The sequence below is a fragment of the Lactuca saligna genome, chromosome 5 (genome assembly GCF_052625555.1).
Source record: "Lactuca saligna cultivar CGN05327 chromosome 5, ASM5262555v1, whole genome shotgun sequence".
Classification (NCBI taxonomy): Eukaryota; Viridiplantae; Streptophyta; class Magnoliopsida; order Asterales; family Asteraceae; genus Lactuca; species Lactuca saligna.
The window spans coordinates 223566064-223635115 of record NC_136421.1 but is presented as its reverse complement, the minus strand read 5'-3'; the positions used below and the strand labels follow the sequence as shown (position 1 = coordinate 223635115).

At 35.9% G+C, this 69052-nt stretch overlaps 4 protein-coding genes and 1 pseudogene across 5 annotated transcripts; 1 reads left to right on the top strand and 4 right to left on the bottom strand.

Annotated features, from left to right (window-relative positions):
- The first annotated feature begins 8254 nt into the window (after positions 1–8254).
- On the top strand, positions 8255–9342 carry LOC145046304 (cell division cycle 5-like protein pseudogene; annotated as a pseudogene).
- Positions 9343–20453: 11111 nt separating this feature from the next.
- Positions 20454–22394, bottom strand: LOC145046303 (uncharacterized). Its single transcript, XM_078994591.1, has one exon. The coding sequence runs from the start codon at positions 22392–22394 to the stop codon at positions 20454–20456; it is 1941 nt and encodes a 646-aa protein (XP_078850717.1).
- Positions 22395–36352: 13958 nt separating this feature from the next.
- On the bottom strand, positions 36353–37615 carry LOC145046302 (uncharacterized). Its single transcript, XM_078994590.1, has 4 exons — positions 37587–37615; positions 37332–37497; positions 36571–37234; positions 36353–36501 (listed from the first exon to the last, which is right to left on the bottom strand). The coding sequence occupies exons 1-4, from the start codon at positions 37613–37615 to the stop codon at positions 36353–36355; spliced, it is 1008 nt and encodes a 335-aa protein (XP_078850716.1).
- A 19255-nt stretch (positions 37616–56870) lies between these two features.
- Positions 56871–59156, bottom strand: LOC145045329 (exocyst complex component EXO70A1-like). 2 transcript variants are annotated; one of them, XM_078993671.1, is made up of 2 exons: positions 57809–59156; positions 56871–57721 (listed from the first exon to the last, which is right to left on the bottom strand). In XM_078993671.1, the coding sequence occupies exons 1-2, from the start codon at positions 58909–58911 to the stop codon at positions 57058–57060; spliced, it is 1767 nt and encodes a 588-aa protein (XP_078849797.1). In that variant the 5' UTR covers positions 58912–59156; the 3' UTR covers positions 56871–57057. The 2 variants fall into 2 exon arrangements, with proteins under 2 accessions (XP_078849797.1, XP_078849796.1); XM_078993670.1 differs by having other exon boundaries at positions 56871–59155.
- Positions 59157–63739: 4583 nt separating this feature from the next.
- Positions 63740–66436, bottom strand: LOC145045328 (pollen receptor-like kinase 3). The gene is made up of 2 exons (XM_078993669.1): positions 64981–66436; positions 63740–64899 (listed from the first exon to the last, which is right to left on the bottom strand). The coding sequence occupies exons 1-2, from the start codon at positions 66305–66307 to the stop codon at positions 64166–64168; spliced, it is 2061 nt and encodes a 686-aa protein (XP_078849795.1). The 5' UTR covers positions 66308–66436; the 3' UTR covers positions 63740–64165.
- Positions 66437–69052: the final 2616 nt, after the last annotated feature.

The window sequence follows — 69052 nt, the reverse complement described above, 5'->3', positions numbered from 1 at the left end:
CCATGCTGTTTAATGAAACGCTAATTTCCAGGGTATGAGACTTATTTAAAGGGGCTTATGGTCGTCATTTGAGGCCACCAACCCCAGAGAGAACCCTAAAGAGTCTTTGAGCGTTTTGTGAGAGAGAAGAGGAAGATCCTTGATTATTTGTGGGTGTTTTGCTTATAGAAGAGGACCAAGGAAAGAGGAGACCAAAGAAGGTGCTAATCCAGTGATTTCTAAGCTCAGAGACTTCATTTGAGGTAATCATTCGTTCCTTTCTCAGTCCTTGGTGTAAATCTTAGAGATAGGGTTTCTTTATGGCCTTTTTGGAATGATCCATGGAGTAAATGGCCTCTTCTCGTGTTGATGATTTAGATCAGGACCCAAAGAGGTCCAGAAACCCTTTTCCCTCAAGCTTTATGAGTGTTAATGGAGGCCATGAGCTTAGAATAACATTCTAGAGACCATATCTTCAAATAAGGCCTTTGAACCTTTGCATGAGCACCAAGATAGTAACTTTACGTGATGTATGAGCTTGGAAGGACTGGATCTATGAGTTATTGGAACGGATCTGACCTCAGGAGTGAGTTTGAGTTGATGCATGGCATAGACTCGCCGAGTCTGAAGAACAGACTCGATGAGTAGCATGAAGATTGTCCATAACCACTCAGCGAGTGGTCTTGCCGAGTTAAGGGGTTGACTCAGTGAGTCAGGGAGAGTCAGAGAGGGTTGACGGGTGGGCTGAGTCAAGCCGGAACTCGCCGAGTTGTTCTTGAGACTCGGCGAGTTGAGTCGTGGTGGCCCCGCGACTCATGCCAGGTGGAATCTGTTGAGTTAGGAAAACACTCGGCGTATCGAGAGTGGATCCCAAAGAATTAGTGGACATGAGTGTACTCGCCGAGTCACTGGAGTGCACTCGGCGAGTTGGGTCAAAGTTTGACCGTTGAATTTTGTTGACTTTTAGGGTTGGTCAACAATGTGGTCTTTGGGCCAAGAAGGGGGTAAAATGGTTTTTTACCCTTGAGAGGATTCCAAGAGAGGATAGAGTCTAGTCTCGAGAGTTATATTCATGAGAGCATTTGCCTTATGTGATAGATGGTGGCGAGTTCGAGATGCAAGCGTGAGGATATCTGCTTCCTGCTTGCCAGGTGAGTCTTCTCACTATACTTTACCTTGAGTAGGTAACCAGAGTTATGTGACAGAGTATTTGTATGCTATGTATGTTATGTGTTGTACTGCATTATTTCTATGTGATTTATGCTGTGCATGTTTACAGAGTTAGAACCGGAAGGTTCCCAGAGTTAGAACCTGAGGGTTCACAGAGTTTGGGTGCACGGACCCACAGAGTTATACCCTCGAGTGGCTAATATGTGTTATATGTGGTATTTTGGGGAACTCACTAAGCTTCGTGCTTACAGTATTTTGTGTTATGTGTTTTAGGTTTCTCACAGGATCACGGGACGGCACCGACTTGATTGTATACACCAGCGAAAGAGTTATATTTCGAGGATCCTGGTTTATTATGCAAGTGAGAATGGAGTTATGTTTTGTCATTTGATCATGAATAAGATTTTAAGAAAAGTGTTTTTTAAGAATTAAACCATTATATTTAAATGAAAAATTGTTTTGAAATTTACGACATTACAGAAAACAAAGTGGAGCTCAAGGATTTAATAAGATTTAGAAGATTTTCACATTGATCTAGTTGATTTACTTATCATACTCATGTCTAGTTTAATTTACATGGATCTATTGCGTTTTTCTTCTACAATGAGAGGCTAAATACATTTTACTTATGTTTGGTGAACTTGATCTATATGTGTTGATTTCTACATTTGGATGATTATATTTGATTTTACTTTTGTTTGATATATATATATATATATATATATATATATATATATATATATATATATATATATATATATATATATATATATATATATATATATATATATATATATATAAACCCTAGCACATTTAGTTCTAGTTTATATTGCTTATAAATCAGATTTTGTGTGATGATTAATCATATTAATTGTATGAATTTGTTTCCTAATTGTTTATGATCATTAAATAATTAGAAATAGGATTAATCATATATTTTATTAAGTAATAAAAGCTAGTAACTTTAACTATGTTAGATAGCATAATTAATTTTAATTTGTGCTTGCTCAACTTGATCATAGGAGAGTAACTACTATCATTCATAGTCCAATTTGTGCTTATTATCAATTGGATGTTTAACTTGTGCATGATCATTGCTTTTTCATTCATAAATTGATAGGCCTAGATATTTGATCATAATAGCTAGTAAATTGGTAATCAATATAATCCACCCATTAGAAATCAACCATAGCAGAAGGTGAAATCAGATCTAGGGAGAAGTATTCTTTTGATTCTTGAAGTCAATTTGTTTTCTTTGCTTGCTTACTTGCTAATATTAAGTTCTTCTGATCTTGAAAATCAATAAAATCCCAAACCATAGTTTGTTTCTTAGTTTAATTAGAAGTAGTTAATGTATTTAATTGAATTTCGTTCCCTGTGATCGACACCCGACTTACATGAGCTATGTTATAAACTGATTAGGTAGATTGTCTATAAGTGCATAGTTAGCAAATTAAGTTAGATTATAAATTTAAAACAATTAGGTCCGTACGTGGGTGGCGCCTGATGTGGGTTCATTTTAGTTTTGGGCCTCCAAAACTTATCACACTGGCCTAGATTGGGTCTAATAAGCTCATTGCCCATTTTTCTTTATGTTTTCTTTAATCTAAGCCCAATTTGGCTTATCCAAATCACCAATAGCTCATGTACTCGCCCAATAAATAATCTCAACATGCTCAAATATTCTTCCGTTTTCTTCTAAATTGAAAGTCCATCTTCTTCAAGCCTTCTGAAAATCAATAAGCCCATGATTTGCATTATCTTCGTTAGTCTTCTAGTCCATGATTAATTTTATTAAGTAATAAAAGCTATGTAACTTTAACTATGTTAGATAGCATAATTAATTTTAATTTGTGCTTGGTTGCTCAACTTGATCATAGGAGAGTAACTACTATCATTCATAGTCCGATTTGTGCTTATTATCAATTTGGTGTTTAACTTGTGCATGGTCATTGCCTTGTCATTCATAAATTGATAGGCCTATATATTTGATCATAATAGCTAGTAAATTGGTAATCAATATAATCCATCCATTAGAAATCAACCATAGCAGAAGATGAAATCAGATCTAGGCAGACGTATTCTTTTGATTCTTGAAGTTAATTTGTTTTCTTTGCTTGCTTGCTTGCTAGTTAATATTAAGTTCTTCTGATCTTGAAAATCAATAAAATCCCTAACCATAGTTTGTTTCTTAGTTTAATGAGAAGTAGCTAATGTATTTAATTGAATTCTGTTCCCTATGATCGACACCCGACTTACATGAGCTATGTTATAAACTGATTAGGTACATTGTCTATAAGTACATAGTTAGCAAACTAAGTTAGATTATAAATTTAAAACGATTAGGTCTGTACGTGGGTGGCGCCTGATGTGGGTTCTTTTTAGTTTTGGGCCTCCAAACCTTATCACGCTGGCCCAGATTGGGTCTAATAATCTCATAGCCCATTTTTCTTTAAGTTTTCTTTAATCTAAGCCCAATTTGGCTTATCCAAATCACCAATAGCTCACGTACTCGCCCAATAAATAATCTCAGCATACTCAAATATTCTTTCGTTTTCTTCTAAATTGAAAGTCCATCATCTTCAAGCCTTCTGAAAATCAAGAAGCCCATGATTTGCATTATCTTCATTAGTCTTCTAGTCCATGATTATTTGTTGTCCTCCAAGTTCATGTGTCTCCCAAAAATTATGCTCCGTTAGTCACCTTAAAATTTGCAATTATGCTCACTAAACTAAAAAGTACCCGAAATAATCATAAATAACACAAAGAAAAGTATGCATGGAGATTAGCTAAATTATGAATGAAATATTGTATAATAAAATATAAAAAGAAGTAAATAAAATGAATGTATCAAACATGTTTAGATTTAGTGATATCCTTGACGTTTTCAGAATGCTCACTTTCTACTTCACTAGAGCTGGTCAATTTACACTTTAACGTTTTTTTTCTTTTATTACTCACTTTTTTTACAATGGAGGATAATTTTATTGTTTCTTTTTAATTCTATATAGGCACTTTCCTATTTCTTGCGTTTATTTGAAACTAATTCTTATGATAGTAAAGTTTCAAACTTAGGAATTTGGGATTCCGATTCTGATTCTGTTGTTTCCTGCTACAGATTCAAATTGGTTTATAAATGCAAGAGTACGTTTATGGAAGCCAATGATGGAAGAAAGGTACAAAGAGGAAGCCGGAGAAGGCGGAATGATATCAAAATCATCATCAAAAATCATACCCAAGGATCCAAAAAGCGTTCGGAATCCTTTAGATGACAATCAAAGAGAAACTGAAGCCTCTGATTTTGACTCAAAATCGTTGAATTAAACTCACGATATTGAAATAAGAGAACCCTTAGATTTCCAAAACATGATGGTTAGTAGAGGTGAACACATGTGGCTCATGGCGGTGGCATGTTAAATTTCGGTAACGTTTGGGAATGGACGAATGGTAATAAAGATGGAGCTGTAGGCGGAGGAGGGGTTTGGCTTACATAAAACTTTTACAACACAATGAAGATGGTAGCTTACCACCAATGGCTTCAAATAATCATCATAGTTTTGGTGGTGACGGTGGCGGTGGTTTGTATGATGGTGTCGGAGGTTCATCGGTATGGCTGAAGATGGTTGATTCTGACTGTTTGGATTCAAGTAACCAACAACAAAATCTTATCATTTCTTCATTTCTAGATTACAGGTTTAGCTTTTTGGTTGGTTTTTATTTTATGGTTTGGGTTATTTTTAACGGGGAATTGATCAAAGAAATGTTAGTATTAAACTATTTTGACAAAACGAAACGAGCAAATTGCAAGCATGATAACGAACTTTGGTTTTAAGTAGTATAATATTGAGATAATGTGGGCATATAGTAAGCGTAAAAAGCATTAGCCATTCTACATGTAAGAAATTGTTTTTTAATGTTAGTTTAATAAGTTATAAAGTTTAATGAGAAAATGTATTTGTACAGGATCACCTTCTCTCACACGTTATGAAATGTATATTGGTATGTTTTAATTGCTAAATATTAGTTAATTTTAATGATAAAAAAGAACTATAGTAACTAATTATTTAAGTTGATATAATATATTGTTCATTAAAATTTCCAACATTTTGTAGCTTTTTGACAAAAAAAAAAGTAATCAATCTCATTACACATGTTTTGAAAAATGGTAATGGGATAATCTATTATTTATGATACAAACTGTTGCTTAATTTATGAGCATTTTTTTTAAACTTTTTTTTTAATTTTCAAATGCTTTATCTCCAAAATACTATAATGGTTTTGAAGTAAAATAATAAGCAATGGGCCAGTTCTTAGAATAATTTTCCCAAAATAGCCTTATATTTTTTTTTAAAGTAAAATCATAAATATAGCATATCATATTTTATAGAGCACATTTGCAAATTAAAGTATGATGCTATTTTTTCCAATCTAGCTTCGGTAAGAAAAGTAAAATTAATAAATCTGGGTTTTTTGTTATCCGAAAATTTCAAAAAAAAAAAAAAAAGATAAAAAAAATCTTGAAATAAAGAGAAAGAATTGTATAAGATATCAAATTAATGATAGATAAGTGTAATAAGATCAACATAATTCCAAACCTAAAGATAAACTATTTATTAATACATTGTTTTTGTGATGGATATGACTAATCACTAAAATAATATTAATGATTCTTGATTATTAAAAGATAGGGAAATATCCAATAAAATCCTAAAATTTTAGTTCGGTTTACGTTTTAGTCATAAACTAATTTTTGTTTATGAAAAAAATCCTAAAAACCGACAAAAGTATGCATTTTGACCCTTTTTTACCAGTTGGAACCAGTAACAAATTAATTTGGGATTATTTCATAAACTGATCTAAAATATTGGGACTATTTCACAAAATGACCCAAAAATATTGAGACTTTTCTGCAAAAAAATATTAGGATTTTTCTACAAACAAAAAGCATATTCTTCTTCTTCTTCTTCTTCTTCTTATTATTATTATTATTATTATTATTATTATTATTATTATTATTATTATTATTATTATTATTATTATTATTATTATTATTAAAAATATAAACAAGTATACTAATTTTTAAATTCATTATTATTAATATTTTTAATAATACATATAAATACACTTAAATAAAAAATATATTAAAGAAATTATTTAAAGGTGAAGACGGTGGTGATGGTAATGCTTTAAGCATTGAAATCATGAATATCTGTTTGTATGTCCTCACTTTGTATATGATCATTTCACATTTCTTATTATTGTTTTCAATTCAAAATATTAACACTTAACAATTTAAAAGAAGTTGCCTATTTGTAAAATTGTGTATAAATAGTTTAAGATAAAATGATTTCTCACTTTTTATATAAAATTTCTTAAGGTAGATTGATTTCTTTTCAAATCCAACAGATCCACAATAAATATTTACATTGGTGGCCCATATCAAAATTCAAAAATATTAATTAAAATATCTTATTTAATAGAAAGTAATATGACTTGTTTTGCTTTATCACACGATATCTGCTATGTTTCCAAAAAAACCACAATGATAAAGTAATAAAAAAGAGCAAAACACATGTTGGTAATTCAAATACTTACACACAAGACATACACGCATATCACATGCTCACTATTTGTAAACAATTTGAAAAATCAGTAGCTTCTTTTAAATTGTTAAATGTTAATATTCTGAATTAAAAAAATAATAACAAATGTGAAATGACCATATACAAAGTTAGAATATACAAACAAACATTCATGATTTCAAAGCTTAAAGCATTAGTATCCGCTCAACCTTGACATTTATAAAATGTCTTTAATATATTTTTTTTAATTTAAATGTATTTATATGTATTATTAACAATATTAATAATAACAAATTTAAAAAAATAGTATACTTATTTATAGCTTTAATATAATAATAATAATAATAATAATAAGGTTTTTGTTTGTAGAAAAACCCTAATTTTTTTTGTTTTCGCAGACAAGTCCCAATATTTTGGGTCAATTTATGAAATTATCCCAAATTAATTTGTTACCGGTTCCAACCAGTGAAAAAGGGTCAAAATGCAAACTTTTGCCGGTTTTTGGGACTTTTTCGTAAACAATAATTAATTTAGGACTAAAACATAAATCGGACTAAAATTTTAGGACTTTATTGGAGATTTCCCTTAAAAGATAATCGACGGAATAATCTATTCTTAAAAAAGAAACACGCCACATTGCTCCTAATGTATTGTATACAAAAAACAAAAAACAAAAACAAAAACTTTTTTTGAATGATATAAATATAATAGGAACAAATAAAAATATGATACTACAAAAGAAACTATAGTTAGATTTGTCATAATATACTTATAAATATCATGTTGTTGAAATGAAAGTATGATGTTGTAATATCATGTTGTTGAAATGAAAGTATGATGCTGTAATAGATAAGAAGGTTGTTTTAAAAGTATGATGGTGTAATAAAAAGAATCTCACCCAATGGGAATTACAGGATTTATTCAATTTCAAACACCCCTCACTAATTTAGGAAAACGATTGCTTCCTCGACAAGTATGTTTGGAAGCTTTTTCGGCAAGTAGATTTAGGAGAAGACACGGTTTCTCTTTCTGAGTTTCTCACAAACGGTTATTTGATCGTCTATAAATTCTGTGAATGCTTGCTCACTCTCAAAGCGCCTTTCTTCAATTATCCTTTTCTAATAATCGCGACTCCCAATTCTGAAATATTACAACATCACAATTCCATTCCGATGTAAGTTTCTTTGTTTACTTTAATTAAATAACTGTTGATTTATTAATCGTTAAATGTTGATCTGTTTAATTTTTCTACTTTTTCAAAGAGTCAAAGAATTCGATAATTTGACTTGAGTGATAACGATAAGTGTTCCATCATGTGATTAGGGCTTTTTTATTTGTTTAATCGTGACTCTCTCACAGCCACACTTTGTTTTTACTTTAACTTGTTGTCTATGAGAATATGCTAATTGTTAAGCTGTGTAAATTATGTAATGAGGAGACATGAATATGCTAATCGTTAAGTTGCATATGTAATTCTTTTTATAGATCTGGGAGTGATCAAAAGGTAGAAAAAGAGGAGGAAGATGAAGATAATGGTAAAGGAAGGTAGTTGGACGAATACAGAGGATGAGATCCTCAGGGCTGCTCTTTTGAAATATGGAACCAACGAATGGTCTCGTATCTCTTCATTACTCGATCATAAATCCGTTACGCAGTGTAAAGCGCGTTGGTATGAATGGCTTCATCCCTACATTAAAAGGTATGCAATTTGTTCGAAAGAATTGTATGTGTTAGGTCACTTACAAATAAATTCTTGTTATGTGTTATTTCTGTAGAACCTTTTGATCAAATCCTGACTGTATTTTTTTTGGAACCTTTACAGATTGAATGGACCAGAGAAGAAGAAGAGAAGCTGCTTCATCTTGCTAAGCTCATGCCCTCTCAATGGAGAACAATCGCTCCTATTGTGGGACGCACTCCGTCACAGTGCCTCGAACATTACGAGAAATTTCTAGATGAAAACTTTGAACCAAGAAAACTACAACCCGGAGAGATCGACCCAAACCCAGAATCAAAACCCACCCGACCCGACCCAGTTGACATGAATGAAAATGAAAATCAAATGGTTTCAGAAGCACAGGCTCGTTTATCCAACACCAAGGGAAAAAGGCCAAAAGGAAGGCCCGGGAAAAGCAGCTTACAGAAGCTAGACGCGTTGCTTGTTTGCAAAAGAGGAGAGAATTGAAGGCGGTCGGAATTGATAACCGGAATTGGAACGGGAAAAGGAATAGGAATAGGAATGGAATCGACTACAATGCTGAGATTCCGTTGGAGAGAAGGCCGCCACGTGGATTTTATGATGTGGCTGGTGAAAGTTTGTTGATTGGTGAACAACGTAATAAATTCCCGACAACGATTGAGGAACTTGAGGGTGAAAGGAGGATCGATAAAGAGGCGCGTTTGAGAAAACATGAGATTGAAAGGATGAAAATAGCACAAAGGAAAGATGCTCCATCTGCTATATTTCATGCAAAAAAAACTAAATGATTTGGAATCCGTTAGAAAAAGGCCGAAAATGAACCTCCCGACGCCACAAATTTCAGATTATGAATTACAACATATGGAAAAATTCGGTCTTCAAGATTTCAGCCATGGATTTTCATCTTTTTAATTGTAATTTTCATACTGTAATTAGCGATTGTTGCGAATGCTTGCACATATTGGAAGGGTATAATATGATTGTGTAGGTCATTTTTATTAAATCCAAAGGTTTTAATTCAACATAAATCCATGATATGAGCCTATAGTTTCACATGATTGTTAAGCTTAGTACTTCTTTTGGTTTTAACAATATTTAATGGATAAATTTAATCGGTGATCAATGATTATTTGCAACGGTTGTTTAATAATGCTTTATCATCTTTCCTAGTAAATGTCACCCTCAATCATGAGTGCATTTTTTATTTTTCACTTAAAATTTGGGCATTTAATTCGTTTTTTTATATTTAAGTTTAACTTATTTTCATATTAATAATAAGTTGTTATATAAATTTTTATTAATATGTACGTATTTTTTTTATGGTTTATTTGTCAATTAACTGCGATTTCATCACAATTTTTTATTAGTTTTATTATTAACTTAAAAATATTAATTTGTTTAAAACACTACAACACAATATTTTTCATATATTTTATAAGTTATATAAGACTCAAATTCATTATGTCATGTCTGCGGCATAAAAGTAAAAGAAACTTGTAGTTCTATTCCAAGATAGTATAGTATTAAAACAAATGCAAGGTCTCAATTTCTTATTAAATAACAAACTAATGTTAAGGTAAATATCAAAACATAATATAATTATTTATTAATACGAGGGATTCTGACATAAAATAACAACCTAATTCAGTATTATTTGTTGATAGAGTTCGTCCGATAAGTTAAAGACGCATGACTTTTATAACCGTAACTATATAATAACTGCCATAAATCTTAATAGATATTTTGATCTAACAGTTTTGATGTTGGTTATATGGTTAGATCATATAACTTTGTTTTGAACTTCTTCAGATCAAGATAATCAACATCATTTTAAGTAATAAGTAGTGTAATTAAGTGTTACAAAACAAATGTTGGTACATAAATTTGTTGGAAAAATTTTAATATTTTTATTTTTACTAATTTTGGATATATATGAATATATACATATGTTGTATATATAATTAATTTTAAATGAGTTTGTATTTTCCTTCGTGAGCACTTCGAAAAGATATATTATATGTCCAAAATGAAGTATATGTTAATAAGATATCAATACTCAAAGACGGATATTTGAGAATAAAGTTAGCAAAATAGATGAATGTGAGAATGAGTCCTACATTGGTAGAAAGATCAAACCCAACTAGGTTTAAGCTTGAATGCATGAAAGACTTACACGCTAATGTATATGGTTTTATTTTAAGTCCTACCCATGCGTAGGGGGTGGAAATCTTGGAATTTTATACCAAAATCACCGAACTTATACATGGACACAGACGCAGCTTTGAAAACTCGGGCTCGTGGAGAACCCTTGTTTTTGCTAAACTTGACAGTTTTGGTCGCTAGTTTGAATTTTTGTAACAAATGCATTAATTATGTATTTAATGCCTTTCAAGAAATCTTTTCCTCCCTTCGTTTTTGCTAAACTTGATAGGTTTGATCCCTAGTTTGAAATGTGTAACTGATGCATTAATTAAGTATTTAATGCCTCTCAGGCAATCTCTTCCTCCTCCTCCTTCTCTATACACCTACTTCTGGCGATTCTTTTAGGCAAATGCATATATCCGGCAGTACTATAATGCCCGATTCCCGGTACGTATTTTTTTAAATATAAGTTTTTGCGTTTTACTCTGGAACTCGAGGAGTTGGTGGCCCAACTCGCAGAGTAGATGCGAAATTTGGACGTGGGTGGAAGAATCTACTCGTCGAGTCGGAAGCCTTGACTTGACGAGTAGACACGTTTAGATGAAACCCTAACTTTGTGGGTTTGCATCATATTTAAACAACTTATAGGGTCTCTACTCCAGCCTCCATCACCCTCAAACTCTCTTCACGAAACCCTAATTGATTATTGAGTGTTCTTGATCTTTGTGCCATTTGTGTGTGTCTTTGAAGCTTGAGAAGAAAGAGGAGGCTTGGGAGATCAAGAGAAAGCAAGTAGATCTAGAGGTTTGGCACATTTCCAGCTCAATTAAGGTATAAAGCTGATACATTGACTATTCATTTCTTAGATCTCTATTTAGGGCTAGTTTCTACATTTTCTAAGCCATAGTGAAGCCAATTTCGGGATGGTGTTCATCTTTCGAGTTGTACATTCAGATCTTGAACCCTTAAGGGTTCCCATGGCATAAAGGTGCCAACTTTATAGCCAGGGGAGTCCCATGCATCATGTAGACTTCATTTTAGGTCCTTATGAGCTAGTTAACACATGCATGCACGTAAAGTTTGTAACGTTACGTGCTATATCGACCCCTAGGAGGTCAGATCTATGTTCTGGATGCATTGAGCCTGACTGAAATCGACCGGATAGACATGGAGTTTGGGGGCTCAACGAGTCGTTCTTGGGACTCACCGAGTCGGGTTATGGTTCCCCAACCTTTTATGTTTCTGATCGATTTGGTTGAGTCTATAAGAGGACTCAACAAGATGGACATGAATATGAGCTTAAAGATCAAAGAACTCGACGAGTTCAAGGATGCACTCGGCGAGTTCAAGGAAATGTCCCAACTATATGAAGAAGAACTTGACGAGTTCAAGGAAGAACTCGACGAGTCCATGACTAAACGCGCCAACTTGCATGAAGATGAACTCGATGAGTCATGAGCAAAAGGTCACGATTATGTATGAAGGAGAACTTGACGAGATCCTGAAAGACTCGACGAGTAGGATCGAAGTCCAACACTTTGCAGATTAGGGAACTCGACGAGTAGGTGGACTAACTCAATGAGTTGAGTCAACCAGATGTTGACTTTGACCAAGGTGTTGACCTGGACTTTAACTTTGACCTGAGTTAACCCTTGAAAGGGTTAAGATTATGAAATCGTAATTAAGGAAGGTTGTTTTGTGTAGGAGTTTGAGAGGAGTTGATCCCAACATCGAGGACAGTTTAGACACTTCACGACATTGAGGTAAGTTGCCTTCTAGTAGAAGTGGGTCCAAGGCACCAAGGCTGGCCCACTAGTAAGAGTTATAGTATATATAATTGTCTTTGTGATAATTATCTAGTATGTTGCTATCTGTTATGATTATGTGCTAGCCTGCTATGATGTTATGTGACAGTAGGTAGTAGGGGGAATAGTCCCCGTGTTATGGTCGTAAGGACCGAAGGGTAGGTTGGGCACTCCAGATATGCTCGATAGTATGTGTATGCTATGTTATTATGTGGTAGTAGTAGGGGTGAAATAGTCCCCGTAGCTGATTGAGATAAACCGTAGGGTAGGTCAACACCCCAGAATTGCCAGGCAGGGTATGTTGGCACCCAATAATTGCTAGACAGGATAGGTCGGCACCCCAGAATTGCCTGACAGGGTAGGTCGGGCACCCCAGAATTGTCTGGCAGTATGTTAGTTATGTGGTATGTGGTATGATGGGAGAACTCACTAAGCTTCGTGATTACAGTTTTCATTTTTGTTTTCAGGTACATCATCATCGAAGGGGAAGGAGCTGGCACAGTAGCAACGCATCACACACACATGATTTCCGCATTATGAGATTCTTGGGATTGTACTATGACATTATTACTATTTTTATGATATGGTTTTGAGACATGTGATTATGTTTTTTATGAAACGATGTGACTCAATGCTTTTTTCTTGTAAATGGTTTTCTAAATTCTTATATCAAAAATGAAATTTTTGGTTTTGAAAATTGGGATGTTACAAGTAACACTGTTAAGGTTGTTGTACCGTGGGAAAAAACGTTAAATCTGTTTAAGGGAAATATCCGACAGTACACACTATTAAGCTAGTTGGACTTGTTGTACCTTGTCTAAGTGTGTACTTTAACTAAGTCCAATTATTCTTTTCTTTCTATCTCTTAAAATTCTTAGCTCGAGAATATAGGCATCCTCTCCTAGATCCTTCATTGCAAAACACTTTCTAAGCCAATATTTTACTTCTTGCAATGTTGGAAAATCATTTCCAAAATGTAGTATGTCATCAACATACAATATTAGAAAAGTTACTATACTTCTACTAGCCTTGACATATACACATGACTCATCCTCACTTCTAGAGAAACCAAACTCTTTGACTTTCTCATGGAAGCAAAGATTCCAACTGCAAGATGCTTGTTTTAATCCATAGATGGATTTCTCAAGCTTACACACTCTATTGGGAAACTTTACATCAACAAAAACCTATGTATGACTCATGTAAACATCCTCAGCCAACTTCCCATTAAGGAAAGTGGTTTTAACATCCATCTACCAAATTTCATAATCATGAAAGGCAGCTATAGCAAGCATTATCCTAATAGATTTTATCTTGGCCACTGGTGAGAAGGTCTCATCATAGCCAATCATTGGGGTTTTAGTACATCCCTTAGCAACCAGTCATGCCTTGAATTTGTTCACATTTCCATCCATGTCAGTCTTATTCTTGAAGATCCATTTGCAACCAACTGTCTTTTGACCAGGTTCTTGACCAACCAAACTCCAAAATTGGTTGTCATACATGGACTTGATCTTGCTGTCAATTGCCTCTTTCCACTTTGAAGCCTCAGGGCCTTCCATCGCTTCCTTGTAGTTAGCAAGCTCATCCAAATTTACCAGTTTTTGATCACTGATAAACGTATCACCATCTGACATTATATGGAAACCATAAAACGTTGGTAGCCTGCTAACTCTATTGGAATGATGAAGAGGTAATGAATTGTCGATCGGCTAAATTGGAATTTCTTCCTCTGGCTAAGTGCTAATGCCTTCTAAGGTTCCTTCATTGGTTAACTCTTGAATCTCTTCAAGGTTAATTATGCTCCCACTGCCCTATATGCATACGAGCTCTCTCTCTCTCTCTCTCTCTCTCTCTCTCTCTCTCTCTCTCTCTCTTTCTCTCTCGCGAAAGACTCATCTTCGTGCTACAAAGACCATGTTTTCATTTGGTCTATTGAACAAGTATCCAAAAGACTTTTGTGGGTAGCCAATGAAAATACACTTCTCACTTCTAACTTCAAGATTATCATGAGTCACCCATTTAACGAAAGATTCATAACCCCATACTTTGATATGTACTAACGGGGGAACTTTCCCTGTCCACATATCATGAGGTGTTTTAGCAACCTTCTTATTACGGACAGGATTAAGGATGTGAATGGTTGTCTCTAAGGCATACCCCCAGAAGGAGACGGGAAGAGTGACTCAACTCATCATGGAACGAGCCATATGTAACAAGGTTTGATTGCGCCTCTCGGCCACACCACTAAGGTGTCGTGTCCTTGGAGGAGTCTAATGTGAATTTATTCCACATTCTTTAAGGTATTTGTGGAACTCGATACTAAGATACTCTCCTCCTCTATCGGTTTGGGGCATCTTTATCTTCTTGCCTAATTGATTCTTGACTTCATGTTTAAACTCTTTGAACTTTTCAAATGTTTCTTATTTATGTTTGATTAAGTAGATGTAGCCATATCTACTATAATCATCTGTAGATGTTACATAAAATTGATTAGCATCTTTTACGGTAGATCTGAAGGGTCCATACACATCTGTGTGTACGAGGCCCAACGATCCGCGACAACTTTCACAAGATCCAGTGAAAGGTGATTTTGTCATCTTACCTAAAAGACAATATTCACATTCATCATCCGTCTTAGGCTAAATGATTCCAACACTCTATCCTTTTGGAGTTGGGTGATGTGTTTCTTGTTAATGTATCCAAGACGAAAATGTCACAAGCATGTTGATGATATTAGGCCTATTAGCATGGCCTAGAAAGCTTTGGCGCGCCAGCCTTGCCCAAATCTTACTTGCCAGCCTTGCCTCACACTCTCCTATCGGGCAGACCTGGCTCTCCCTTGCTTGGCGCTTCCTTGCTAGCCTTGCCTGGCACTCTCCTACCAGCTCGTCCTGGTGCTCCTTTTCCAGCCTTGTCCGGTGTTACCTTGCATGTCATTCCCGTTCCAGCCTTTCCTGGTGTACACCCGCTAGCCTCGCCCGATGCTTCCAGGCACCCTTTCCTAGATCCTTGCTATTTGGGCCTAAATTGGGCTGGCATAGGTCCTGACCTAATTCCCCATCATCTAATTATCCCCTATAAAGTGAAAAGTATCTCCTCAAGGGAGAAGGATCTTTCCCATTGGCTTAGCCGCCACACTAGACTCTGGTCGAGTGTCTCAATCGCCACCCTCCGCCATACACAACCACTAGAACCAAGATGATTCTCTCTAGATAAGAAGATCCATCTCATCTATACCAAACGATCTAACTTGATCGTCGGAGTCGACTCCATGGGCACATGTGACATCCCCATTTTCACGGCCATAAAAGACCGATTTTGTTGTTTGAAAATCAGAGTAATATTTTTCATAAAAGTGTTACAGAATTTGTTCCCAAAATAAAATATGATAAAGATTTATCAAATCATTTATGTAGAAATGTATTTCATTAAAAAGACTCAGGATGTCATGTTCGATATAGATCAAAAGCATAAACAATACAATATAAGTCTCACTACATTATTTCATATTTACAGGCCTATATCCGTAATCCTTCATCCAAAACATCACATCTATGCTCGAGCGCCACTACCTGTAATACATGAAATTGAGTGGGTTAGGCTTGGTAGCCTGGTGAGCACATAGGGTTTTTAGCCCACAATCAATAAGTTTATTAACTTTATCAAACCAAACAAACCCGATTACCCGTTCCCATTATCCTCACTTTACGTCCCTAAAACATCCAACACAAGGGACCTAGTCTAAGAACTTTCATCGGGGTGACAACACATGCTTCGGGGATTCCTCAGCAATTCATGTCAAATAAGGCAACCATGTGGGGGATGGAGTACTGCTGGTAAATACACAGTTCAAACAAACACCTACAAGTTGTGGGTCTGCTAGCGTTCCATTGGACTGTCTAGAATAGTCCGTGGTCGTCATCTATACTACGCTAGATGACTGGATCATCAATGACATCTATAACGAGGCCTCTCATTATTTTATTTGGTCACACAGCAACTATTACATCTACCCATGTTTTACACAACACATTTTGTAGATATAAAATACATATATATACAGTTTAAAATATTTAAAACATGTATAAAATCGTTCATCCAACATAGATAGAAAGTATACAGATAATATGCACACACAACATGTAATTTATATAAAATACTTCATATCTATGTGTAAGATGAAAGTAACTATGCACTCACCTGATAACGTGGTGATTCCAAACTTAGACAATGCTTCGTTACTCTTGAACAATTTCCTTCGTCAATACCTTGTATCATTGCGACTAGGGTTTAGTCTATCATTCACCGAGACTAAATAATAGTCTAGCTATTATTACTATTATATAAGCGTTAAACAATACTTATATAACCCATAATAATAGCCAAAGTACTTATTATAAGTTCCTAATAACGTTCCTATAACTAATTATAAGCTATATTAAAAATAGCGTAGGTGTAGCTCACTTACAGCGGGTTTTATAGAAAACCAGACTTCGCTTGGAGCATCGTTTCTGAACCAAAAGACCCTTTTTCGCAGGACTCTGGGAGCCCTGGGGCTTCCTTTGGGTGCTAGGGGGTTCCCTAGGGTTTAGGAGGGTTAGGATAGGCTAGAGAGAGAAAGAAGTTAGAGAGAGAATTGGAAATGTGCAAGAAATCTGTCCGCCTTCGCAGGGTATTTATAGCCGAGAGCCCTCTCGGAACGTTGGGCGTTCGGAACTGCTACGCGAGGAGTAGCTTCGGATCGTACAACACGTGTCGCGGAGCTGCTGGGGCGACGTGGACATCCATAGACAGCATGAAGGATACGAAGTACGCGTAGCGTTCCCTTCGGACGCGAGGCGTTCCTCGGACGCGCTGCATTCTTCTTGTACGCGTTGCGCTTGCAAGCTAGGTGTCCGAATCCGAAGCGAAGCCTTGGGCAACAAGCAACGAATTAGATGTGGCCACGTCATCACTCCCTCACAGATTCTCAATTTCACACTCCGACTTCAAAAATTCATAACTTTCGTATATGAGATCCGTTTTTGACGTTATATCCACGCGTAGGCGAGAAAGTACTCTACAAATTTTGTTTAGACTACGTTGGCTAATTTTGAGTTTATTTTAAATTTTATATTTTTAACAGGTTGGGACAGGATTGGTCTGTTAAAAATTTATAACTTCTTCTGTTATGAACTCAGATTCACTCAAGATAAATTAAAACCACAACTGATGGATTCACACTTCTTCTGGGATTAATGAACGAAAACAGAAATTACACAAGAAATTGATAAGAAAAAGAATGAAATAGAAATAGCAATTCGAGCTGCTACGGACTCCCAAAGAAGTAGAAACTTCTAATATTCTCCCCTGCCATCACTAGGCTCCCTACCCATCCTTATAACGGAATGTCAGTATTTCTCTAAATTCCCACTTTGCCCCTGCTCCATGTCAGCCACATCCTCCTGGGTGATAGTGGTCCCTTGTCCTTTTAGAATCTTTTGTGTTTTTTTCTTTGGTACGTGAAATGTAGTGGTGGGTGCACCACATTATCCTGTCCCCAAAGCAAGACCTTGTCCTCAAGGTCAAAGTCTGGAAAGGTGCCTTGAATAGTTGTGAAATCTTCCCAGGTGGAATCAAAATCAGGAACCCCCTTCCATTTGATCAACACTTCTGTTCTTCGACCTGTGTCTTCTTGCTTGGTACGAACCCCCAGCAATGCTTCTGGTTCCCAGTCAAGGCGCATGTCTTCCATTAGGTGGGTTGGCAATTTCGGGTATGTTGACTGATTGCCTATTGCTTTCTTGAGTTGCGAAACATGAAAGACCGGATGGATCCTAGCAGCCTCTGGTAGCTGTAAGTGATAAGCAACCGCACCAATTTTTTTGATAATCACGAATGGTCCATAAAATCGAGCCGCCAGCTTCTGGAAAGGTCTATTTGTCACTGACCTTTGTCTATACGTTTGCAATTTTAGATAGACCCACTCTCCTTCTTCATATGACACATCTTTTCTACCCTTATCAGCATCTGTCTTCATTTTTTGTTGAGCCTGAAGCAAGTGGCCTTTAAGATCATCCAACGTGGCGTCTCTTTCCAATAGTTGCTCTTCCACAGCCAAAACTCTTGTTTGCCCTTGCTGAACCCATATAACACGCGGCGGGTCACGCCCATACAAGGCCTTAAAAGGCGTGATTTTGCTGGCGGTGTGATAAGCGGTGTTGTGCCAAAACTCTGCCCATGTTAACCATTGCGACCAGGAACGAGGCTTACCATGGATGAAACACCTTAAATACATCTCCACCGACTTGTTGACGATCTTCGTTTGTCCATCGGTTTGCGGGTGGTAGGCGGTGCTTCTTAATAACTGAGTCCCTTGTAATCGAAACAATTCACGCCAAAACAAACTCATAAACACCTTGTCTCGATCAGAGACTATGGAAGATGGAAACCCATGAAGACGAACTACTTCCTTAATGAAAATTGCTGCAATTGTTGTTGCTGAGAAGGGGTGTTTAACCGCTATGAAATGGGAGTACTTAGTAAGGCGATCAACTACAACCAATATGGCATTGTAACCATGCGAGTTAGGAAGGCCTTCGATAAAATCCATGGATATCTCATCCCAAACCTAGCTCGGAATGGGTAATGGTTGTAATAACCCCGCCGGATGAGTAGTTAAAGCTTTTTGGGTTTGGCACACGACACAGGCTTGTACATGTTTCTGGACACTCTTCCTCATTCCTACCCAATACCACTCTGCCGCCAACCTTTGGTAAGTTCTTAATTCCCTTGCATGTCCTCCCAACACCGAATCATGGAACTCCTTCAACAGCTTGGGAATCAACTCCGATTTTTTAGGTATGACCAACCTCCCTTTATACATCAATTTCCCACCTTCCATTGTGTAGCCTTTGTGGTGTTTTCCTTCCTCACATATGTCTTTTTTTACCTGCTGAATGAAGGAATCTTCAGCTATTTCTTTATCCAATTCTCCCAACGGGACGATCCAAGTAGATGTAAGCATGTTGATTTCGGTTGATTCGGAGAGTTCTCGAGAAAGAGCATCTGCCACCTTATTGGTAGCCCCCGGTTTGTACTGAATCTCAAAGTCGAAGCCCAATAATTTATACATCCATTTTTGGTATTCTGGGCCCACTTCTCGTTGTTCCATCAAATATTTGAGACTGCGTTGGTCTGTTCTAATTAAAAAATGGCGTCCCATCAAGTAATGTCTCCACCTTTTAACAGCCAAAACAATGGCCATCAATTCCTTTTCATAAATCGATTTAAGCCTATTCTTTACCCCTAAAACTTGGCTATAAAAAGCCACTGGATGCTTGTTTTGCAGCAGGACTGCTCCTATCCCTTTCCCGGAAGCATCCGTTTCAATGATAAACAATTTGGTAAAGTCCGGCATGGCCAATATTGGTGCTTTCATTAGGGCTGCCTTGAGAGTGTTGAAAGCTTGGATGGCGATTGGTGACCACCAAAAGCAATCCTTGCGTAATTGATCCGTCAGAGGTGCTGCAATACTCGCATACCCTGAAATAAACTTTCTGTAATATCTTGTGAGACCCAGGAACCCCTTGAGTTCACGCAAAGATTTTGGAATGGGCCATTGTTCAATTGCTTTTACCTTTTCAGGGTTGACTGCTACCCCTTGTTTTGAAATAACATGGCCTAAGTAGGCTATTTGGTTTTTACCCCATTCACACTTGGCTGAATTAGCATATAACTCGTGTTGCTTCAATGTTTCCAAAACAGTCTTCAAATGGGACAAATGTTGACTTTCGTCTCGACTATAAATTAGGATGTCGTCAAAGAATACCAGCACAAACTTTCGTAGATGAGGTCTGAAAATCTCATTCATGACAAATTGAAAGGTGGCTGGGGCATTAGTAAGGCCGAAGGGCATAACCTTGAACTCATAATGCCCTTCATGCGTTCTAAACGCTGTTTTATGAATATCGTCCACCTTCATACGGATTTGATGATAACCTGATTTCAAATCCAGCTTGGAAAATATCCGTGATCCGTGTAATTCATCTAAAAGCTCGTCTATCACGGGTATGGGAAACTTGTCTTTAACCGTCACCTTGTTAAGGGCCCGATAGTCAACACAGAACCTCCACGAGCCATCTTTTTTTTTACCAACAACACGGGGCTAGCAAAAGGACTTCGGGAAGGTTGGATGATTTTGGAGTCAAGCATGTCGTGAAGCAATCTTTCAATTTCTGCTTTTTGGGCATGAGAGTACCTATAAGGGCGTACCGTCACTGGTCCAGTTCCCTCCTTCAGATTAATGGCATGCTGGTGATTCCTTAGTGGGGGTAGGCCTCCTTTCCAAGAAAAAACAGAAGCATACCTCTGTAATATTGGAAGTAGAAAGGGAGGGCAGTCTTTAATGTGATTCATGGGCTGTTGGTCCTCCACTTGGTTCAACTGGACCCAATATCCACCTCCTACAGAGCCAATGGTTCTAATCATGGTTTTTAAGGAAATTTTTGCCCTTTCTAAGGATGGGTCTCCCCGGAGAGTCACCCCTTGGCCTTCTATTTGAAACTTCATGACTTGCGTTTTCCAATTAGTAGTCACCGCCCCTAACTTCTCCAACCATTGGATTCCCAGAATTACGTCTGAATTTCCCAAGGTGAGCGGTAAGAAATCCTCTCTAATATCCAGCCCTTGAATATGTATTAATACCCCTTGGCAATTTCCTCTTCCAATCACTGATTCTCCTGTGCCCAAAGAAACCCCAAACCCCGGAGTAGGGTTGACTGGAATCTGTAATTGATCTATAGTTGCCAAGGAAAGGAAATTGTGAGTTGCTCCCGGATCAATGAGTACCACCACTTCTGTGTCCTTAATGATTCCCTTAAGTTTGAGGGTCTTAGGATTGAGGTTACCAGTAACTGAATTCAAACAGACACCTGATATCAATGGGAATTCGTTAGTGTCCAAATTTGCAAATTCATTGACTTTGTCTGGTGGGTCTTCTTCCCCTGTTTCTTCTTCTTGCATTAAGAGTACACTGAGTTCCTTCCTCTTGCATTGATGCCCTGCACTCCATTTCTCATCACAACGAAAGCAAAGCCCTTTTGATCGTTTATATTGCAGTTCTTTATCCGACAATCTTCTCACTTCCCTGCCTGGTTTGCTGGGGTTCTTAATCGACACGGCTGGGGTGTGGGTTGGTACCGCAGACGATCGAGGGGGGAAATAAGTGGTTTTGAGCGGGGTTATCAAGGGTGTTCCAGAAAGAGTACCTGATGTGTTAGTCCGAGGAGTTACAGTGGAGAGAGAGGATTTCCGATGCAGTTGGGAATTAAGCTTGCGTTCGACGTTGATGGCCAACGTCATAGCGTGTTCCACTGATATGGGGCTCAATAACTGGACCTCAGACCTAATTTCCTCCTGTAGCCCGTTGATGAAGTGGCCCAAAGTGATGTCATCAGGTATGTTGTTTAATGGGGCAAGTAGTTCAATAAAGGCTCGTTGGTATTCTAAAACCGACCCAGATTGAATTAGGGCTAACCACTGCTGGTGTAACGTACCTGCAGTAACCGGACGAAACTGTCGTAATAGGAGAGATTTCATCTCATCCCACCGTGTCACCAGCCGGCGAGTGTGTTCCCACTGGTACCAGAGAAGGGCGTCTCCTTCAAGAGCCACCACCGCTGCCTCCATTTTATCAGCTTCTGATAATTTGTAGAAATTGAAATCGCGTTCTGCACGTAATATCCATCCATCGGGGTTTTCCCCATCGAAGAGGGGCATATCGAGTTTCCAAAATCGCCAATTGGTCCCTCCTGTTGGTTCACCGTTATCGGTTCGGCCGTTGCCCCCATCGCCACTACCTCTCGACCCACCTACGACGCCGCTGCGATATCCCCCAGCGGATTCTTTTGGTGTCACCAAAATGGAAGAAACAGGTTCGGACTCCTTCTCCCCTTCTCCTGACTTCTTCCCTTTAGTTACAGCTCTCAAAACCTCTTCCAACTTTTGGTCCATCTTAAGCTGATTTTGATCCATCTTCAGCTGGATGGAAGCTATGCCTGATGTTGGATCTGATTACCTTGGGTCTCTAAGCGATCATACAACACACCTAATTCTGACTCCAGCGATTCAACCCTCTTGAGTTGAGCTCCTCCAGCCTCTTTCCCACCTCCCTTTTCTCCAGCCATAATCCCAGGTGGTTGTTTGCTCTGATACCAATTTGTTATGAACTCAGATTCACTCAAGATAAATTAAAACCACAACTGATGGATTCCCACTTCTTCTGGGATTAATGAATGAAAACAGAAATTACATAAGAAATTGATAAGAAAAAGAATGAAATAGAAATAGCAATTCGAGCTGCTACGGACTCCCAAAGAAGTAGAAACTTCTAATATTCTCCCCTGCCATCACTAGGCTCCCTACCCATCCTTATAACGGAATGTCAGTATTTCTCTAAATTCCCACTTTGCCCCTGCTCCATGTCAGCCACATCCTCTTGGGTGATAGTGGTCCCTTGTCCTTTTAGAATCTTTTGTGTTTTTTTTCTTTGGTACGTGAAATGTAGTGGTGGGTGCACCACATCTTCATCCGACGTCCGTTTTCGTCCATATTTTTATCGTTATGCTACTACTAATGAGATCTTCGATTCTCGTTTAGGTTCTGTCGGCTAAAAACCGCTCGATCTAATATTCAAACTTCGGACTGTATACTGCTAAGTCAAAACTTCGAAAGATCATAACTTCCTCATACGAAGTCAGATTTTGGCGTTCTTTTATGGACGCTCTTGGTTTAACGTATTCTACGACTTTCTTTTAGATCGCTAAGGCTAAAAGTCACTCTACCATAAGTTCACTATTTACGCTCCCCGGTATCGTGCCGGTTCCGTCACGAAACTTCGACGGGTCATAACTTCTTCGTTATAACTCGGATTTCGGCGTTCTTTATATCCCCATAATCATTGTTTTGACCACTAAAACTTTATGTAAAGATATAGGGTTTATCTCACACTTTAATTTTGATGCTTATTTTTATCCTTTATTTATTATATATTTATAAATAAGTAATAATCACATAAATACACATAATTCATATAGTATTCAAATATTTCATCTTTATTACTTTAAACGAGTTACAATAGTTGACCTAGACTATTACATCATCTAAAATGCTTAGCCCTGTAACCCGGGCGTTACAAAGACATTCTTTGAGAGGGGTGCTGGAAAGGGTCTGTCGATCACTACTATTTATAGCAGGTTTTTGGACCATGTGTAGCACGTTTTCGTGTGCGTGTCGTGCAAAGTACATCGTGGCTCCAATCGTATGTCACCACGTGACACTCTCTCATTAGGCCACATCATCCGCAATCTTTGCGAATTGGATGTCAGTGTGCACACAGTGCATGGCGCGCCTATCACACGCACAAAATGAATTTGAAAATTTAATATCTCTTGCATACAAGCTTCATTTTTTATCCTCTTTATACTTATCTGATGCTCTCAAATAGTACTTCAAATTTACTTTAGATTGTTTTGACAAATTTTAACTTTCATCTTTTGGCCTAACGAGTTATCCATATGTAACATCCCGTTTAAAATAAGTAAATAAATAATATAAAATAAGTAAATAAATAATATAAAATAAGTAAATAAATAAATAATTAATAAACCCTAAAATCCCAAGATGGTTTTTTATATATTTATGTTAGCCCTAAATCCATAATAATTCATCAGAGTATTAGCGCATGGAGTTAAATGTTATAAATTCTGGATATCAGGGTTAATGTGTAAATTTTGGACTAGTTGTGAATAGATTTATAGAAGTTGGGCTTGTTTGGTAACTTTTGGACTTAAATTGAAAGGATTTTTGGAAACATGGGGCTATAGAGTAAATTATGGATTTAATTTGAAAATGAATTGAGATGGAGGGACTGAAAGTGTAAGAAACGGACTAATGTTTGAAGAGATATGGGACTTAAACCCGTTCCCCCCTCCGCTACCCTATTGCTACTTGGCTGCACCCACATGAACCCTAACCCTAATATCTTCTCAGCCGCCACATTATCCCTCCATATCTCCAGTCATCACCATCACCTATGCCGTCATCGTGAACCACCGTGCACCACTACCACTGCTCCTGCTGCCTACGAAGACAAAGTTCAACGTTTGGATGCCGTAACAGTGGGGAAATAAGAAGAAAGCAAGCTCATGGTTGTTTTTGCTTTTGTTCTCTATTAGGGGTTGTGCAACCTTTCTCTTTTCTGTTTACTTTTGTTGCTACGTCGTCACCGCTCCATGCGACTGGCATTTTGTTGCAACCTCCGACCGTCATCCTCCTCCAAGATCAAGGGCAGATGTGTTTGTGCTTTGCGATTGTGGGTGTGTGTGACTGCTGTGGCAAGTTGGAGAGGCGTGTGTATGTGTTTTGTTGGCCTGAAAAACAAAGAGCAATTATGCCAGCCAACCACGGTGGTTGCCACCGTTCTGCCACCATAAGCCACCACCTTGGGTGGCTATGTGCGTATGTGTGTGTTAGATTGACGTTTCATGTGTATCAGAATTCTTTTGATAGTGTTTTGGCCTAAAATTATAACTACGACCATTAAAAAGTGGTGGTTGTTATCTCGTAGTACCATGGACCGTCGTCGAACACCACTACTCAAGGTGGCAGTGGGTGGTTTCCAACTTACTAAACATTAAAGAACCTAAGCATCTAACCTTAGACCAAGTGACACGTTTTGGGTTTGAATCCCTAACTAGGCTTTAGAAAACCCTAGTTTTGGAGTTTTGTTGAGACCCGCGTTGAACTGTTAATTGAACTTTAAATTATACTCGATAATGCCCTACAACTAAGTTAGTGAAGTATTGAACTTAATGAATTAAGTCCTTAAGGGGTTATGTGTGGAAAACTAACCCTAGTTATCATTTTATATGGAAACCCTAAAAAGCGGGAAGCCCTATTTTGGGCAATGATCGGGGCGCATATTTAGGATATTGCTTGGATTATTATTATACCCTAGAATGACTAGGTCAAACTTGAATTAGTCCTAATATTAGTTGTCTAAGTCTTTAATGGGTTAAGTGTCCTTACTTAATCCTAATCGTCATTTTATGTGGAACCCTAATCATCCTTTCATGTGAGGTAGTCACTGTTGCAAGTGACGATGACTTGTGATCGAGTATTGAGTCAAGTATCTTCCTGTAGGTGATTGGAAGTGAGTTGAAGCTGGTAGAGTTCTTCGTTACTATGGTGGTTGCCTATCAACATATCGAGGTGAGTTTCACCTCACTGTACCCGTGGGTCGAAGGCACCAATACCGACCCACTAGTTTTTGGCAATCTGTTAGTAAATGGATGCCTTAGGGATTGTATATAGTCATGTAGGGTAGACTGAGAACTCTTGATCTAGGCTCTCTTACATGTTCCTTGTTTGGTTGTGGTTCTAGAGTAAGATCACCTGTCCCAGTGTCTATCTCACCTCTGAGTATATACGGTCATGCATTCCTTAGATTGTTGATATTTAGTATGTTGCTTTGTTGTAATGATCTATTAGAACTGTATCCTGGTATCGAGTATGTTGCTTTGTTGTAATGATCTGTTAGATTTGTATCTTGGTATCGAGTATGTTGCCTTGTTGTATTGATATGTAGAATTGTATGTTATCTATACTTGTTGGTTATCATCTAATGGAGTGCCCTAGGGACTGTCTATAGTCATGTAGGATAACGTGAGAACTCTTGATCTAGGCTTTCTTGCTTGTTCCTTGTTTGGTTATGGATCTAGAGTAGGATCATCTGCTCGGGTGGCTATCTCACCTCTGGTTACTTATGGTTACGCATTTCACGGAATTTAGCTGGCAGCGAGATTGTATGCTGTGAGAGGACTAGTAGGCATTAGTGAGTTGTATCATTAATGTTTTCTTGTATTACATGTCTACTTGATCATTGATTGTTTACATGTTGACATCTTGTGTTTGGTTGGGATGAGACAATCATGCTTTGTGATGAAGGCCAAGAAACCCGGTGTGGGTCGGATGTAAGCCATAGGCACGGAGGCTCAGATTGAGCGGTTGGGTTGAGGTGGTAAGACCAATAAAACCGGTATAGTTGGGTATTCCAGTCTGATGACTGATTAGGCCCATTGCTCATTCATCTGTTTAGTTATGTGTGGTAATTTGGGGAAATTCACTAAGCTTTATGCGTATCTAGTTGTTTATTGTTTCAGATATCATCGGTAGCTATGGGAAGGCGAAGGCGGGACTATACACACTCATCGGCATCATTGAGGATTAAACGGGTTTTCTTAATAATGGATTTATGAATTGGGAAGATTTACCTTAATAAAAATGAAAATTTTTGGTTGATAAAAATGGGACATTACACCACAAATGATTTTATGAAAATCATCACTCCCCGTTCGGGCTTTATTTTTTGAATTTTTTTCTCAATATTCTTATTTTGAGGAGTACTACAACTTTTCTTTTTGTGACATTTGCCAAAACTTAATTGATCTCTTCATACTATTTTTACGTAGTAAAGTTAATTTTAATATTTGGTAAAAACCGTAAGTTCTCCATACGAAATCGGATTTTTATGAAGTTTACATTTTTAGAATCACGTCGCCTTGTACTTCTCAAATATGTTAACCTTTCCTTAAGATAACACGACTTTTTGCGCACTTATTTTTTATCCTATTCGTCAAATTTATATGTGTAAGGGCGTATTTGAATATATTTATCAATATAATGCAGTATTACATTGTTTCCCTATTACATTTATTTGTCTATGATAATTCCTAACAGCAGTCAGTGACACATTCTTTTTAGTTTTCACAATGGAGCTCATCACCTTTGATGTGGCTTCGAAGCACACCTTGTTGTGACCTCGGTAAAGGCTAGTCGGCATATATCTACCACGTTTAATTCTCCCTTAATCCCACCCACCAACAAATCACCTGCTACATTTTTTGATTTTTTTTTAATTCTCATACTCTTCAAACCAGCACTCATAAATGACAAAAAAAATTTGTAGTTTGGCAAAGATGATATGGCACCTATTTGGCAACAAAAAAATACAGCAAAAATGACACCACTCCCTTTAACCTAATATTATACTCAATGAACCTTATCTCTCTTATTAAACTAACCTAGTGAATGCTCTAAACATGGATGATTTAAAAGGAAAATTTTTCAAATTTCCCTTTCCTTTCTGGATATGTTTTCCAAACCACTCAAATTAGCAAAATGTGAAAAATTTTGGTTGAATTTAGAGATCCAAATGTCATTTTCACAATAAAAGGGGTTCATAAGAAAGCATTATATATTGAGGTTTCTATATAAGTTGGGGTTCGAGTTTTAATATCAAGTGTACATATACTCGTGTAACTACAACGGTGCTATCTTTATGTTCACTTATCCTTTGTCAGGATGGGCGATGTTCTCTACCCCTTACATCATGACGAGGGCTGAGAAGGAAGAAATGCATAATAAAAAAGAGATAATAAGAATTAAATAAGGAAGAGACTTGTGGACACGCCATTGAAATGGTCATGGCCTTCGATGACAACCCATCCATACATTTCAAGGGTCAAAAAATAAAAGATTAAGTATGGGCCCATCGCACCCCTACTGTACCCCATCCTTTTTTTTCTTTCTTTCTCAGCTGGTCTTCCTTCTTTCTCTTTCTTCTTAAACCAACAAATAACCCACAAAGAACACAACCCTAATATGTGGCCCCTTACCGTCATGAATCCACCTCCACCGCTTCTCTCATCACGAACATGGAGAACAACCGAGATCCATCTCCACCAAACCTTATCTATTTATTCCTCCTAATTGATTCTTAAATCTACTTCACCCTCCTAATATATATCTATAATCCATCCACACTACGCCCAATTCCAATCATTGTCCTTCTCAACCTTAGTCCATGTCTCTCTCCTAGAGTGTCACCTTTCCTCTTGATTTGTTTTGATTCTTATTAACTTGAGCTTCAATTACTTCAAATAAGATCTTTAAATCACCATGTGAGGAGGTGAACTTGTCATGGAGATGCCTTCTCATGGATGAAATGTCATTCAAGTGGGAGGGAATATAAGAGGATAGAAAACAAGTGGCTTATATACTTGTTTAGTTGCACATTAACCCTTCAAGTTTCTAGTTTTTGCATATTGAGCATCATAGCGAAATTTATAATAAAGGCTCAAAATTATGGTCCAGTTTACGTTTTAGTCATAAATTAATTTTTTTTAAGAAAAAAATCCTAAAAACCGGTAAAACTTTACATTTTAATCATTTTTGAGCGGTTTGAACTGATAACAAATCATTTTGGGACTATTTTATAAACTAACCCAAAATATTAAGACTTTCCTACAAATAAAAATATTAGGACTTTTCTGCAAACAAAAACTTTATTATTATTATTATTATTATTATTATTATTATTATTAAAAATATAAATAAATATACAAATTTTTTTTTAATTTATTATTATCAATATTGTTAATATATATATATATATATATATATATATATATATATATATATATATATATATATATATATATTATTCTTAAAAATATAAATAAGTATACAATTTTTGTTAAATTTATTATTATTAATATTGTTAATATATATATATATATATATATATATATATATATATATATATATATATATATATATATATATATATATATAAGACGTTTAAATGAATAAAGAGTATTAAAGACATTTTTAAAGGTAAAGGTGGAGAAGATGATGATGCTTTAAGCATTGAAATCATGAATGTTTGTTTGTATATTCTCAAATTGTATATTGGCATTTCACATTTGTTATTATTTTTTAAATTCAGAATATTAACACTTAACAATTTGAAAGAAGTTGTATATTTGTAAAATTGTTTATAAATAGTTTAAGATAAAATGATTTATCACTTTGTATACAAAATTGTTTAAGATAGAAGGATTTCTTTTCAAACTAACAGATCCACTACAAACATCTGCATAGGTAGTCTATATCAAAATTCAAAAGTATTAATTACAATATCTTGTTTAATAAAAAGTAATATGACATCTTTTGTTTTATTACACTACATCTTTTATGTTTCCAAAAAACCAAATGAATAAAGTAATGAAATATGAAACATACATGTTGGTAATTCAAATACTTACGCACAAGACATACATGTATATCAGACATTCACACACTAATATATGTGGTTGCAGACCCAATCATAAGCTTAATCTGATCCCAGTTGTCGATCCAAACCCGATTCAAGAAAAAATATATAAGGAATGTCCGCTTACAAGTTAAGAATGATAAGCAAACAACTGAGAATTTAATGATAATATCGATATTCCATAATGTAAAATAATTCTTTATAAATAATTTTAAAAATAGAAAACTTCTTTTAAATTGTTAAGTGTTAATATTTTGAATTGAAAACGAGAATAACAAATGTAAAATGACAATAGGAAAAATGAGAATATACAAAAAGACATTCATGATTTTAATGATTAAAGCATTACCATCCCCTCCAGTTTCACCCTAAAAATTGGAGAAATTTACAAAAATAGCCATTTACACTAATGACATTACAAAAATAGCCAAAAAAAATCGAAATTACAAAAATGGCCACCCATTTCACAGATGAGAAGGTCCCATCTGCGAAATGGGCTTCTCATCTGCGAAAGTACAAGTACCTAAAGCACAGTTGTGCTTTAGGTACTTGTACTTTCGCAGGTGGTTTTAATATATATATTTTTAAATTTTTTGCTGTATATATAGGGGTAATTTCGCAGATGGAATAGGTCCATCTGCGAAATCCTCTGACTCTATCTGCGAAATCGTTGTTATTTTTGTTTTTTTTTTTGTATTTTTTTTAGGTTGACTATGAAATGGTTTGTTTTGACTATGAAATCAGGTTGCTATATAAATAGTTTTGTAGAAAAAATATCATTTTGGTTGTTATTTGTTTAAGAACTCTCTCTACAATTTGCTCAAAAAATGATTGAATATATGGTTTGTCTTGTAACCGGTGGGAGATGGCAAGTTAATGGAACTAATCTGTAATACATATGTCCACAGGGAGGTATTTCTGAACTTGCTTTGATATTTTCTGAGTATATTAGTTATAGTGATTTTGTATCTTTGGTAAGAAGCAAAATTGGTTTGTTAGATAAATATAGAATTAGTCTTCGTTTCCACCATCCTGAATTAAATTATTATATAGCTATAGTTGAAGACTTGGATGTTAGAATGTTGATAAACGTAATCAAATGTAGTGGAGGAAGGGCTGTGAAAGTGTTTGTGGTGGTTGATGAAGTTGAGGAGGTTAATGGGGGTGGTGAAATTGGAAACCAGGTTGTTGGTAATTTATGCAGTTATAAAGGGAGCAACGATCCGATAGGTACTTTCAATACTCCTAGTGAACCTCAGTTTCATAGTGTTGCTGAAAATGTTAATGTCAGTTATTCACCTATTCACTATGTGGAACCTGAGAATTACAAGTCTGTTGGTGATGATGATGTTGGTACATATCTTAATCATGTGGGTGGTCGTTGTGATGATGTTGCCGAACAAGAAGTTAAACTTATGAATAGGCGCGTGGTAGATAAAACTAAAAAGAAAAAATATTCAAGTCAAAAAAATGAAAAAAATCATGTTTACGGGCATTATGTTGATGTTGGTGATGTATGTTTAGATATAAGTGAGCTACAAAGCAATTCCGATAGAGATGAGTTGGGTGATGAAGTTAAAGCTAAGTTTCCCGATAACCTTTTTCACGGTATGCCCCCTGTACCAGCATGACCAGTTGATATTAATGAAGATATCCCAACACAGATGGTAGACATGAATCTTCAAAAGATTCAATGTGAGAGTATATTTAAGAACAAAGAACTTCTAAAGCGGTGTATTAGTAAAAAATGTCTTCGAGAAGGTTTCCAGACAAGGACAAGTAGATCCACCAAATCAAGGTATGAAGCTGTGTGTGTTTCGAAAAATTGTTCTTGGTTACTAAGAGCAAAAGCAATTAAAAATTCTGATGGACTTTTCCAAGTGAATAAATTTGTTGATGTACACACATGTTCTTCAACATTGTTGCAACCTAATCATCGACAAGCAAACAAATATGTTTTGGGTGAATATGTTGCTGATGTTTTGGCTGAAGACTATAGTAGAGTTTATCGGGGAAAAGAAATTGTTAATGATATGAATGCTCAATTGAATATCAATATCTCATACCATCAGGCATGGCATGCGAAGCAATATACATTGTTGTCGTTAAGGGGTTCGAAAGAGGATTCTTTTACCAAACTTCCGGCGTATTGTCACAACTTGGCCAAACATAATCCGGGTACTATCACACATATTAAAACAGATGTTGATGATCGCTTTGAGTTTTTGTACGTCGCACTCGGTTGCTCGGTTAGTATTATCATATTATATTATTTTTTTAATTTTTATTTTGGTGTATTTGAATAGATATACAATGTATTGTAGGTACGCGCTTTTGTCAATTTTTGTAAACCGACCCTAGTAGTAGATGGAGCTCACCTAAAGGGCGAGTTCAAAGGTACCATGTTACTTGCAGTTACTAAGGATGGACAAAACCAAATATTACCGGTTGCATATAGTATATGCAAAAATGAGTGTACCAATTCTTGGACATGGTTTTTTCAAAAACTACGTGATTGCATAGGAAATATGCAGGAGCTTACAATTATATCTGATAGGTCTCCATGTATAGCAACATCCGTTGCCAACATTTTTCATCACGCTCATCATGGAATATGTGGTGTCCATTTGTATTTCAACATAGTCTCTAGATTCGGCAAGAGTAAGACGGTTAAAGGAATTTTTAGGGAGGCGTGTAGGGCGTACACAGTTGATGCTTTTGATGCCGCCATGGATGTTATGAAAAAGACAAAAGAACCAGTATGAGAGTATTTGAAAAGTATAAATCCAGAAACTTGGTCCAGAGCACATTTTAAAGGGAACCGATACAATCTTATGTCGTCCAACAGTGCGGAGTCTATAAATGCATTATCTAGACACGCACGTAAGGTGCCAATACTTATGTTGATCGATTTTTTTCGTGCTACAATGCAACAATGGTGGTTTCAAAGACATAACTTTGAAGGTATTAAGTAAATTTTTAATATTAATGTTTTATTAATTTTGATGTTATTGATCTTAACTTCTTCATTTTGGCTCTTTTTTTAGCGGAAGCAACAACAATTCTTACCCCTTGGGCGGATGAAATTGTAAAAGAGAACAAGAAAAGTTTTAGCAAATGGGATGTTCGCATGATCTCAAATACGAAATGCGAGGTCAAAAAGGGGGCACAAAATGTGATTGTTGATTTCAAACATATGACATGTACATGTAGGCGTTGGCAACTTCATGGGATACCTTGTGGTCATGTCATAAGATGTTTAACAGTGAACAATTACGAAGACTGCTCGAGGTATGCATTAAATGCTTACTTTACCGAAACACTGAGGAAAACATATGAGGAATCAATAAACCCTCTACCAAAGCCATCCGAATGGGAGATCCCCGATGATTTGATGATTGTTAATCCACCAATAATGGATAAACGTCAGCCAGGCAGGCCAAGAAACACAGACCGCATTCCATCCCAAGGCGAGGGTCCAATTATAAAAGAGTGTTCTACATGTGGTCAAATTGGACACACGAGAAATAATTGTACTGGAAGGGCGTCCGGTAGCGGAGCACGTCACATAATTTCTACTGCAGAAATGGCATTTAATATTGGTGGTTCAGCGAGTTGCTCACAAACCTATAACACTGATTTTGATATAAAACATCCTTGAAATGAAGAGTAATGACGAGTTGTTAACTTATTATGTATTGTAATATTTTTATTAAATCTTACAAGACGTTGCTATGCTTTCATATTTTTGTTTAGTTTGTTGATTATATCAATTAGTGAAGACTTTATATTAAAAAATATAGTTTGCAGATTTTTTTTAACAGTTACAACATGTTATTTAAAAAAACAACAAACGATCCTTTTGCAACCTAATCTGTAAGTAATTTTTAAACTCAGGGAACTGCAACGGGTACTTATCTTTCTCCATTGTTATATAGTCATCCCTAATTCTCATTTTGTCTTCGAAACAATCCTTTTTTTACCATAATTGTGTATCAACTGCTCATCCTTCTCAGCAAGCCGTTTTTCAGTGGTGTAAAAAAAGTGTCTACTGAATCACAATAATAACAATCTACTTCGTTGCATGAGCAAATTTCGATTTTGTGTGAGGAAGTCATAATAAAGTCGATATTGTATTAAACTAGACAGTAATGACAAGTCCAACTTTGAAATGACTAGACAGTAATGACAAGTCACTGTAGTAACCTGCACATAACAGTGGGACCCTTAAGGGACAAGAGATAAATTACAGTTTGACATGACAAAACACTGCATAAAGCTGAAAATCGTAGTCCAAATATAACCATTTTGTAGTCATAGTATTAATTCATAGTCTATTTACTTATATAAATAGATGTTTAAGATCTAAAAACCAAACACCCGAATCACCTAAACGAAACGAATTCCCATAATTAGAAATGTCGTCGAATGCAGCAAGTTCTTCGAATGAAGTACCTGGTTACAATTCTGAAAGGCCATGGACGACAAACGAGGTGTTAGTTCTAACACGATGCTGGCTAAGTGTTAAGGATGGTGTATCGTTACTTGCTCCCCCGCATTGCCTAATTGGTGATGAATGGAGTCGCATCACATCTTTGTTTAACCATGAGATGGGAGAAGCGCAAAAAAGAGAAAAATCAGATGTTGTTACTAAGTGGACGGATGTAAAGGAAGAAGTGACATGGTTCAATCGAGCATGTGGTTATGCGAAACGTAACAATGTTCGTTATCGTGACGAAGAAGAGTTCTTGGAAGTTGTTACAGAGTTTTACATCTGTCAGCATGACGGCAGAGACTTCGAATATGAGGAAGTTTGGAAGGTTGTTAGAGATAAACAGTATTTCAAGTAGACGGCTCTATTTTTGTGTTAAGAATAACCCATGGACTTGTGTTTTACGTTAATGCTTTGTTCGTATTATGTCGTTATTTTTCATGTAATTGTTGTGATGTTTTTAATGGTTCATCGAATCCTTGTTACTAATGTATTCTAATATATTGTGATAACTAATGCAATGACCATTTATTAACTCAAGTTAATCATACGAGTTGCTCACATAATAAACTAAAATACATTTTAAACAAACGAAATACATATGAAATACATAAGAAATACATGAAAATAACCTAGTACATGAAAATAACCTAGTACTCAAATAATAAACTAAAATAGATTTTAAACAAACGGGATATATTTCAAAATATTCCAAGGGGCTTCAAACCGGAATTCCAACCCGTTACTTAATGACTTGTATTCCTCCTTAGCAGCTTCCAAGATAACCTCCTCAGTAGCATTTAAACGGGTGTCGTCAATTTTGGTATAAAGATCGTTGAATAATAGAACTTCGGTTTTCATTTCATACCATCTTGCTAAGATGTCTAGTTCGTCACGATCGTTTCTTGTAGCCCTTTGGTTTTCAGCATTGAAAATATTGGTTAAACGGGTCCAAAACATTGGATCGTTCAACTTGCTTGTCTCGTACACATGAATATAAGCATGTGTAAGAACCAAGAACTCTTCATTGCTCCATGATATAGAACTCATTTTGATTGAAACTAAGAGAGTGGAATATAAAAAAAATATATTTGAACAGCTGTATTGGTTAATTTAATAAAGTATTTATGTAACGTAAGGTCAATTTATAGTAGTTTCTACACAAAATCGCAGTCCAATCTTCTAATATGTCTGCATTTCATAGTCAAAATTAACTGACGAATGCAGTGTACTATACTAATAACATAACAGAGCATTGTTCGAGTTGACAAGTCATCCTCGGTCGAATGACAACACAATACATTGCTGCTTGAATTGACAAGCCATTGTAGCAGGAAATGAAGGAGTCGTTATAAATAGATTTTAATATGCGTTGTAGTTATTTCGTATTACTTCCCTCCCTGCAATTATGGACTCACCACATACATGGAGGAACGCAGAGGAGGTCGCTTTGGTTCAAGCTTGGATTATAACTGTAGAGGAGGATTTTCCACCGGGTCCCCCACAAGTTCGTGCTGGATTATTTTGGTCTCGTGTCTGTCATTTGTTTCACCATTTAATGGGGCGTAGTCAATATCGAAGAAGAAAAGATGTCAAAGCCAAGTTTCTGGATTTGAAAATGAAGGTGAAAGAATTTCAACGTATTTACAACGAGTTGGATAATGAACATGCAAATACGGATGAAGACATTCTACGGCAGGTGGCTTTGGAACTATACCGTTTTGAATATGATGGTAGCGAGTTTACCCACTTAGATGCATGGAATGTTTTAAAGAATGTCCCTTATTTTTAATATGCATGTTGGTTATGGTAATGGATTTTCGTTATTTAAGTTGCTTGTTGTTATATGTCTGTAGGCGTCACTATTTAATAAAAGTCCATTTCTTTTAATGTGTGTTGTTTCCTCAATAGCCAATACATAATACGACATAAATTAAATAACTAATACATAATAAGTCATAAAATATGAATGAGGTACATGAATAACTAATACATAATACGACATAAAATGTATACAGGTTTCACGGATAACTAATACATAACACGACACTAATACATAATACTACATAAAATATAAAGGTGCTACATGAATAACTACTGCATTGAGGGAGGTAACAGGACCACCATTTCATTTGGTATTTCCCAATGCACATGTGATGGTATAGTATTCACCAACTCAGATCCATATGCAAGTCGATACACATAACTAGTGAACTTATAATCAACCAATCTGTTTATGGATTCAGATGTACGGGTTCTTAGACATGCTATAGCGTGGGCACACGGTATACCGCTTTTTTGCCATTTACCACAACTACATACCCTTCATTCAAGTTGTACGTTGGTGGTCGCAAAATTGTCATCGACTTGATATGTATCCCCATACAAACGTCTAGCATTCCAATTGTAAGACTTGTTGACATATTTTTGAACTTTACTCTCAACGTAAGGGGTCAACCCACCAAAAAACCTCCCTGTAAAATTTGATATTTTAATAAAAATAATAACACATTAAAAAAAGTAAATAAAACAATCTCCCTTACCCGCCACGTCGGCCCGTTCAGCATACTTTGATTGTATCGACGTGGTGATTAACTCAATTATCGTTGTTATAGGAAACTCACGTCTGGATATAATTTGCAAAATTTCAGGGACGTCAATCGATTTAACATTGTAGCGTATTTTTAGAAAAAATGCTCGTGTCCATTTGGAAATCGGAATATCGTCAAGCCAGTAAATTGGACTCCTAAGCAAGGAAAACAAAGGTGATTTCCTACATGCAGTTTGCAACCTTTCCAAACACAAGTAAAAATCATCAACGCTATATGCATTGCATGACTTCCAAAACAACGATTCAACTTCCGTACTGTTATGTCCCACACAATCACGTATCTTTCGAGCTATATCTTTAGGACAATATCCATGATAGGAATCCGGGTAGGCACTATGAACACCAAATTCTATTTTATCACACATGTTGCTTATGAAACCAACCTCTATGTCGTCACCTAAACAATCTTTTAACCTCATCATGAACCATCTCCATGATTCTTCACACTCTAAGGTTCCCAAACCAATTGCTAAGAGTAGTGGTTCATGATTTCCATCTAAAGCCACTGCAAAGTACATTGTTGTCAGATAGCTCCCAATAAGGGGTAAATAACCCACATATATCAGCGGCATCATGCACCTACGGAAGGTACGAATCTACATAAAAACGAACACATATTAGTGATGAGTAAAAACTAATCGAGATACATTACCATGAAATATTATATAACTCAATAAAATTAGTATGTTATACCACGCAACCTAAAGCCACAAAACAGAATTGAAAGCGGTTGGTATCGGTTTTCTTGATGGCTGTGAAGGTATTAGGATTTGTTCGTTGAAGGTTATGCAAGAAAATTGGTAGTTGAGAAAAGCTTCTTCCGATGTTAGTACTCATTTTCAAAACCGATGAAAGTGCTCTACAATCATCACACAAATGCAATATCAATAAAATGAGATTATAAATAGAAAATATTGTATCTCTAATGTTCACAATTCATAGTTTAACCTTTTAAATTCGTAGTCAAACCAGTTCATTTCATAGTCAAATTTCACTGACCGACATGACAATACTACAGAACGTACTTGTCTGGATTTCGTAGTTCAACTTTTTGAATTCACAGTCAAACCAATTCATTTCATAGTCAAATTTCACTGACCGACAAGACAATACTACAAAATGTACTTGTCTGGATTTCGTAGTTCAACTTTTTGAATTCATAGTCAAACCAGTTCATTTCATAGTCAAATTTCACTAACCGACAAGACAATACTGCAGAATGTACTTGTCTGGATTTCGTAGTTCAACTTTTTGAATTCATAGTCAAACCAGTTCAATTCATAGTAAAAAAGATTTGTCTGTAACATGATTTCTTCTATAAAAGGGTGTCACTCAGTATGAAAACTATATCAGTCAAAGCAACTCCTATTTATAAGAAAAACAAGGCTAATGACATACTGCAATTGCGGAGGAGAACGTATCGTTAGGATTTCGGGAACATCTAAAAACCCAGGAAGATTGTTTTACATTTGCCCATATTTGGTATCATGTTGTTAACGTCATTCAAATTTAAACCCTCGTGTTTACATCACAAAAATTTATTTTCTTACTGTGAATATTAAATTTAACAGGGACCAAAATGCGGGTTTATCAGTTAGGTTGATGAAGGGAAGGACCAATCTTCTATGGTAATAGCTAAAGTAGCTAACTCTAATAAACTCTTTCAATCAGAAAATAAGAAGTTAAAGATAGCGTTGGTTTGTAGTTGGGTGTTGTTCTTGGCAGTTCTTGTTTACAAGTTATAAGATTTTCAATATTGTTTTTATGGTTTTGAAGTTGTTAGGTCAATAAATTGTTGTATTTGTAACGTTAAAACAAATGTTGTAGTCGTTCTTATGTTGTATGTAATGTTAAGTAATTAGTAGGTCATTAATTTGTTGTAATTGTCGTAACGTTATATTTTTTGCCGTCCGTTGAGTAAACTGTAAAAATAAACTAATAATGAAATCCAACATTAATTTGTATATACATTTATATAATCCAACTACATAGGACCAAGACAAGACCCCCAAATAATTTTTGTCATCCGGAGACGGAACTCTAAAGCTGCGTTCTTTGGGTCAATAAGAACACGTATAGGTTGACCTGAAACCAATTGCTCCATAAACATACAAAGAAAAACACCGCAATCTCCCAAATGACCACTTTGTTGGGGAACGTTTTCTTCATAAATGAATTGCATATTCAATGGAATCCTTGGGATGTTCCTCCGGGCCCAATACTTAATCTTGTCCAAATAATTTGCCACCCGACGTTCAAATTTGCAAAAGATTCCTTCAGATTGGAATTTTTCATAAGCACCTCTACCAAGACTGTCATAAATATGCACTTCCATTGACGACAATCGTAGTTCCCCAAATAGCCAATGATTAGGGGATGAATGAATCGGCAATAAGACCTGTATAAGGATCAGAAAATAAAATTATGTTTATTTACATCACAATACAAAAACATCACAATACAAAAACATAACAAAAAAACGATATTATTTTCAATATAAACTATTAAGTTTACCGTATCAACATCCCACCAAGCAACCATGAAGTTGGGGTACGTAGCAATACCAACCATAAACGCCCTCCAGTCCTATCCTTCTTCCAAAGCATGAGAAACAAAAAAATTTGGAGGCATTATTGTATGTCGGTCGCTCTCAAACCGTCTCTCCATCAAAAGTCGGTACCAAATGGTTATATGCTGCACACATGATACTTTTGTTATTGACTAAAAAACAATTAACTTTTAAAAGAATTAATTAACAATTAATTTACCGCTGACTCCAACCATCCGTCGTGTGTATGCCCAAACAATGAGCTCCAAAAATCTCTATCTAACACGAAATTAAACAAACGATGCTGGACATCATATGAATGCAATACATAATTTTGGATGACATCCTCACCGCCTGCTACGTAAGGTTGCAGGCGCAACATGGAGAAGTCATGAGCAACACCAAAAACTGGAAGAGGAACGGGGCTTGTTGATTTCATATCAACCTTCTTTTTTGTTCTTCTTCTTTGCTTCGGTGTCGTGTGCAACTAAAAATAATATTGAAATGTTTAAATCTATATCTTACATATAATTCACATAAACATAAAATCATCGGTTTATAAATAAAACGAATACCTCAGTGTAAGGAGGGAACAAATATTGTGATGGTTTTCGACTCCTCGGTTTATCGTGTGTAACTTCTTTGTCATCATCATCATCATGAAAATAATCTACATTTCCCGTTATTATTAGTTCGTCTTCGTCCGGCACATCATCATCAAATTTGTTCCCTGCATTGTCATTCATCTCCTCCCACTCCTACATTAAAAATAATACTTTATACTTAATAACGAAATACACATAATTTAATAAGCAATAATATCTAAATAAACAAAATATTTATATTAATGTAACTATAATAACCTCTTTAACTTCACTATAATCATTTACATCAAACACATCATCATCAAATTTGTTCCCCGCATACTCATTCCTCTCCTCCAACACCTACATTAAAAATATAACTTTTTACTCAATAAAAAAAGACACTTTATTAAAAAGTAATTATTAAAATCGTAAAGGTAACATCTATAACAACCTTGTCGTCTTGAGTATCACCAAAAACATTTTCAGTTGTATTGTTTTTATTCATCACTTCATCTTGCACAACCTATATTTTCAAATATAAAATATGAACACAGGTATTCATATATGTTAATAAAATTTAATAAATAGTGTAGCGTGTAACTAACCTGTTCATCATAATTTCTTTGTGACACTGTCCTATCATCATAAAAAATGTCGCTCCAAAATTGGTCATTATTCACTTCTTCAACAAAAACCTCTGTAGGTTGTCGGTTCATAAACACATGCTGCTCCAGTGCATGTAGCCGTTTCAACACCTCGTCTAGCTTGTGTTTCCCACTGCCCCGACCTCTACCATGAGAGCGACCACTGGACAACATACTAGACGAAGATTCGTCTTGTCTCCTAAAATGGTCCCGTACTGGGGATGGAACTGCTTTCCCTTCACCATATACATACTCTTGAAATGACATATAATAAAAAGATGTCATCTCACCATCACCCGGTAACATGTTTTGTCTTGGTGGTAGCCCCGCCTAAAAAATTAAACATATTAAAAATGCATATAAAAGTATAATAATCAACTTTATTAATAATAAACGAATTATTTTTAAACCTGCATCTTTGACCAAATCTTGTTCACGTCAACCCATTTCAATTTTTTAGTTCCACTCCATCGTTTCATCCGAGGCAAGTCTTTATTTTTTCTCGATGCAAATCCACATGCACGAACAGCCAGAATCATCTCATATATCCATATCTACAATTTTTTACAATTACAGTAATAAAAGTTAAAATTAAAATAAAAAACATAACAATAAAACAATTTAAATATAAGAAAATTTTTATACCCTTATTGGAGTCGTAAATCCTGAGACGGAGTACTTTAAAGTTTTACCACCCTCAGAAACTGATAAATTATTATGTATCTTATTCCATGTATCCTCAAGATCAACATAGGTAAAATCTCAGAGATAGCTACCCCAAGCGAAGCTAACAAAACAAAAAAACAAAATTGATTATTATATAAATTATAACTTTAATAAAATAGAATTTTTAACGTAAACAAAATATACCTATTCCAGAGATCCAAATTCTCAGCCAAATAAAACCAATCTTGTGGCACCCGATCGTTAACTTCTTTACCCAAAAAACCTTCACACAAAATGTATATCAAACATACTCTAACTGCATCAACGTCGTCAAGTGCTAGGAATGTTCGATTTAAAATTAAACTTTTCAGGTCGCCGATTTTCACCGAACTATTAGTATGGTCCGGAAATAGCCGTTCACGCAATAAACATCTTTTTTTACTGCTTATTAATTTTTCTGACCCTTTTCTCCCAATGTTTTTTGGATACTCCCCAAAATTGAAGCCGGTAATCAAACAAAACTCTTCCGGCCCATAAACCATTTTCGTATTGCCTACTCGAAAATATAAACGTTTTATTCCATCTGGGGATAAAACAGGGTCCGGCCGGATCTGATGAAGGAACATTTTATGAAACAATAATGCGTCCCCTTGTAAACGAGGAACATCAATAAAATAACCAAAGACGGTATCTCTGAAAATAGCACGTCGGGCATCATCTAAAACTTCAAATACTTCCCATATGTTACCGCCAGAGCCTTTTAAGTTCGCAAAGGCTTTCGTATTCATTAAACTAAAATCATGCTGCAAAAAAAACACAAAAACAAATTAGATAACTAATTTTTTTTTTTTTTTAAATATATGATTACAAACTGCAAATACAATTTCTTAATTACTAATATATATATTTCCGATAAAAAAAACAATAACATACATATATATATAAACAATTTTCCAAGTTATACAACTAATATATTAACGATAGAAAACAATATCATACATAATTATATAAACATTTTATTAAACATATTTTCAACTTAAACGACAAATATATCAACGACAAATATTCAAATTAAACAAATTTTCAACTTAAACGACAAATATATAAACAATTTTTATCTTTCTAATTAAAACTAACATTTTATAACCATATAAACAAAAAAAATTTAAAAATAAAACGACAAACTAACAGTTTTGCAAGTTATACGACAACTTTATACAAATTTTCAACTTACACGACAAATACAAACAATTTCTAACAATATATATACAACAAATTTTCAACTTATACAAATGTTATACTTATACGACAAACACAAACAATTTCTAACAATATATATACCACAAATTTTCAACTTATACAAATGTTATACTTATACGACAAATATATATACAAACGACTATTTTGCACTTTATATAAACAATTATACGATTAGAATATACAAGATTTCAGGTTATACAACAACTAAAAAAACAACAAAAATAACAAATTGTAAACATTATCTACGCAGTCTCTACTTGTCTCTACTTGCATTTAAACTTCAAGTATACTAAAAAAATATTAAAACTATCAAACACAACAAAATTACCCTTTTTTAATACTAAATAATACAACAAATGATAAAATAAAGAGATTGTTGACATTAAAAGAGTTAAAATCTAACCATATTTGCGGGATTGTTGACATAATCCTCCATTTTCTCCAAAAACTAGCCAAAATTCCGAGATAAGCCCAAAGTTAGAGAGAGTTTTTGTGTAGAGAAGGGTGAAAATGAAGAAAAAAAACGTTTTTATAGTCAAATTCGAGGGTATTTCGCAGATGAGAGCCAATTTCGCAGATGGGGCTTCTCATCTGCGAAAGTACAAGTACCTAAAGCACAATTGTGCTTTAGGTACTTGTACTTTCGCAGATGAGAAGCCCATTTCGCAGATGAGACCTTCTCATCTGCGAAATGGGTGGCTATTTTTGTAATTTCGATTTTTTTTGGCTATTTTTGTAATATCATTAGTGTAAATGACTATTTTTGTAAATTTCTCTAAAAATTGTGCTTAACATTCTTTTTTCATTTAAACGTGTTTATGTGTATTATTAACAATATTAATAATAACAAATTTTAAAAATATTGTACTTATTTATATTTTTAATATAATAATAATGATAATAATAATAATAATAATAAAGTTTTTTTTTTTTGTAGAAAAGTTATAATAATATTTTGTTTTATTTTGCAGAAAAGTTCCAATATTTTAATTCAGTTTATGAAATAGTTCCGAATTAATTTGTTACCGGTTTCAATCGGTCAAAATGGTCAAAATGCAAATTTTTATCGGTTTTTATGATTTTTCATAAAATAAATTTAATTTAGGACTAAAACATAAACTGAACCAAAATTTGAAGACTTTATTAGAAATTTCCTTATGATTAAATATGTTAGTAGCTGTTGGGATAATTATGTTGCGTCTTTTGGCTTTTTGTTTGGGTCTATCTTGTAAACGCGTTGGGTCTCTCCTCTTGTATTTCGTTGTAGGGTTTGGGTATGTAAGATGCATGCATGCATCGTATTTTAGTTAACTTTGATATTGTCTTGTAACCTAATCACGCCTCTACAGTAGCAATTCTTTGTCGAGTTCTTCTGAGGCGTGACTTTTAATCATTCAACATATTTTGAATCATCGTTGTATTATTTGCTTTAATCTGTTTGAATCTAAACGATCTTTTCTAGGATTTCGTCCGAGCAATTGGCATCACAGCAGGAGACTGTGTAATACGCATCTCTTTTGTTTAGAGAATTCATTAGGGTTTCCGTTAATATTGGATCTAGTTCAACTGTCAAACTGTGTTTTTGATGCTGTTATGTGATCTTAATATTACCCTAAAACTATTTGAGTATTACAAGTCTGATTCTTTACATGTTACAAAGATTTTATCATCATGCAACACCACGATTCTCACTTCAACTCAATCAATCTGTCAAGCGGCATTAGATCTATAACCAGGATCCCTATCTTGTTTCCCAATAAGCATGAAGTCTGGGCACTTGATTTTGAAGATTATGTTCTTGGTCTGGAAGACAATGGCTATCTCATCTGGGAAGCAATCATATTTGGGGATTTTGTTCACACTTGAACCAGAAGAGTTATTAAAACTTAGAAGGAATATAACCAGCTGCTCCTTGATGTAAATGATGTTCCCCAGGATGAGAAAGAAAAGCTAATCACCAATGTTAAAGCAATGAGGATCATTAAATTCGCTTTGCCCGCTGATACATTTCGTCTAGTTAGTTCATGTGACACTGCTAAAGCCATTTGGGATAGGCTCAAGGAACTCTACTCCACTGATGCAGATCTTGAGCACTCCACTCAAACTCTCTTGCTTTTTGAGTTTGGTGCTTTCGCACAAAAGCCTGAAGAAATTTTAAGTTTAACTTTCAATCGCTACAATCATCTTTCGAGTAAGATGATGAAACATGGTATTGGACGAGAAGTAATCGAACAGAAAGTTACGTTCATGAACTGGCTTAGATCTGAGTGGATGGTAGTGGTTTCTATTATCAAGGTGCATGAGCAGTTTAAAAACTATTCCTTAGCCAAGCTTGTTGGGATTTTCAAGGCACACAAAAGTGAGGTGACAAAGGAAGAAAAAGTTGTTTATGGAATGGGATCTCTGGCTCTAGTTAGGAAAGGCAAGATAGTTTCAAAAGATGGATATGAGTTTGATCAATCTGAATGCGAACTTGCGAGCGATGAGTTTGCTTTAATGGTTTCAAACCCTAAGAGGTTCATGAGGAAAAATTTCCCCTCAAACAAGAATTGAAACTGGCAGGCATCTATAACTCTGAAAAGGTGAAAGAAGAGAATAAAAGTGCTTCTCAAAAGGATGAAGACAAAAAAGGAGAATAAGCTCATAGGTGACTCTGGCTATCACTGCAACTACTCATGGAAAAAACCATTTGATTAAGGATTGCATATTGAGAAGGTTAAACGAGTAGAAGGAAGGAGAAGATGATGAGGCTTACCACATGTGAAAGCTAGAGGAGATTAAGAAGAAAAAGAATGTTGATAACTCTATGTCCGCTTTAATTGTGCAGGAAAATGTAGCTGAAAACGAGTTTGGAAGAGTTGGGATCTGGTTAACAAACTCTAAAGATGATGAGCTTCGTAGGACAACGCACGACAAGGCATTCATTACGAAAGAAGATAGTTCGTAGTTTAGAGGAAGATGCTTGATGGTGACAAACGAAAGGTCACAGACGCATGGGAGTACTACTTAGGGTGAAAGAGGAGATGATAGTTGTTTCACAGCGAGACCAGTCAATGAACAAATTAATGAATGCGAACAGTTGATCAACAAGGTAAATCTAATTCTTGAATCTCTCAATATACCTATGTCCAGATACGAGACTTAATTAAATGACCTAAAATTCACATTTTCAAGCATTAGTAATAGTTTAAAAAGAAATCATTTGACAAACTCTAACCTAACTGATCAAATTAGAAGGGTTTCGTTGAAAAGCGATGAGAGGCGAATGTGTATAGAGAAGATCGAGTCGGATTTGTCTAAGTCTAGGGATCAATTAATTTACTTGCAATGAGACAATTTGATGCTTTTAAAACAACAAAACATTTTTTTTGATTGCTAAAACGCTTTACTTTAACATTACTTAGTTGCACATTGATTGTGAGATTAGTGAGAAAATTCACAAGATGATCTTACCATTTCTTGAATTAAAGGAAGACGAAATTGACGATGATTGTTATAAGTGCGAATCTATCGTCTCATTAGACGAGACTTCTGATGCTTACAGGGTTGGACTGGAAAGAACCGAATCATACATTAAGTCCAAAGACCACAAAATATGTTAAAACAACTTTTGGATGAAAATGATAAGAAGCAAATAAAATATGATACTATGCAGAAGTTCGATTCATTGAGTGTCAAATTAAGTTCAAAAAACAAAATTAACGTTGAAAGTACATCTGAATTTGATGAGGATAGTGATATGAGTGAAATATATACATATATATATATATATATATATATATATATATAGAGAGAGAGAGAGAGAGAGAGGATGAGATTAATTGCTCAGAATTTGTTAAAAATGAAGCAGCACCTGCAAAAGCCTTAATCTCTGAAAATTCTGTTGAATTCCATGTATATCTCAAAATAAACCTGAAATTTTAAAAGGAAAATCAACAGTTTTTCCTAAGGTCCAAACTGTTCCAAATCAAGTCTTTACAACCAAAGGACTAGACTTAAATCAAACAGTTGAGTTAACATCCATCGTCGATAATGACAACAAAGATGGTTGTGATGAGTACTTTTGGTCAGCTCTAATAGACAATGCAGATGAAACGAAAGGTCTATCAGAATTGACCTCTTAGAAAGTGAAATGAAGATATGTGGCAGAACCACTAAAAAACTGCTCAAGCTTTGAGAAAGGAAGTCCAAGTGGAACTACGGATGTTCAAAGCGAACCTCAATCAGTGAAGGACGAATCTCATGCAAGAAAGATAAAACTCAAGGCAAACGTTCATAAGTCCTTAGAGTAATTTGCGGGTCAAAAACAATAAAGAAATATGAGATATCAAAGAAATCTCAATGAAAAGAAGCAATTTTGGCAATCCCAAAATCCTAACTATGTTCGCAATGAAAAATCTTCCAATCAAAATGTGAAAGCTCGTTTAAATGTGAACCCCACACAATGTTGACATTGTCACTCTTGCAATCCACAGGAATCCAAAAGGAAAATTGTTCAAAAACCTTCTTTTTCAAAGAAACCTATGGAGAAACCAAATCCTTATCATTCATATCCCACAAAACCTTCATCCAATGATGTTAAAGGAAAAGGAAAGTTAGTTTCGGATCCTGGTGCTCTAACCAACAAGCCGTCTACTAATGTAAAGAAAGTTGAGAAAGGGTTCAAAAAGAGTCAAATCCAAAATAAATAAAAACAATCCAAACGAAAACAATCTTTTCCAAAAGAAATGAACGTAAAAGATAAAATAAAAGTTTTCACCATAACAAAGAAAGATGAAAGTACATTAGTTAAACATACGTATATGGTTGATCTTACAATTATTTTTTTCCCCGTTTTGTAAAAAGCTCACAAGGACCCAAGCAAATTTGGGTTCCTAAATTTGCTTGATTTTTGTAGGTAATTAGTGACGAGCAATTTGAATCAAAATGGTACATCGACAGTGGTTGATCGCGTCACATGACAAGAAGGAAGGAGGAATTGCGACAATTTCGTGCTCTCAAAGATGGTGGAAATGTGAAATATGGAAACATTTCTTTTGGAAGGATTAAAGGCAATGTGATGATAACGAATGGAGATTTTTCGATTCGTAAGGTGGCGTATGTAGAAGGCTTGCAACACAACCTCATAAGTGTGTCACAGCTGGTTGTGGGGACAGGCTTAAAAGTCTCATTTGATGACGAAGGGTCTGAAATCATAGAAAAGAAGACGAAAGCAGTTCTTCTAAATTTGAAGCGAAAAGGTGAAATGTATCCTTTAAATCTGAATCTGATACGAAGGAAGCCATTCAGTTTCTTACTTACGAAATCTCACCCAGACGATAGTTGGCTATGGCATAGAAGACACTCGCACATTCACTTCAAATACATCAACAAGCTTGTTCTTGGTGATCACGTGCGAGGGCTTCCTCTCTTAAGATTCGACAATGATCATTTATGTGCAACTTGTGAAATGGGGAAGCAGAGTAGAAAAAGTCATCCAACATTAGTAAACATGAAAGTCATCTAACCTTTAGAACTTCTATATATAGACCTTTGTGGACCTTCTGCAATTGAAAGTGTCGGTGTTAGTAATTATATTCTTGTAATAGTTGATGATTTTTCACGTTTCACTTGGATCTACTTTCTTAAACAGAAATCCGAACCCACACCAAAACTCAAGGACTTCATAAAGTAAATTGAGCTTAAACTGCAAAAGCTGGTTCGCAATGTTCGCAATGACAATGGGCTGGAATTAAAAAACCAAGTGTTTGAAGAATTTCTTGCTGAAAAGGGAGTATCACACAACTTTTCTGCTCCCTCCACTCCACAACAGAACAGTGTAGTTGAAAGACGAAACCGCTCCTTGTGTGAAGCTGCAAGAACCAAGCTGTCATTCACATGTCTATCTTTCTATTTCTGGGTGGATGCCATTGCAACTACATGCTTCACCCAAAACATATCCATCCTAAATAAGCGATTTTCAATTACTCCTTATGAAATCATCAATAATCGCAAACCTAACGTTAAGTTTTTCCATGTACTTGGTTCCAGGTGTTTCATTTTCAACTCCAAGGAACAACGAAACAAATTTGATGTGAAAGTTGATGAGGGTATATTTTTGGGATATTCGCTGACCTCTAAGGCATATAGGATTCTTAACAAACGATCCAAAAAGATGGAAGAAACCTACTATGTCACGTTTGACGACAACTAGTTGAAGAGGATTTAGTCGAATGAGAGTCAATCGAAGGAAAACTTTCCTAAGCCATATCCAGCCACGATTCCTTTAGCCAAGATGTATGAGGAATTCATGTTACTTTTTGATGAGCCAGAGAAGGACATTTCATCCGAATTAAAAGCAGCTGGCAACAAAGAGGATGAATTGAAGAAGATAATTGACGATGTTGTGAAGGATTTACCACAATAGCCACCTACTGCGAACATCCCTCAAAACACCAATGCTACATTTAAGGGGGAGAATTCTGACTCCAATGCAAGTCCTCAGGGGGATCAATCTACACCACAAGATATGAACATTACATAATAGGGTGAGGGTTTTACTTCGTCTTTCTCTCCTGAACCACCCTCTGATAAAGACGAATCACCTTTCACAATAACTCACGAACCTCTATTCACAGGAGATACTTCAATTCCTGAAAAAGAGGACCTCTCATCATTCTAGGGCGAGAATAAAGATGTGAATGATGATTCGGACGTTCAATCAAAATTCAAAGAAGTAAATACTGAATTGGATCCCTCTTATGATCCAAACTATCCTCCACTAACCAAGTGGACCAGAGATCACCCAAGAACTCAAGTAATTGGAGAATCTTGTATAGGAGTCCTTACGAGATCTCAGCAAAAAGCGAAACAGACTGTATTATTCTCTAAAGTGGAATTTTGTATGTTTAACTTATTCGTTTCCAAGGTTGAACCCAAAACGATTAATGTTGCTCTTGATCATTCTGATTGGGTGCCAGTGATGAACGATGAACTCAACGAGTTTGTACGAAACAAAGTTTGGAGGCTAATTCCAACTCCACCAGATGCATCAGTTGTAGGTTTAAAATAGGTGTTTCACCACAAAATGGATAAAGAAGGGAATGTTATAAGAAACAAGGCGAGAATCATGGTTAAGGGGTATTGCCAGGAAGAAGGCATCGACTAAGAAGAAACCTTCGCACATGTTGCAAGGTTGGAATTTGTTCGCATCTTCTTGGCATACATAGCGCATAAGAACTTCGAGGTATTCCAAATGGATGTCAAATGCGCATTCTTAAATGACGAACTTGAAGAGACTGTATATGTGGAATAATCACCTAGGTTCGTTAATGAAAAGTATCATAACCACTATTACATCTTAGATAAGGCTGTTTATGGTCTGAAGTAAGCTCTAAGAGCCTGGTATGAAACTCTCACTCGTTTCTTAAAAATGTCCAAATTTAAACAAGGTTCGGTTGACCCAACCTTCTTTCGCAAGAAAGAGGGTAACCATTTAATGATTTTCCAATTTTATGTTTATGACATCATTTTCGGTTCTACTAATCCCAGCTTAACAGCTGAATTCCGAAAGTTGATGGAAACCAAATTTGAGATGAAATCCATGGGTCCTATTAACTTTTTCCTTGGGTTAAATATAAGACAGGGACAAGAAGGCATTTTTATTAATCAGGAAGCATATATGAAGACCTTTCTTACTAAGTTTGGAATGGTGAAAGAGTCAAAAGCAAATGTTCCAATGGCATTCAGAATGAAACTAACACCATCTCTGGAAAAACCAGTAGCTGATATGACTCTTTATCGTCAGATGATAGGGTCATTGATGTATCTAACCGCTAGTAGACCAAATATCATGTTTTCCGTTTGTTGTTGTGCTAGGTTCCAAGCGAATCCTAGAGAACCTCACATGACGACAGTCAAAAACATCTTCGGATACCTAAAACGAACCTCCTTGCTTGGCATTTGGTATCCAGCAAACTCAAGATTCTTCGTACAAGCGTTTTTGGATGTTAACCTTGGAGGATGTGGATTAGATAGAAAAAGTACAACTAGAAGATGCCAATTTCTTGATGGACAACTTGTCAGTTGGCAATCTAAGAAGCAAACTTGTGTATCCTTGTCAATAACTGAGGCTGAATACATATATGCTGCCTCATGCACATCCCAAGTTATTTGGATTCAAAATTAGCTTCATGATTATGGCTGAAGTATGAAAAGAATTCCATTGTACTGTGACTCTGAGAGTGACATTCACATTTTTCATAACCCAATGCAACACTCAAAGATGAAACATATAACACTGATGTATCATTTCATTAAGGATCACATAGAAGATGGCAACGTTGAAATTCACTTTGTAAGATCCTCTGATCAGTTAGTTGACATATTCAAAAAGTCTTGCTTGAAACAACCTTCAATAGAATTCTTCAAGGCCTAGGAATGATGGAAGTTGAGTATGTTCTGAAATCACTTTCGCATATATAATGATTAAACTGTGAATCGGTGTGAATGTTCGCAGTAGTTCGTAGTCCACTGTTCATTCGCAGTTTACTTTAACATTGCGAATCGGTGCGAATGCTCGTAGTAATTCGTAGTCAACTGTTCATTCGTGGTTTGGATTTCCCAATATCCTTTTGTACATTATGTATACTGTTTTTTCTCTTTGTTTTGTTTTTCAATCTTTTATGTTTTAATTTTTTTCTGAAAATTTCAAAAATACAAAAATATTTTATTTGTGTTTATTTTTTTATTGCTTTTATTTTCACAAATCACAAAAACACTAAAAATATCTTAAGATGATCATGGAGGCACTGGTTCGTCTCATATCTCAATTCGTGTGATGGGGTAGGTATAAATCTCTTTATTTATGTATTAGCTAAGTGTCCTTAGAAGCATTCTATTGCATGTTGTCCGAAGCCTTAATCGACACGATGTGAAGCCTTAATGAACTGATTCTACCAATCGTTTCTTCCCAACCAGGTTGTTAAATTCACATTAGTAATGAGCTACCTTAATCTTCTCACTTTGAGTTAAGAGTTATCTGCTTGGTCACTTTCACATAACAGAGGTACATTCGATCCTTGGAACCATATTCACACTTCTCCACTTCCTTCACACTCATAAATGTAACCCTTGAGACTCTCAACTATACCACTGAGGTTTATGGTTACACAACATGGTTTATGGTTACACAACATCTGTGTTAATGATCTTAGTTTCGTCCACCATGAACTGAGTGAAACCCAAAATCCAACACACTTAAATGAATTGACGGTGAACAATTAAACGTTCAAGATTTTCACCATGGAATTAACAAAAGCCACTTTCGTGGTTTGTACCAAGAAATCTCTTTTTCTTTTACGAGATCTTTATGACCTGTTCTTGTCCCAAGACACTTCTTCCCACAAGATCCATTTTTTTTAGATTTCAGAATTTAATATTGTCACCAGAATAATTCCTAACCTACTCGTTCAACTGACTACACTGGTCACACGAGTACTTCGTCCAACTCTTATACTTATATCAAGTTTCAGAGTTTGGATGAAGATGAAGCCACATTGGAAGCCTAATAAAAGATGCCTTTTGGTGTATCTTAATAAACAGTTGATCGTATTTCAACGGGAAACCACACAGATACTTCTTAGTCTCACTTGATTTTGAAGGAAGAGATCTTTGCTTGGGATCCATAGCTTCGTGTCTTATTAGACATCACTAGCATCCATTAGAATTAATTGCTTTATTTCTTTATCTTTGGAACACTCTTGCACGAAGATCCTAGTGATTTTCAAACGTCTGGTTCGTGGTACTTACATTAAGTTTGAGGTTCGTAGTTCAACCTATGTTCTCTTAAAACGAAGTTCGCTTTCATATGAGACATATGGAATCTCTCAAAACTGCGAAAGGGGAGCGTTGACGCGACAATTTCTTGAAGATAACAATTCAAATGACGCGTGAAAATTTGAACAGACATCTAATTTATCACCGTATGACATATGTCTCTGACATGAACAGTTGTCAAATCGTGCTTTTTCAGGTGACGTTTCATTAATCGATGCAATATCTCTCTATATTTTTCTCCTTAATCGCATGGTATAAAAGGATTTTGGCGCTTCATCTCTCATTACCACTCACAAAATTCTCTCAAATATTTCCGGCGATCAAAAGCAATCAATTGTTCATCTTCTTCTTCAAGATCTCAACAATGGCGGGCTCTTCTGAAACTCCCTCCGTTCAAGAACAAAGTGGGCAATCTCAACTTCTCACCATCAAGCCGCATCAAAACCTGATCATCGATCTTGATCCTTTCAAGTATGACAGCCATATGCTTATAATCATAGAGTGTCTGAAATACTCTCCACTTATCACAACCCTAACCAATTTGGAAATTGTTCCGATGTCTTTATTTTCAAAGGCCTACTCTTCTACATGTTACATCAAAGAAGAACAAAGAATCACTTTTCAGATCCTTGATAAAACAACCTCCATCGCCAAAGCTTGATTCTTTTTTCTCTTAGGGCTTGCTCAATCTGATAACTTGATTGATCCTAAATCCATCTCCCACTCAGCCCTGTTAGAGATGTTTATCAAATGGGGTATAAAGACACCTTGTCTGCTGTTTCAAAATTCTATAAACCTAACTTGCCGCCCCAATGGAATGGACTTTTCACAATATTATTCAAGGCCTTTTCTGAAAGGGTAACATGATCTGATTGTGCCAGCAAGCTGTTCATGGCAATCATCCATGGTGTCTATATTGGGCTGAATATCAACTATTGTGCTGTTCTCTGGGCCCAGGTAATTTAAAGTACCCATTCAACTACTTGTCACAAAGAAATCTCTTGTGCACGCTTTTCGTCCATCATTGTTCAAAGGGACATCACCAAGTTGCAGATTACCATTATGCAAGATGCCATGATGTCTAAAGTTGCAACCTTTCACACCACTAGAATCATTATTGCTGATTCTTCTAAGTTCGCTTTTGTCGGATCAGTTCCGAGGCCATGCTTCGTGATGTGCCTCCTGCCAGCAAACTTCTTGAGAGCTATCGTACACTTCCTGCCTCAAGTTTTCGTACTTTAACTCCTAAAATGCAGTCAATTATAGTTGAAGCAGATAAACCCAAGAAAGGGGTAACAAAGGGGGCAAGACGGGGGAAAAGAAAAAGGGGAGATACGAAAGGTCCGTCTGAACCTGAGAACACTCCTAAGAAGCGAAAGGCGAAGGCTGCTCCATCTACAGTCGCTCCTAAAAAGCGAAATTTGAAGAGAGTTTCTCCCAATACTAAGTCCCCCACACCTTCTGAAAGTGAACATTCGCAATATGACACTCAGTCAGATGTTCATAATGAGGAAGAACAACCCATTCGCAATGAAGATGAGGAGCAAGTTCACGACAAAGAGGCTACATCTAATCCTGAGGTAACCCCTACTTACAATGATTTCTTTCCATCTCCACCTCATTCACCTGAGCAAACCACAACACCAATTACCATTGAATCCTGACCTCCACCTGTTTTTATTCAACATCAAAGCACCATTCCCTTATATGTTCCTTTATTCACTAATTCCACTGTTCCACCCACAACATCTGGAGAACCTGTTGTTTCAGTCAACGCATCTGATGCGGGGGCTTGACTTCAGGCTTTACATCATCTCATATCTCTCCACCCTTTTCCCCAATACACCGACATAATCCTACCATGATCTATGGGGATGAGGAAGATGATTTAGCAGGGTTCACGGTCAGTCCATTCACTATTCGGACTGCTAGTGATGATGAAGCTTCAGTTACAAAGGGGCAACTAAAAGCTATCCACGAAAAGCTTGACTCTCTGCTTCAGACTTCTAAACTTTCTTCTTCTGATTAGTACTCCCAAGCCTCCATAAAGTCCATTCTTGAAACCCTCACCAAGGAGCATTAATCTAATCTTGAAAAGATGAACAAGGCTGTGGATGCCTCTATCTCAGTCTACAACGAAACAACTGAAAAAGTCGATAAACTAATTTCTGATGCCACTGCGTTTATGTACAACTTCTAGTATTCTTTTGAGACCAACACAACGAGAGCTAATGAAGCAATTGCAAATCTTGGTTCATCTCTAAAGGTTAAACGAACAAAACTGCAAGAAGTCAGAACGGGAATCACCATTGATCACAAAGAGTTCAAATCATCCATTTCTACTCAAATCTCTTAACTTCAGGATGATCTCACCATGGAAAGAAATATAATGGGCTCCCTTTCTATTAAAACCGAAAATTTTAAGGTTCTCACTGTTAAGCTCGAACAATATGAGAAACAGATCCAGGATCTGATCACTGAGAAGGTAGTAATGAAAAGCTGCATCTCTGATGTTAATGGCCTACTCTCATATATTATAGAGACTAAGGAACCAATGATAACAAATACAGTTCAAAAACATCTTGCTTAAAAGCTGAGACCAGTGTTCGCTATACTACATCGCTTGGAGGGTGTTCCGGAACCTTCCATTATTCTGAAACAAGGTGGAGATCAACCGAAGAAGACTTCAACAACTTCAGCAAAGCCAACCACTTCAGTCAAGCCAAGTATTAAAGTCGAATCTGAGCGTAAAGGCAAAGACAAACTTTTTTCTAAGGAGCCAATAGTTGATAACAGCGATGAAGAAGAGCTTGATGAAGAATAACTCCAAAGGTGAAAGGCTCGTGATGCTGAACTGGATGAGAATCAAAGAATAGTGAGAGAGGCTGAAGCCAAGGAGAAAGTTGAAAGAGAAACAAGGTCCGCTCTTGAAAGCAGGAAACTCTTGTTTCCTATTTGGACGCTAAAAAGAATTCAAATTCAAGCTATTGATTCACTGAATCAGTAGTGGTTGGAACCGGTTGTGTCGTTCGACCTCCAGAATACTCAGGAGTCACAATTGGATATTCCAATTACATCTAAAGCCTTTAAGTTTCGTTCTTTCATCAAGGTTGCGAATGTCCCCGTCTCTGATAATGGTGTTGATCAACTTTTCTTCCAATTTTATCTTAAGCACCTGAGGCTGCAATACGAGACTTGGAGTGCCAGCACGATCACGGCAGTGAAGCTCACCGGACCAATCAAGACTGACAGTTTTCCAAATGCCAAATTCATAGTTGTCCGAGGTTCTGCGAGTCAAGTTCATGAGTTCACTCTCGCAGACCTGTCGTGTATCAATCCTTATGACTGGATTATTCTCTACAACTTGTTGTTGCGATATGCGTAGAAGTACGAACCTGTTATCCATCACCTTAAGCTTTTGATGATTCTGTATATCCAAGAGGTGGGCACTATGGATGTAGAGATAGTTGCAGTGTTATGAAAGAAGCCTACTGCAGTTCCTAAAGAAGCTCCTAAGGGGTTCGAAAAGTTGAAGCTTGGAAAAATCTACAAGGAAAGCTGGTATGTTGTTTTTCAAGCGAGGGATAATAATGATGCTGACTATCGCAAAACGTGTTTCTTCCTCCCAGACAAACACTTATACACCACATCTTGTCTCGAATTCATCTTGGATCTTGTCAACAAATACAAGGGCAACAATGAAGGTGATAAGAAGTGCTTCTAGGACATGATTCATTGGTATGTCCAGGTTCGTAAAGCATTATTGAGCATAATTCTGAAGGTTTTTGAAGTACAAAAGCGAATCCAGAATTGATGTTTGCTCGCCTTAAATGACGCAAAAGGGAAGATTGTTGGGATAATTATGTTGCGTCTCTGGGCTTTTTGTTTGGGTCTATCTTGTAAACGGGTTGGGCTTGTCCTCCCGTATTTCATTCTAGGGTTTGAGTATTTAAGATGCATGCATCCATCGTATTTTAGTTAACTCTGATATTGTCTTGTAACCCTAATCATGCCTCTACAGTAATAATTCTTTGTCGAGTTCTTCTAAGGCATGACTTTTAATCATTCAACATATTTTGAATCATTGTTGTGTTCTTTGCTTTAATCTATTTGAATCTAAACCATCTTTTCAAGGATTTTCGTCCTAATAGTAGCAACTTAAGAAATTTCATAAATGACCATTCTCCACCATTTTATTAACATTCAAGTCCTAATTGGTCAACAAGCGCCTAACTTTCGTAATTTAGCAACTTTGGTCCATAGTTTTTCTCAAATTTACCGTATTAAATTTCTAATTTATTTATATCATACTTATAATATATTTTATGTACTATTATCTTTTGGTTAGTTATACTTATAACTTTTTATTATTTACTTATATCTATTTGATTTTATTTACTAAAAAAGTCATTAAAAATAACAAAAACGTCTAGATTCTGACGATGTTACACACACGACACCACATAAATACATATGTCATAGTATAAATCTGTTTTAACACTCATAAATTCTAAGTACGCAATTTTTAAGTGACGTTGAAATGACCAATCTTGAAATTAAATTTGGCGCAAAACAATAAACAAGAGAGTAGAAGTGGTTTGGTTCTTTCATGTCATTTTCCTTTACTCCTTTTTCTAGTTTAAAAAGTCCAACTTTCAAACACGCATATTCATGTATTCACAAGAACACATAAAAATAGTAAACAAAAACATAAAAAGGCATACTAAAGCAGTTATGCAAGTTTTATTAAATATGAGTATTCATGTTAATAATTAACAAGAAAAGTGAAACAAAGTGATGAAATAACATGCAGCGTGCTAACAGATTATGAGGCTTCATCTTTCTTTTACTCAAAAAATAATCAAAGAATGATATCCTACAAGATCCGACACTCCCTTTTACTGTGATCTTCTCCTCGAGTGTTGCGAAGCTGCATATCCTTCAAACAAATCCAACACAGCAGTCTCAAGATCTTCAACAGAGTACTTGATGTAATTCTCAGGGTGCCTCCCACTCTCAATATGATTCCTGAATCTCCCAAGAAACGACCGGTAAGCCGGAATTAGTGTTTCCAAAATGGAAATTCTGAGCTCCTCACGAAGCTGTTCATCGGGTATCAACCATAAGGATTGTGTCCTGTGAACTTCATCGAATATGGCATTGAACGATTTGAATCGTTCTCTCAGAGAGCTCTTTGAAACCCCGGCAGATGAGAAAGTTTTGGTGGTGTGTAATCCTTCGTCTCTCAAACAACGCAGTACTCCGACCCAGGTTGCTCGTTGGTGGTTTGTAGCTGCCTGTCTAAAGATCCTGGTAAGAGTTCTCAGGTACTGGTCTCCGATCATCTCCCTCAATTCCGATGAGCCTTTGATCTTTTGAACGATGTAGTGGACGTTGTTCATGATGAAGAAATGAGCTAAGGAATTGTCTTTGTAGTGTTTGGATTTTCCTTCCAGGTTGAATTGCAGTATCGCAATTATCCAGATTAAGTGGAGAGCTAATGGTGATTGACCTTCGTGGTCGGTGAAATCCATGTCCGGAGTAGTGGAATCATCCGAGTATCTAGATCCGGTTGTAGGTTTGGAGACGATTAATTCTCCTAGGGTTTGCTTGTAATCTGAAATCAAGCTTATGTAGTTCATTACATACCTTGTTAATGGATGAATGGTTCCACCGGGGACAGGAACACGAGAAGGTTCTCGAAGAACTGCACCTTCAAACTCCGATAGCATGCCTCTAGCAGCCTCCGCTAATCTGGAGAGTATCTCCGTCGCCTGAGTTTTGATTGATTCGGCTGGTTTCGAATCAAAAACGTCGTCAATGTCAGGTAATAAATCCAATAAGGAATCGTGTAAATCCAAGATCTTGAACAGCTTCTCCGGCGACCTACGACTGATACTAATGGCTTCCACGAAGTTAAAGAGCTGAATCGCCGGGCCTTTAACTGTTTCCATGAAACAAGCATCATCCGCCGCTGTTCCGAGATCCTCGAAGATCTGTTTGCAGAGTTTCTTCTCGCTTGCGAACAAGACTCTAACGCAGATTTTGGCTGCTCGTATCCACCTTCCGATTTTGGTGTTCAACGCATCCCATTCCAGCCTCTGGATATCCCCGATGCTCAGTTTCTCAACACCGAGCTTCTTGAAGCTTCCATCCACCACAGACTTCCGTACGCTTCCATACACCTGCACGCACTCTCTAGAGTAACCGGCGGTGAACATACGTTCGGCGATGCATCGGAGATCAGCAATGCTTTCCGATGGTATGAGATCTTGCTCGCGAATGCTGGTCATAGATCTGCAGCTCTCAAATGTCGCACTCCGTTCCGGAAAGGAAGAAGAGCCATCCCTGGAAACAGCATCGTCTTCCCCTCTGTTGCTGCAATCATCGTTTTCCGGTGACTCACTGCGGGAGCTGTTGGTTCTGGTAGTCAAGCGAGTTGAGGAGATCGACTCAGCGACAGATTCGGTCTCGATCGGAGTAGAGTTAGTGATGAGTATATTACGAAACTCATCCTCGAGACGAGCCATGGCGATCTGGATTGCATTGTTGACTTTTGTTGACTGGTGGCCATCGTCCGACAGTGTAGTTGAGTCCATGGATCGTTGAATTTGATCGACGGCCTGCAAGTAACGATCAATCTCTTGCCGATCGCCATCGAAGATCATACGGACCCTGGCGTCTTCCGATGCCGTGGCATCCCACCGGAGGATAATCTGTTCGGCGGCGCCGTCGTTTACCACCGGTTCCATTACAGTAATCAAGAAAAAGGAAATACTTTTTTGTTTCAAAAAGCGGGGTAAGATGAAAATCTAAAAGGAGGGTTGGATCTTTTATCGATAAAATGTATAATTTGTTTCTAGCTTTTGTGATTCGTTAAGGTCGGTGAGATTGGGGGAAGAAGATGACTTCAATCCAAGAGACTTAAAAAATAATCGAAATACAAACGATTCTGCTGGAATAATTAAATCCAAGGGAATTCGTGAAGGTTTTAAAATTACATTATTCAATACTTTTTAATCTTTTATGTTAGAATATTATTCTTAAGAAATAAAACTTATATTATTACTCACACCATTAATTATGAACGACAAAAAAAGAAAAAACAATATGATTAAAAATATACTCCAAAATGCTACATTATTTGGAATGCTTCTAACAGAAAGATATATCTTTTTTGTAAGGAAAAATATAAATATCTGATTATGGTTGAAGAAATTTTTTAGACAAACTTTAGCTTTCCTAATTTATAAGATTCATGGAAATCATCTATTTTATATGAACCGGATATAATTATTTAACTAAGAACAGAAAGATATATCTTTTTTCGTATGTGTTTAATATAAAGATTAAGGTAAGAGAAAACAAACATAAAGCTTATAATGTATTCCATTTGGAATTTAGTCATCCAAGAATGTTACATGTTTACATTCTCCGATAATGTTCTATCATCATCGAGTTCAAAGAACAATTGAGTAATGATGAATTTGAGGATATGGGTACCGTTCAAAAAATGTCCCTTAGCTGCAGATGAAACCACCAAGATCAACCAACAACTCATAAGTACCTTATCTAGTGTATAAATAACGTTTGTTTTTGGTTTCTTATGTTCATTTAAGTTTGTTTAATTGTTTGTTTGAATTATAGACATGAAAACATCAACATCAACCCAAGAACAATAACAATAAAAATCGTTACATTAAAAAAATGATCGAAGAATACATTTTCATGAAAGACTTTATTAATATGGTCGGTGTCTTAATGATCAAGTTCCAATCACTAACAATGTACGAAAACAGATATCGCATTTGAGTTGAATGTTTGGATGTTATTTGTATGAATTAGCCACTAAGAAGAGAGAATACAAAAATCATTGAAGATTTTCTGTAATCTTCGTTTTGAGCATCCTATAATGCATAGATGTTCTGCCGTACGTTAACTACAAAAATATTAATACTTACAAGTTGTTTATAAGGATTAATTGGGCACTTCAAATCCACACTAATGTTTTTGTTCCCCATATTGGACTATTTTTAACTTATTTGTTTGACTTCTCACAACACGTTAATAAAAGTATCTATGTGGTGAGATCATAACTTTCATTGTTTGCAAGATAAGGTATATCTAACCATACATGTTTAAAAAGCAAAAACCAACTGATTCCTAATAGTGTACGTTCATTTAGATATTAGATAATATACATACAATAGGCTCAAAATTAACCACGAAACAAAGGCGAACTTGCGAGGATCGTTAACCAAGGTAAACCAAAATCATTTGTTGTTCATGATATATCTAATTGTGCAGTCATGTTTTATGTAATCTATGCAAGGGCTTATCGCGAATGAGACTATCAAGGTTATGTGTCTATTTATAGGCATGAGTGGAAGTATATTTAGATATGCTCATATTTCATATTCTCTTCGTTCCATATATTTTTTTTTTGTCTATTTTTAACTTTTAAAGTCTTTATTCTTCAATTTTGATTATATATATATATAAAATACTTGATGAAAAATATATGAATGAATTGTGTTTTAAATGTCTTTTCATTATTATAAGTTTTATCAAGTAATTTACAACACGTTAATAAGAGTATCTATGATATATTTGGTGAGATTATAACTTTCATTGTCTGCATGATCAGGTATATCTAACGATATATGTTTAAAAAGCAAAAACCAATTGATTCCTAATAATGTACGTTCATGTAGATATTAGATAATATACATACAATAGGCTCAAAATTAACCATGAAACAAAGGCGAAATCGCGAGGATCGTTAACCAAGGTAAACCAAAATCACTTGTTGTTCGTGATATATTTAATTGTGCAGTCATGTTTTATGTAATCTATACAAGGGCTTATCGCGAATGAGACTATCAAGGTTATGTGTCTATTTATAGGCATGAGTGGAAGTATATTTAGATATGCTCATATTTCATATTCTCTTCGTTCCATATTTATTGTATATTTTTAACTTTTAAAGTCTTTATTCTTCGATTTTGATCATATATATATATATATATATATATATATATATATATATATATATATATATATATATATATATATATATATATATATATATATATATACTTGATGAAAAATATATGAATGAATTGTGTTTTAAATGTCTTTTCATTATTATAAGTTTCATCAACTAATTTATAACACAAATAAAAATATTTAAAGTCAAAATTGAAGAATAAAAACTTCAAAAATCAAAATAGACAATTAATATAGAACGAAGGTAGTATTTGGTTTCTCAAAAACAAATATATCCCTATTTTCATCATAGATATTCAGAAATCAAACAATCAACTTAAAAGGATCCCAAAACACGCAATCCCCCGACACAAAGACAACTTTTTAAAAAAGAAAACAAGCAGCTTAAAAGATCCCAAAAGAAGCTAGAATAACTTGTCGAAGGATACGAAAGTGTTTAATAGGATGATGCATGCACCCCCTCCCTCTGACATGAAGAGATTCCAATAATGAAAACATACATTCTCGAATGAAATCATCTACAACAACATTTTCGCAACACTCACTTGAAATGCCAATAAATATTTGAGGCATTACCATTTATGAGTGTTCAATATAAGATCTTTAATGCCTTGACAATATCGGTGACTTAAACTTTTTTTTTTTAATTTATATAGTAGTTAGTTAGAGGTGAAGAGACATGTACTATCACTTTTCACTGTTCTACGAATCGGTAGAGAGTGAGTATCTCCGGTTATATTATTATTAGCCATTCAATTTAAGCTTATTTTATGTAATGTTATGTAACTATATGTTTTATAGTAATGTACTTTACATTAAAAGTAAAAAAAGATAAAGTTAATCTAACTACGTAAGACACTTTTTATTGTTAAATAACGAACCAAAAATGCATCCGTCAAGGATCAGAACATTACATTAGCACCTATTATGTAATATAATATTTGTTAGTCTTTTAGCATATGTTCTAATGGTATTTTTGATGCATTATGGGCATTCTTTGAAGCATTATGATCTTTATTTGTTTTCTCCTTGGCTTCTCTTCCCTTTTATGCAATTTAAGGGGTATTATTGTGTATTTTCAATGGATTAAACCTTAATGATGCTTAGTGCGCATTCTTTGCAACATTATGGTTTTTCCGAGAAGGGATTCTCCTCCTTTACGTTTGAAAATCATTATAAGTTTCTTGTTTGTCTACTTCTAAGTTTGCACTCATGTTGAGTAATGACGAAAAGGACAATGAAGCACCAACAATTGGAAGAGACTTAGGGGAATGACATACTAAGGCATTATTGTCTGGAAGCACAATCAAATTGAGAATATAACAATTCACCTACAATGCAAAGGACTCCAATACTAAGGCATTATTGTCTACAAGCACACTCAAATTGAGAATATAACAATTAACCTACAATACAAAGGAATCCAACAACTACATTGCAATAATCAGACTAAAACTTAAACTTAAAGATATGATATCGAAACCCTTACATATATGGTAATAGATAACATTGTGAGCATTTAGCAAGTAGAACTTATGACTTTTCTGTGTATGGTTGAATGTTACGTCGGGAATGAGCATTACATTATTACACGCGGGGAGTTTGATTTTTGGTGAACAAGTATCGAGACTTGTTAGGCGGGGACAATGACTCTAATAAATATTCCCTACATATAATAAACTACAAGTGTGAAAGTTAGTAGGGTTCCATTTATATCATACTTAATATACATGGGTTCACATAAATACATATTTGTGGAGTTGCTGGTTATCTACTAAAATTCAAAACATTCAAATTATATAGTTACACATAATCTTCAAATATGATCATTTAAATGAATAACCTTCAAAATATGATCATTTAAATGAATAAGCAAAATTTTGGTTTTACCATGAATTAAGAAAAAGTTTACAAACTTTTGGTTTTAGCATGAATCAAATCTCATATAAAGAGACTTTTTATCATAAGATCACATGTATATGAGCCGAATGATATCTTTTCATATTTTTATATTTCAAATGTACTTTGTTGTATATTATATTAAATAAACCTACTTTGTTGTATATCATGTTAAAGTTTATTGATTTCTTTTGTGGTCCCAATGGATGAAAAGGTGGGTTATGTGCTATCGGCTTATGGGGAGTAACAAAGAGTGTTGTGTATTAGTTGTCAATTTTAATTAGTGTGCAGGTGCAGGTTTAGATTCTGCTACTCCTCTTCCATGAATGGAGAGAGTATCTCTCTGAATCCGCTGTGCACGTGTGATTTACAGCTGCAATTTGCAATCCATTTTTCATAATTAATGTAATCAAATAATCAATCATTCCCCTTTGCCTATTTTCTTTCATAATCACCATCTCACATTTTCTTTATCGAACACGAAAATAATTCAATATATTCATCTAAATCTAAAAGTAAATCAACCAAAGAAGTGAAACTTAAGTAGCCTGAATCACACCCAAAGTCATACAAAATATATCCGATTTTCAATAGTTTTTTAGATCATTCTATTATAAATAGTTTAATACTTAATTTTAATCATATATTACTCAAATTATAATTTAATGTGTTAATCAGTTATAACATTCTACAGAAATACGTTAGAAAATCAAGCCATTTTAAGTCTGTTAAAACTTGTCCTCTTTAATCCCAAATTTTCAAATGGTGTCGACTGTTGAGTGGGCCTTCGGCCCATGAAAGGCCCATTTATATTCTACAAACCTGAAAGGCCCATAAAAGCTCTTGAAGAGTTGAAGGTCGTTCATCCTCGAAAACACACCTGCTCCTATCATTTGAAGGAAAAAGATATAAAGTACATTGCCTAACTGCCTTCTTCCTTTCTTCTAATTATCACATCCGAAGGCTAACCCTAGCTAGGAGCATCCATTGTTGCAGGCGGATAGCACTAGCACAGCTCCAGAAGGAAGCCATGGGCCCAATGATATTTACAAATCTTGGGGACATCTTTCGATTTTGATTTCACATACTAATAACTAATTAGGATACTCGATACCCAAAACTATCGTTATTCCGTTGGGCCAATTCGTTGTTCCCGGTTTTAGCTTCAGTGGCGAACGACAAATACGAAGCATCAGATATCGTACTCGCTGCATCGTCGTATCTATCTCCAAACGTTGAAATCATCTGAATCGCTCTCTCGTCTCCGCCTTGAATATTCTCTATGCTACAAATTACGTCTCTAATGTCTACTCGGGACTCCGGATCACTTTCCGTACAAGCTGCACCGATATGTAACAGTTTTCTCATTTCACCGATGTATTTACTCGATCCGGTGATCTCCGGATCCAACAATTCCACCTCTCGATGTTCCTCCATCGCCGATTTTACCCATTGAACCACATCTGTTCCCCCTTGGCCACTGTTAACGTACTGCGAAGGGAATTTTCCGGTGAGGACTTCGAGAATTACGATTCCGAGGCAATAAACGTCGGATTTAGGTGACACTTGACGATTTTCTACTGCCTCGGGAGCTTTGTAAGCTGCTAATGCATTTGCGACGTAGTGTTTATCAATCATGGGATGCAGACCGAAATCCACGACTAGTGGCTGGTAACCAGGGCCGATGAGTACATTGCTTGATTTCAGATTGCCGTGAGGCAACTCTAATGTGGCAAGCTCGGTGTGGATGTAGCCCATTCCTTGTGCGATTCCTTGGATGATTTTCAAACGGGAATACCAGTTGAGCTCGGCGTGCATCTTTCCTCTGTCACCTGAAAGATATGAATCATGATCATCTATCTGCAGATTAGGTAAAACGAATTACTAATTCTGATAAATTTAATGCTAATTACCGTGCAATAAGTAAAGTAGACTTCCGGTGGGAATGTACTCGTAAATCAAGAGCTTCTCATTTTTCCGATAATGGCATGCAAGTGGCGGCAAGATGTTTGGGTGGCTGAGTCTTCCTAGTTTCATCATCTCAGCTTCGAAACCATTTTTATCGATCAAAGTCATTTCTTTCAATCTCTTCACCACCACAGTCATCCCATTTGACATGGTGGCTTTGTATGATGACCCCAGCGAGCCATTTCCGAGCACCTCCGCAGCCGCCTTCAATATATCCGACAATCGGAAAACTCCTTTGGTGTTGTTTAACAACATTAGTTCGACACCTGCAGCCTTCTTTTTTGCCAATAACGACGCCTGACCTGCTCCAAATCCTTGCTGCCCCGGAATAGCTTCTGGTCTGCCGATACTACATATCGTCAAACCTACGGAACCTTCAAGATTATCTTTCTCCATGATCCCAATCGTCTCTGAATTATCTTTTCTCCTCCTCGCCAACACGAAGATTCCGACAACCATTAGAACAAGAATTATGAGAGACATAAGCATGAGTAGGTATTCTATCCTTAGAAACTTTTTAGATGGTTTTTCTTTTCGTTTATCAGCGGTAAGTGGAGTGTGAATATGACACACCTTCCCAAATTTCGCCCCACAAAGCCCAGGATTCTCTTCAAAAGAGGATGCATCGAATCTTATCAAACCCGTTGGAATTTCCCCGGTCAAGTTATTATACGAAAGGTTGACCGACTCCAAACTCCGTTGACCGATGGGCGGAATTTGGCCGGAAAACTGATTCTCTTCGAGGTGTAATTCCAAAAGGTTCGGGAGTTGAGCAATTGAAGAAGGGATTTTACCAGTGAATTTGTTTCGATCGAACCATATTTTCTTCAAGGAATTCATGTTAGCGAAGTAATCGGGAGGGATTTCGCCGGAGTATTGGTTCCTTGACAGGTAAAGACCCTTCAAAGATCCAAGCTTATTGAATTCCGGAATAGGGCCTGAGAAAGAATTGTTTTCAAGGGAAATGATTCTCAAGCCTGGCATTTGCGAAAGGGCATTTAAGTCAATATTACCAGAAAGCCTCATTGATTTAAGATGAAGATTAGAAACGATCCCATTTGTACAAACAAGACCAACCCATCTTATTACATCATCACACGGCTGTGTTCCGAGTTTCCAAGAATCAAGAGGCTCAGGATTATTCAAAGATTTCTTGATTCTAAGCAAAGCGTCTGAATCGGTCATGTAAGCTTTCAACATCCATGGAAACATGATGATGATGATGATGATATACAGGAAAAAAGGTGGTTTAAGGAGAAAAAGAATGGCCATTTACTTAGCCAGTAGAAAGAAAAGAAATAATTGCGATGGCTATTGCCTTGTTTTTTTCCATTAGCAGATTGGAAGTTTGAGATGAAAAATCTGGTGCTTTTGTGATTCTTTTGTTGTTGATAAAATGCAAGAGTGGCTCAGAATGAAAAAAGCCTATATGCTTTTGACCAAGTCAATGATTAACCGTTTATCTTTCATTTCATGCCAACAGTAAAACACAAATCTTGCATTCATTCTATATATTCCCAGATTTAACCCTATTATTTTATGACACCAATTCTAACCGGAAACAGAAAATAATAATAACAATAACAATAATAATAATAAATTGGTGCAGGAAGCAAGTTTATGGAAGCAAGTTTATCTGTTTATATGAAAATTATGTATTGCAACACATGTAGTATGTAATGGTTTCCACATATATTATTGAATGCCGTGTGCTTCAACTTTTGGGTGCTACAGTTGCAAACTCAAACTATCAACTACATTCGGCACAGAACCGGATCTTGGAAGGCCGAAGAGTGAACATTTCCAACCACGCACTACAAGGAAAAAGATAATTAGCGGCGACAAAAATCGCCGGTAAAATGTCAAATTGTCGCTGGTAATAAATCTTTGCTACTGCTTTGTTGCTATTGATCAAATTGTCGCTACTAATGAGAATTGTCGCCGGTAATGATAATGTCGCCGGTAATAACAATTTTCATTTTTTAATTTTTTTTTATTCAACGATTTTGGTTGCCAGTAATAATGTCGTCAGTAATTACATAGCAACATTCGATTAAATATCAAAAATAATAGTGTCGACGCTAATTACAAAACAAACATCCGATTAAATATCAAAAGTAATAGTGTCGTCGGTAATCACATGCACATCCGATTAAAAATAAAAAGTAATAATGTCGTCCGGTAATTACATAACATCCGATTAAATATAAAAAGTAATAACGTCGCCGATAATAGTGTCGCCGGTAATTACAGAAAACAACCAAAAATTTTACAATCTAAAAAGTAGCAAAGCGTGATAACAAAAGTAATATGCAAATAAAACTAATCTCTACATATCATCATCTTCATTTCCATCGTTTTCTCGATTATTTTGGGATTGAGAAAACGAATAAAGTTCATCCCTACATGTCAGGTCGTTAAGCATTGCACGGAGATTTTCCAACTACATACTTAATAACAACATATAATAACATCCTACTTAAACCAAATACACATACTTTCACATAATTTAGAGCATGAAATTCACATACTTGCACATACATATACCACATATACACCAAATACAAATACATTCATATACACACATAATAACATCCTACTTAAACCAAATATACATACTTTCGCATAAATAAAACCATAACATCCTACTTATACAAAATACATAAATTTTACATTCATCTACCACATATACAACAAACATACATACATTCACATACACACATAATAACATCATAATTATAACAAATACATATAATTTCACATACATAAATACATATGGCAATTTTCATATAATTTTCACACCAAAATTACATAGATACACACACCAAATACATATAATTTCACATATATAGATACATATGTCAGTTTCACATAAGTGATACAATTACACATAGCTTGCAATTAAACTCAAATTTTACAAGGGATTGAAGTAAATAGAACCTGTAGTGGCGGAAATCAATGAATATGTCGCCGGAAAAATTGTTCTTCACCCGGAAATACCCTCACCAACCCAAATACAAAACTATCAAAAACAATGAAACTGAAAATTAATTTACAATCAATCATCAAATAGAGCTAGAAATCGAAATTAAAAGTGAAAGACAATGAGATATAACAACTTAGAGTTACCTTTTTTCCCGAGATGGAGGTAGAAATCGTGAGTTAACTCGTTTAATTGAAGCCCCTAAACGCATTTGATCCCTAATCTCCGAATGTGGTGAGATTTTATGTTGAAATCGACAGAAACAACACAAAGAATGGGGGAAGAAGAAGAAGCAACGTTGATGGAAGAAAGGAAGCAAAAGAATAGAAGGAGTCCGTTTTTGTGCCTTAAATTTGCGATAGCCTTTAGTGGCGACGCTTTTAGTGACGGCTATTTGGCTTTTAGCGGCGACAAAGGTTAACAGCGGCGACTATCGGGAGGGAAGGGTACCGCGTCTATTTTTAGACCACTATTAGCGGCGATATTTTCAACTTTTAGCGACGACAAAATATCGTCGGTATTGGGTATGTGCGGATAAGACGCCCCAACTGTTGGATGAGATACTCAATCGAACGGCTAAGGTATATCAGAAAGGGATAACGCGGATTCAGATGGAATATCTTTAGCGGCGATACAATTACCGGTGATAGAGGGTTTTACCATCGACAAACGGTAGTGTTGCCGCTAAAACATGATGTCGTCGGTAATTGTGTCGCCGCTAAAGGTATGGTTTCTTGTAGTGATGCATGGCAAAATGGGTGATAGGTTCCGTACAAAGAAATCGTAATCTTTTTATCTTTATCTAAAATTTTAAATATTTTGATACTCGTAAATTTTATATAATCCGATCTCATATAGTTTCCTAATTTGCTACTAATTGTGTTGGTTGGTAGTTGTGTACTTTGTTCATCAGTCGCTACGTAATGATATTTCTCCTTAACCATTTCGTATTATATTGTGTAAATAAGTATGATGTTCATACTTGTCATTAAAAATATCGAATAAATTTCCAAAATCCAATTTTATGTTTTTAT

Bases quoted from the DNA above. Each gene is read 5' to 3' on its own strand.
- LOC145046303 (XM_078994591.1), bottom strand. From the start codon at position 22,394: ATGGATCAAAATCAGCTTAAGATGGACCAAAAGTTGGAAGAGGTTTTG.
- LOC145046302 (XM_078994590.1), bottom strand. From the start codon at position 37,615: ATGAACTGGTTTGACTACGAATTTAAAAG. The intron at 37,498-37,586 runs GTTAAACTATGA...TGATGATTGTAG, and splicing joins TTTGACTACGAATTTAAAAG to AGCACTTTCATCGGTTTTGA. The intron at 37,235-37,331 runs GTATAACATACT...GTTTTTATGTAG, and splicing joins TTGTGGCTTTAGGTTGCGTG to ATTCGTACCTTCCGTAGGTG.
- LOC145045329 (XM_078993670.1), bottom strand. From the start codon at position 58,911: ATGGAACCGGTGGTAAACGACGGCGCCGCCGAACAGATTATCCTCCGG.
- LOC145045328 (XM_078993669.1), bottom strand. From the start codon at position 66,307: ATGGCCATTCTTTTTCTCCTTAAACCACCTTTTTTCCTGTATATCATC. The intron at 64,900-64,980 runs GTAATTAGCATT...CATATCTTTCAG, and splicing joins TCTACTTTACTTATTGCACG to GTGACAGAGGAAAGATGCAC.